Here is a 71,765-nt window from a genome sequence, read left to right as displayed (position 1 = left end):
GAAATACAAGAGGGGGAGGGGAGGGGAAGTCCTGGAAGGATGCCAATGAAAATTAGGTTTTAAATTTGGATGTTTTTCTTTTTCTGTTATATTTGAAAATCTTTAATAAATATTATTAAAAAAAAAAAACAAGCAGAATTCAACTTTGTGTAGAAATATTTATGGCATACCCTCCAACATTTTTGTCCCCAAAATTGGGACGTCAGGAATGGCATGCCTTCTGGTCCAGGCAATTATCCACAGGGTTGGGCCAGAATGCCTTCCGGTCCCTGCTGACTTGGAGCGCCTTTTGTCTGATGCTTTGCAACAAGGACTTGCATCAAAGAGCTGGACAAAAATATGGGACATTCTGGGATCCAAACAGAAGCCAGGATTGGTTTCTGTGATCCGGGATGCCCTGCTTAAAATGGGAAACTTGGTGGGGAGGGAGGCAGTATATAGAAATCACCCACAATATTAATCACAGAGTATATTCTGGTGCATTTGTAAATGGTTTCATGGCCATTGTTTCTCCTCAAATAACATGGACAAATGCAGTTCTGTGCCTGGGAGCAAGGAAACCCTTCACAAAATTCTCAACACTCTCACCAAACTGCCATTCCCAGGATTTATTGTGAGAAGTCATTGGTTTAAATCCAATATAGATTTTTAGCATGAAAGCAAGAGAAGTGAAATGAAAGTGAGAGAAACCAAAATGTTTCTTGTAAGACTAATATCCGATCTTGGATAGGGATTATACACTCATCTCCAGAAAAGACTGGTGAACCAGCCAAGCCAGTTCCTTCAGGAAGGCTTGTTAAGTAAGACTGGCCATTGACAAATCCAAAGAGATTGCCCTCGAGACAAATGGGTGGGCCTTTTTCCACCTCACCTGGCTGGCTGCCAGGGAACAAGAGGGCAAAGAGGGGAGGGGAGTTTGAGAGTTGGCTGGCGCTGGAAGCTGAAAGATGTGACTTGGGGCTTCCCAGTAAACCTAATAGGGAAGTGGGAACTGCCAGAGTGTTTATGCTGTGGGTCCCTCCAGCCTGCTCAGGTTGTAAATATGTGTAAATAAAGCCATATATCCTAAGAACATCACCGTATCAATTGACCTTGATCAGGGGACACAGAAAGGGCTGAACTCCTCAATGCCTTCTTTGCCTCAGTCTTCTCCGATAAAGAAAACAATGCCCGACCTGAAGAATTTGGAGCAAATGATTCAGCAGAGGAAACACAGCCCAGAATAACTAAGGAGATAGTACAAGAATACTTGGCTAGTCTAGATGTATTCAAGTCTCCAGGGCCAGATGAACTGCATCCAAGAGTATTAAAAGAACTGGCAGATGTGATCTCAGAACCACTGGCAGTCATCTTTGAGAATTCCTGGAGAACAGGCGAAGTCCTGGCAGACTGGAGGAGGGCAAATGTTGTCCCTATTTTCAAAAAGGGGAAAAGAGAGGACCCAAATAATTACCGCCCAGTCAGTCTGACATCAATACCAGGGAAGATTCTGGAGCAGATCATTAAGCAAACAGTCTGTGAGCACCTAGAAAGGAATGCTGTGATCACCAATAGTCAGCATGGATTTCTGAAAAAAAATAAGTCATGTCAGACTAACCTGATCTCATTTTTTGACAGAATTACAAGCCTGGTAGATGAAGGGAACGCAGTGGATGTAGCCTACCTTGATTTCAGCAAGGCATTTGACAAGGTGCCCCATGATATTCTTGTAAAGAAGCTGGTAAAATGCGGTCTTGACTATGCTACCACTCAGTGGCTGACTGACCGAACCCAAAGGGTGCTCGTCAATGGTTCTTCTTCATCCTGGAGAAGAATGACTAGTGGGGTGCCACAGGGTTCTGTCTTGGGCCCGGTCTTATTCAACATCTTTATCAATGACTTGGATGATGGACTCAAGGGCATCCTGATCAAATTTGCAGATGACACCAAACTGGGAGGGGTGGCTAACACCCCAGAGGACAGGATCACACTTCAAAATGACCTTGACAGATTAGAGAACTGGGCCAAAAAAACAAGATGAATTTTAACAGGGAGAAATGTAAAGTATTGCACTTGGGCAAAAAAAAAGAGAGGCACAAATACAAGATGGGTGACACCTGGCTTGAGAGCAGTACATGTGAAAAGGATCTAGGAGTCTTGGTTGACCACAAACTTGACATGAGCCAACAGTGTGACGCGGCAGCTAAAAAAGCAAATACAATTCTGGGCTGCATCAATAGGAGTATAGCATCTAGATCAAGGGAAGTAATAGTGCCACTGTATTCTGTTCTGGTCAGACCTCACCTGGAGTACTGTGTCCAGTTCTTTTTTTTTTTTCCTTTTTTATAATATTTTATTAGGTTTTACAAAGTTTTACAAAAAATAAAAATTAACAAACCATCAAGAAAACAACAGATATCACAAAAACAAAAGAACAAAAAAATAGAAGAAAAAAGCACATAAAAAAGCAAACTTAGTATAAAAAACTCTCTTTCAAATTTATAACCTTCAAAACCTTATTTCCCTTACTTCCACCCGCCTCCCTTTCTTGTATTCCACTATTCCACTTAAAAATTGAATTCAGCAAGCTCATTCATTATTCATTTTCATCCTTTATCTCTCCCTTGTACTCTTATTTATCCTGATCACTAGAACCCCTTCGTTTCATTTTCAATGTCCTCAACATTCAAATAATTTACAATGTTTTTGTAGATAGGCTTTAAACTTCTTCCAATCGTCTTCCACCTGCTCTTCTCCTTGATCCCGGATTCTGCCAGTCATTTCTGCCAGTTCCATATCGTCTATTACTTGCATCTGCCATTCTTCCAGAGTGGGTAAATCTTGGGTCTTCCAGTGCTTTGCAATAAGTATTCTGGCTGCTGCTGTGGCATACATAAAAAAAGTTCTGTCCTTCTTTGACACCAATTGGCCGACCATACCCAGGAGAGATACCCAGTGACCATACCCAGTGATCCCCTTCATGGATCACTGCCTTGCCGTGGCGAAGGGGCTTGAAGAACTCAGAGAAGCTATGAACTATGCCGAGCAGGGCACCCAAGATGAACAGGTCATAGTGGAGAGTTTTGACCAAACGTGATCCACCTGGAGGAGGAACCGGCAAGCCACTCCAGTATCCCTGCCAAGAAAACTCCATGGACAAAGACAACAGGCATATAAAAGTTATGATGCTGGAAGATGAGCCCCTCAGGTTGGAAGGCGTCCAACATGCTACTGGGGAAGAGCGGAGGGCAAGTACAAGTAGATCCAGAGCTGATGAAGCGGCTGGGCCAAAGCCGAAAGGACGCTCAGTTGCGGATATGCCTGGAAGCGAAAGGAAAGTCCAATGCTGTAAAGAAAAATATTGCATAGGAACCTGGAATGTAAGAACCATGAACATGGGTAAGTTGGAGGTGGTCAAAAATGAGATGGCAAGAATAAATATTGACATCCTGGGCATCAGTGAACTAAAATGGACGGGAATGGGTGAATTCAGTTCGGATGACCATCATATCTACTACTGTGGGCAAGAAACCCGTAAAAGAAATGGAGTGGCCCTCATAGTCAACAAAAGAGTGGCAAAAGCTGTACTGGGATGCAATCTCAAAAATGATAGAATGATCTCGATACGAATCCAAGGCAGACCTTTTAGCATCACAGTAATCCAAGTTTATGCACCAACTACTGGTGCTGAAGAAACTGAAATTGACCAATTCTATGAAGACTTACAACACCTTATAGAAGTGACACCAAAGAAGGATGTTCTTCTCATTATAGGGGATTGGAATGCTAAAGTAGGGTGTCAAGAGATAAAAGGAACAACTGGCAAGTTTGGCCTTGGAGATCAAAATGAAGCAGGGCAAAGGCTAATAGAGTTCTGTCAAGAGAACAAGCTGGTCATCACAAACACGCTTTTCCAACAACACAAGAGACGACTCTACACATGGACATCACCAGATGGGCAGCATCGAAATCAGATTGATTATATTCTCTGCAGCCAAAGATGGAGAAGCTCTATACAGTCAGCAAAAACAAGACCTGGAGCTGACTGTGGCTCAGATCATCAGCTTCTTATAGCAAAATTCAAGCTTAAACTGAAGAAAGTAGGAAAAACCACTGGGCCGGTAAGATACAATCTAAGTCAAATCCCTTATGAATACACAGTGGAAGTGAGGAACAGGTTTAAGGATTTAGATTTGGTGGACAGAGTGCCTGAAGAACTATGGATGGAGGCTCGTAACATTATACAGGAGGCAGCAACGAAAACCATCCCAATGAAAAGGAAATGCAAGAAAGCAAAGTGGCTGTCCAATGAGGCCTTACAAATAGCGGGGGAGAGAAGGCAAGCAAAATGCAAGGGAGATTGTGAAACATACAGGAAATTGAATGCAGATTTCCAAAGAATAGCAAGGAGAGACAAGAAGACCTTCTTAAACAAGCAATGCAAAGAAATAGAGGAAAGCAATAGAATGGGAAGAACCAGAGATCTGTTCAAGAAAATTGGAGATATGAAAGGAACATTTCGTACAAAGATTTCCATAATAAAGGACAAAAGTGGAAAGGACCTAACAGAAGCAGAAGACATCAAGAAGAGGTGGCAAGAATACACAGAGGAATTATACCAGAAAGAAACGGATGTCTCATATAGCCCAGGTAGTGTGGTTGCTGACCTTGAGCCAGACATCCTGGAGAGTGAAGTCAAATGGGCCTTAGAAAGCACTGCAAATAACAAGGCCAGTGGAAGTGATGGTATTCCAGCTGAACTATTTAAAATTTTAAAAGATGATGCTGTTAAGGTGCTACACTCAATATGCCAGCAAGTTTGGAAAACTCAGCAGTGGCCAGAAGATTGGAGAAGATCAGTCTACATCCCAATCCCAAAGAAGGGCAGTGCCAAAGAATGCTCCAACTATCGCACAATTGCACTAATTTCTCACGCTAGCAAGGTTATGCTTAAAATTCTACAAGGAAGGCTCAAGCAGTATGTGGACCGAGAACTCACAGAAGTGCAAGCTGGATTTAGAAGAGGCAGAGGAACCAGAGACCAAATTGCAAACATGCGCTGGATTATGGAGAAAGCTAGAGAGTTCCAGAAAGACATTTACTTCTGCTTCATTGACTATGCAAAAGCCTTTGACTGTGTCGACCATGGCAAACTATGGCAAGTTCTTAAAGAAATGGGAGTGCCTGATCACCTCATCTGTCTCCTGAGAAATCTCTATGTGGGACAAGAAGCTACAGTTAGAACTGGATATGGAACAACTGACTGGTTCAAAATTGGGAAAGGAGTACGACAAGGCTGCATTTTGTCTCCCTGCTTATTTAACTTATATGCAGAATTCATCATGCGAAAGGCTGGGCTGGATGAATCCCTAGCCGGAATTAAGATTGCCGGAAGAAATATCAACAACCTTAGATATGCAGATGACACAACCTTGATGGCAGAAAGTGAGGAGGAATTAAAGAACCTTTTATTGAGGGTGAAAGAGGAGAGTGCAAAATATGGTCTGAAGCTCAACATCAAAAAAACGAAGATCATGGCTACTGGTCCCATCACCTCCTGGCAAATAGAAGGGGAAGAAATGGAGGCAGTGAGAGATTTTACTTTCTTGGGCTCCATGATCACTGCAGATGGTGACAGCAGCCACGAAATTAAAAGACGCCTGCTTCTTGGGAGAAGGGCAATGACAGGCCTAGACAGCATCTTGAGAAGTAGAGACATCACCTTGCCAACAAAGGTCCGTATAGTTAAAGCTATGGTTTTCCCAGTAGTGATGTATGGAAGTGAGAGCTGGACCATAAAGAAGGCTGATCGCCGAAGAATTGATGCTTTTGAATTATGGTGCTGGAGGAGACTCTTGAGAGTCCCATGGACTGCAAGAAGATCAAACCTCTCCATTCTGAAGGAAATCAGCCCTGAGTGCTCACTGGAAGGACAGATTGTGAAGCTGAGGCTCCAGTACTTTGGCCACCTCATGAGAAGAGAAGACTCCCTGGAGAAGACCCTGATGTTGGGAAAGATGGAGGGCACAAGGAGAAGGGGGCGACAGAGGACGAGATGGTTGGATAGTGTTTTTGAGGTTACCAGCATGAGTCTGACCAAGCTGCGGGGGGCAGTGGAGGACAGGAGTGCCTGGCGTTCTCTGGTCCATGGGGTCACGAAGAGTCGGACACGACTAAACGACTAAACAACAACAACAACCCAGGAGAAAGGCCTCTGGTTTCTTCAAGAATGTGTACTTAAACACCTTTTTCATTTCATTATATATCATTTCCCAAAAAGCCTTAATCCTTGGGCATGTCCACCAAAGGTGAAAGAATGTACCTTCAGTCTCTTTACATTTCCAACATTTATTATCGGGCAAATGATAGATTTTTGCAAGCTTGACTGGGGTCATGTACCACCTATATATCATTTTCATAATATTCTCTCTTAAGGCATTACATGCCGTAAATTTCATACCGGTGGTCCACAACTGTTCCCAGTCAGCGAACATAATATTATGACCAACATCTTGTGCCCATTTTATCATAGCAGATTTTACCGTTTCATCCTCAGTATTCCATTTCAACAGCAGATTATACATTCTCGACAATATCTTAGCATTGGGTTCTAACAGTTCTGTTTCTAACTTTGATTTTTCCACCTGAAAACCATTTTTCCTATCCAGATTGTAGGCCTCTCTTACTTGAAAATAGTGTAACCAGTCACGCACCTTATCTTTAAGTTTCTCATAGCTCTGCAATTTCAATTTGTCTCCCTCCTGCTCCAAAATTTCCCAATATTTTGGCCAATTAGATTCCATATTAAGTTTTTTCCAAGGCCTTTGCTTCCATAGGTGAAAGCCACCTTGGGGTTTTGTTCTCCAACAAATCTTTATACTTCATCCAGACATTAAACAGTGCTTTCCTGACAATATGGTTTTTAAATCCCTTATATATTTCAGCCTTACCGTATCACAGGTATGCATGCCACCCAAAAACATTATCATATCCTTCCAAATCTAAAATGTCCGTGTCTTCAAGAAGTAGCAAATCCTTCAACCAGCAGAAAGCTGCTGCTTCATAATACAACTTAAAGTCCGGCAGGGCAAACCTCCCTCTATTCTTTGCATCAGTTAAAATTTTATATTTTATTCTGGGCTTTTTGCCCTGCCAGACAAATCTAGATATTTCTTTTTGCCACTTCTTGAAACAGTCCATCTTGTCAATAATTTGTAACGTCTGAAACAAAAACAACATTCTTGGCAATACATTCATTTTAATAACCGCAATTCTACCCAGTAAGGAAAGCTTCAAGTTTGTCCAAATCTCAAGATCTTTTTTCACTTCTGACCAACACTTCTCATAATTATCCTTAAATAGATTAACATTCTTAGAAGTCATATTCACCCCTAGGTATTTTACTTTTTTCACCAATGTTAGGCCTGTTTCTTCCTGAAACCTTTCCTTCTCAATCGGTGTTAAATTCTTCTCTAAAACCATAGTTTTAGATTTATTCAATTTAAATCCTGCCATCTGACCAAATTCTTGGATTATTTCCAAAGCTCTTTTAGTACTTGGCATTGGCTCCTGCAGTGTCAATACTAGGTCATCTGCAAAAGCTTTAAGTTTATAATGTTTAACTGTATACCCTGAATCTGTTGGTCCCTTCTAATCATGTTCAGCAGGACCTCCAGGACTGAAATAAAAAGTAGAGGGGAAATTGGGCAGCCTTGTCGTGTCCCTTTCTCTATCTTAACTTCTTCTGTAACAGCATTGTTCACTATTAATTTTGCCTTTTGTTCTGAGTAAATCGCACCTATACCGTTTCCAAACCTTTCTCCAACCCCCATCCCTTGCAAATTTTTCCTCATAAAACTCCAAGAAATATTATCAAAGGCTTTCTCCGCATCAATAAATATCAAAACAGCTTTTGTGTTAATATTAACTTGTAGTTTTTCCAAAATGTCAATTAGATTCCTCATATTGTTTGACAAATGTCTACCTGGGAGAAAGCCGGCTTGGTCTTTCTGTATCATTCCTGATAGAACTTTTTTCAATCTTTTAGCCAAAATATCAGCAAAAATTTTGTAATCCACATTAAGTAGGGATATGGGGCGGTAGTTCTTAAGTTGTGTCTTTTCAGACTCATTCTTCGGTATAAGTGTGATGTAGGCTTCTTTCCACGACTCCGGCACTCTTTTCCCCTCCATAATTTCGTTGCAAACCTCCATAAACGGTTGAATTAAATAGTCTTTCATAACTTTGTAGTACTTGGAGGTTAATCCATCCGGGCCTGGAGACTTGCCTAATTGCAAATTCTTAATGGCACCTTCAACCTCCTGTTCGGAGATTTTGTCATTCAATATTAATTTATTCTCTTTAGTTATTTTTTGTAATCTGTTTGTCTCTAAAAATTTCTCAATCTTGGTTTCATTCTGTGGCTCTTGTGCATACAGTTGTTTGAAGTATCTCTGGAAACAGTCTTGAATCTCCTGTGGGTTTTGTATGTTCCTACCATTTACTTCAAGGTTAGTCACAGTATTTAATTTTTGTCTTTTCTTCAGCTGCTAAGCAAGCAGCTTTCCACACTTATTGGCTGATTCAAAAGTTTTTTGTCTCATTTGTTTAATCTTCCATTCTATGTCCTGATTGACCATTTTCAAATATTGTGCCTGATATAATTTAATTTCTCGCAAAATCTCCTGTGACTTAGGTTTAGTCCTTAATCTCTTCTCTCCTTCTCTAACTTTCTCTAAAATCCTTTCTTTTCTCTCCTCTTGAAGTCTTCTCTTTATGGCATTTTGTTGAATCAAAAAGCCTCTCATTACAGCTTTACTTGCGTCCCAGATTACTCTTTTATCCACAGTGGTCTTCAAATTTATTTCAAAATAATCTTTCATAATTTTTTTGGCCTTCTTAGCAATTTCTGGATCTCTAAACAAGGTGTCATTCATTCTCCATCGAAAGGAACCAATCGGTGTTACTCTCATGTCCATTCTCACAGGGTTATGGTCGGAACAGATTTTAGGGCAGATTTCCACCTTTCGAATCTTGGGTGCCATCCCTTTTGTGATCCAAATTTGGTCAATTCTTGTCCAAGTCATGTTGGCTTCAGAGAAGAAAGTCCCCTCTCTACCTAGGGGATTTTTAGTTCTCCAAATGTCAATCAAGTCCATATTGTCTGTCATTTCAAAAATGGTCTTTGGTAGTCTTCCATCTTTTGTAACTACCTGTCTTTCAGATTTATCCATGTTTGTTGACACAACGCCGTTCATATCTCCCATCAAAATGATGTTTTGATCCATATAGTCCAACAACATCTCATGCAGTTTCTTATAAAACTCAGATTTCCCCTCATTAGGTGCATAGACTCCAATTATTAATAATTTCTCTCCTTGAAGTTGTATTTCAATTGCTACAATTCGTCCATGTTCGTCTTTAAAGAGAAATTTTGGAGATAATTTCTCTTTTGCATATATCACAACTCCTCTTTTTTTTACTTTGTCCGATGAGATGAATTCTTGACCTAATCTCTTGTTAATCAGCAGTTTCCTGTGGAGTCTTGTTATATGTGTTTCTTGTAAACAAATCAAATCCAATTGTTCCTTTTTCAGCATATGAAAAATCCTCTTCCTCTTGCTAGGGGAGTTCAAACCCCTTATATTCCAAGTTAACATCTGCAGAGACATGTTGTGATTATTGTGATGTTCCTCCAACCGCTCCTAGGAGTTGCTCTTGTTCAGACGGCTGTGTCTCTTTCTCTAGTTGGTCCAGTCCCAAGGGATGTCTTCCTAAGTCAAGTGGTCCCAATCCTGGTGTTTCCGGTTCTTTTGTTCTGGCCTCTCTTTGTATTTCTTCACCAAAATCTCTCAGGAAGCTCGCTTTGTCTTCCACTGATCTTATCTTTATTTTCTTTCCTTTAAATGTAAACAAGAGGCCTTGCGGAAATTCCCACCTGAACAAAATGCTGTTTCTTTTTAGGAGGCCTACCAAGTCTCCGTAGCTTGCTCTGAGGTCAAGAAGATATTTTGGGATGTCTTTAAAAATTTCAATTCTCTCACTTTCAATCTCGAGTGCTTTCTGGTAATGAAGACTCAGTATTTTGTCTCTTTCTTCTTTTGACCTTAGCGAAATCAGACAGTCTCTCGCTTTGTTTTTTCTTTTGACCCTTCCCAATCGAAAGGCACTCACTATCTTGAATTCTTCTTTTCCTGGATCCAGGTCCCAGAAAGTCTCAAATTCCAATGTCAAAAATTCAATTAAATCTCCTTCTTCTGTTTCTGGGACCGCCCTTATTCTCAAATTAGTCTGTTTCTCTTTAAGTTCAATCAGAGAGAATTGTGCCCTATAGTCATCCAGCCTTTACTCTCTCCTTCGCTTCCTCTGCTGTCTTTTTTGTCTCCTTGGATTCCTGCAGCAACCTGTCGATGGCCTGGGTATTAGAGTTCACTTTCTGCCCCACGTCATTCACTTTCAACCCCAAATCGTTAATAGTTGAAGTATTTAAGTCAATCTTAACTGTCAAGTTTTGTATAGCTGAGAGAATCTTATCTAATGTTGTAAAATCTGGTCCTGCTCCTTTTTGTTCCTCTCTTTCTAAAACTTGTGGGGCAGGGAGTCCTGTTACAGATGGGCGTCTATGCAGTTGTTGTTGCTGTGCCAGCAATTGCTGCTGTTGTCTGGTTTTAGCTCTTGTTGCTTTATCCTGAGGCTTCTCCTGAGGCTTATCTGGTTGTTTTTCTTGATCCATTACTTTGCCTCTGAGAATCAAGGTCATTCACACAGGTTTATTTCCTGACAGTACAAAAAATAACAGCTGCAGTGGAAAATCCCCAGCTATGACACAAAGTTCCTCTAGGGGAGCAGAGTAGCAAAATGTTTCATCAGAGATGATTGTTAAACAGTAACTTCATAGACTTCCCAATGTTGCGTAATTAAGAACAGTTGCAAACTCTAAAGTTCCCTTAAAAAGTTGCCATTCTCTTGCAGAGCTCTCCAATAAAAGTTTCAGTATCTACAAAGTGGTGCATTTACAGTGACCCTTCAATTGTTTAAGGCAGTCCGATATCAAGGAATGAGTGGTGGGTTTCCCCCCCCCCTTCCCAACTTATGGGGGGGTTCGTCAGTCCAGCAGTGAAATTTAGCTCTTTAAATTAAGGTCTGTTTCTTTGGTTCAAAGTTCCCTTGTCCTTTGCTTTCGTACTTTTTACAAGATCGGCAAAGCGGACTTCCTGTTTACACTTTACCGATTTCAGGTTCAAATTCAACATCAAAGTCCCCGATCAAAGTGCCAATGTCAAGTTCAAAGTCCATTTAAATTGGGTCTTATTCTTTGATCTTTTCCAATTTCCCCAATTCTTACTCACGGGTAGATGTTTCAACTCGATGTTTCACAGGAAAAAGGTCAGCACTCTCCGGTAACTGCTGTGCAGCTTCGCTCCGCAGAAGTAGCGATCGACTCCAGCACAGTGCCAAACCCCCGCTCCGCTCCAAAGCTCTTTTACAGAGCTTCTTTGACAGTTCGGGGGGGGGGCGCAAAGCGTGCCCACTGAGTCCCACGGCCCCAGGCTTCTCCCGCCTGCGGGTTTTTTAAGGGTCCTCCGCTTCGCTGTAGCGGTGGACCCGATTTCTGCGGAGCTTCTCCCTCCAGTTCACGGGGAGTCCACCATACCGATGGCGCCGCCTCCGGAAGTCTACTGTGTCCAGTTCTGGGCACCACAGTTCAAGAAGGACACGGACAAACTGGAACGTGTCCAGAGGAGGGCAACCAAAATGGTCAAAGGCCTGGAAACGATGCCTTATGAGGAACGGCTAAGGGAGCTGGGCATGTTTAGCCTGGAGAAGAGGAGGTTAAGGGGTGAAATGATAGCCATGTTCAAATATATAAAAGGATGCCACATAGAGGAGGGAGAAAGGTTGTTTTCTGCTGCTCCAGAGAAGCGGACACGGAGCAATGGATCCAAACTACAAGAAAGAAGATTCCACCTAAACATTAGGAATGAACTTCCTGACAGTAAGAGCTGTTTGACAGTGGAATTTGCTGCCAAGGAGTGTGATGGAGTCTCCTTCTTTGGTGGTCTTTAAGCAGAGGCTTGACAACCATATGTCAGGAGTGCTCTGATGGTGTTTCCTGCTTGGCAGGGGGTTGGACTTGATGGCCCTTGTGGTCTCTTCCAACTCTATGATACTATGATTCTATGATTCTATGAACTTCTTTCTAAGAAACCAAAACCTGAAGATTGGGAAAGGTTGTGGAAGAAAGGGGTTAAGTTTACTGCATGTACGGTGTTAAAGGAAAACGTTATGAAAATGATGTAAAGATGGTACTTAACCCCTGTAAAACTAGCAAAGATCTACCACAAGAGTGATAATCTATGTTGGAAATGTAAAGAAAAAGAAGGTACCTTTTACCATATGTGGTGGACATGTCCCAAGGTGAAAGACTTCTGGGAAAAGATTTATAATGAATTGAAAAATTGAAATATACATTTAGTAAGAAACCAGAAGCCTTTCTACTTGGAATAATAGGTTTGAAATTGCCGAAGAAAGATGTTAGATTGTTTTTGTATGCCACAACTGCAGGTAGAATTTTGCTGGCCAGAAATTGGAAACTACAAGAAGTACCAACAGTGGAGGAAAGACAGATGAAGATGATGGACTTTTGGGAGCTAGCTGACCTGATCGGAAGAGTCCGCGACCAGAAGGACGAGGAGTATCAAGAGGAATGGAAGAAATTTAAAGATTATTTAGTTAAACATGTTAAGATTATTTAAACAGAATTACTTGTGAGTAACAGATTGGCCTAGGATTTAAATATGTGAAATTGTATATTACTATGGATAGAAGTCAAAATGAAAAGAAAGATGTTAATTGAACAAGTAAATCTTATATGAAAATAGTGTTGGAAAACTGCTACAATGAGCTATATGGAAACTCAGCTAGGGGGATCTGAGGAAGTCACCCAAAAATGATAATAAAAGTGGGACTATTACAGTTAGGATAAATGTTTGTTTGCTTGCTTTTTGATATTGTAATGTTTTTCTTGTTTGTTGTCATGATTGTTATAAATTTGGAGAATCAATAACAAAATTGGGGGGGGGGGGAGAAACCAAAACCTGGGTTAGTGCAGGCAGCCCTGGAGTCTTTCACCCCTCAGAGACTAGGGATGTTTAAACCACTTAGGCCACAAATCTCTGAAATAGCCTACCCACAGTGGCAGCCCTAAATGGTTGGCTTCCCTACCCTCAGAAGTGCACTAGGCATTGTCATGGGATAGTTTTCGGACCAGCTCTTTCACTGAATTCTTAATATTCATAATATGTTTGAACGTTACTACTTGATTTATAATTGTAATAGTTTGGGCTGTTTTTATAATTGTTTATTCTTTTTTTAAAAAAAATAATATTTATTACTTTTAAACCTTACAAACAAGAATAAAAGGAAAGGAGGGGGAAAAAAGAAAAAAACCAAAGAAAGAAAAAACAATACAATACAATATATAAACAATACACCACACAACATTAACGCATTAAACTAAACTAAACAAAACAAAAACAATTTAAAAATATACATCATACCATTTCAATGCCTTATCTTTCATTCCCTTGTTTCATCGACTTCCTCTCACCTCCCTTTTTGTATTCCACTTCTATTAATTGTTTCAGCAAATCCTTTCCATCTTTCACTATTTTCTGTCATATACATATCTTAACTTATTTTTATAATTGTTTATTCTATTGCTGTAACCCACCCTGGGACCTTATGGTGAAGGGCAGGCAAGAAATTGTATAAAGTAAATAGGGAAATAATGAAAGAACAATGACAACCGAATATGACGCAATAGTTCCCCCTAATTATTTGGCACTACAGCACCTGTCATTCAATGCTAGAATGTGTTGTGCTTAATATCTGTACATAGACCTATCCTCTATAAATCTTATCTAAACCATTTCAGTGCTATCTCTCCTAGCATCTACTAACACATCTTGGGTGATAGTGATCTCCATAGGTTATGTGCATGCTGTCTGAATATTTACACCCTCTTGTAAGTCTTGGATAGGAACTTCCACTCTTGAACCTAATTATTATTATACTATTTCATTGACTCACCCTCCCTGCAAACCCCGTAATTGGGTTACTAAAACATAATCTGTCATAGCAAACTGTCCTAAATAATATAGTGTCATGAGTTCTGTGGTACCAGACACCTATAATTCCTGGGTCCAGTAAGTGTTAAACTCTAAGGCAGACCAACCTTCTGGTGTGGGAATCACCCACGGCGATGAGCCACTAAGAAAATAAAAGAAAGGGGATGGCCCATTAAGAAGCTAAGGTGAGGGAGCTCCAGACAACAGATGGTAGGGGCACCTCCTCCATCTCTTAGATAGTGAGAAGGCAAAAGCCAAAGTAGAGAGTTGGCTGTGATGTGACCTGGGGAGAAGGTTGCAAGCTGGAAAAGGCAGACAGATAGCCCAACGTTTGATTTGTGTTTGAATCCAAGGCTACAGCTATGGGGGAAACTAGACCATCTCGGGGTGTTCATGCTGTGAACCCTTTCATTGTAGGCTCAGGTTGTATATATGTGTAAATAAGCCATATAGTTTAAAGACATCACAGTCTCGGCTGTGCCTCATTCCCGAAAGGAAATACGAACCCTGGGGACACGCCTGGAACCTCTGGAATCTCCCACCACTCAAGAGATTGGGGTGGCGGCCAACAATGCTGTGTTCATGAACCTGGAGCCTTTTTCTGCATTTCAAAAAAAGTTGACCCCTTTATCACTTAGAGAATGTTAATATAGGCTTTATACACCAAAATATACTATAGTACCCATTATTTGCATGTGTCAACAGATGCATTATACACACAAGCCTGCAAGGGCAATTAATCCATTTCCCAACCATTCCTGCCTCAGAGGCCTGGGAACTGTCACTTTAAACAAACGTGAACTACATTTGTGGAGTTTAAATAGCAAGTCACATTTATTTTGGGTCTTTTGCAACATGGTCACTCTGCAAAATTTAACATCCATTAAATGGCCTCTGTGTTTGAGTGAATAGGCTCAACTTAAGGAAGGAACCTTTATAGCTGGCTCTTCTCCAGGCCTTGAGGCTTGAGGCTGCATTCCTATGATTCGTTGTGCATGAGCCCTTTTTTGCTGCAAGTAGGTAAGCCTCTGTTAGAACACGGGGCTGCAAATCAATGTCCTTTTCATATTACTCTTGCCCTGCTTTCTTAACCTGTTACAGTTCAAAAGCCAGAAAGCTTGTGCCTCATTCCTGCTATATATCATGCCATTAATTTCCTGTTGATTGACAAATATGCTACGAGTGTTTACTAGTGGTCCTCCCCTAATCATCATGTTCATTCAGCACTTCCTGGCAGGCCAGACATCTGCCCTTGGGTCAGCTAAACTCCGCCATGCAGGATAAAAATAGTAGTACCACTTTGGGAAAATGGTTAGAAGAGGGAAGGGGGAAGCCAGTCACTAGCTTAACTTCCTAAAGAATACCTCGGTTGTTGAACATAATCCATTCCAAAAGACTGTTTGACTTCCAAAACGTATGACAACCGAGGCGCTATTGGTGGTCGGCAAAATCCATTGAAAAAATGGAGAAATGCGCCTCGGAAGCCGTTCAACTTCTGAGGCACGTTTGAAAACGGAAGCATTCACTTCCGGGTTGTCGGCATTTGAAAGCTGAAGTGTTCGACTTCCAAAGCATTTGACAACTGAGGTTCCACTGTAAAGTGCTTAGGTTGAAGACTGCAGAAAATCAAAGGTGCAAAAATCAAAGGACGGCAAATATTTATTTTAAATTGCAAGCATAGAGCTGTTTTACACTTGGTGCTTCATTCAATAAAAACAAAGTGTGAAGGCAAAATGTGGGTAAAGGTAAAAAGTCGAATTTCACTATGTGGTGTGGCACTCATCTCCCTTCATGTCGAGGGAGCCGGCGTCATTCACAGACAGCTTTCCAGGTCATGTGGCCAGCAGGACTAAACTGCTACAGGAACACAGAGGGATGTGATGGAAACCAGAGCACACAGAAATGCCGTTGACCTTCCCGCTGCAGCCATACCTATTTATCTACTTGCACTGGTGTGCTTTCGAACTGCTAGGTTGACAGGAGCTGGGGCAGAGCAACGGGAGCTCACCCTGTCACGCTGATTCGAACCACCGACCTTCTGATCAGCAAGAGGCTCAGTGGTTTAGACCACAGCACAACCTGTATCCCTGAAAAATGTGGAGCACACACACTGGGGCTCTCAATCAGCCACCTCCAATGTCTGCTGCATGTTTAAAGACTGTGCCCACAGTCACACGACAGTTTCATACCAACATAATATACTTAAACCTCCAAATTTAAAATCGCTAAAACTTACAAAAGACACACAGGAGCCAAAGCAAAACCAAAAACAAAGACCACCATCATACATTACAGTAAATCTGTAACCTAAACATCGCCCTCTGCTCATAAATTAATCAAGGATATCAATAGTGATATCACCTAATTACATCCTAAAACATAGATCATGGTTTAAAGGGATTATCCGAGCCACACAGGAGTCCGTTTCTCTTCTTTAGGGATAGGACACTGATCAAAAATCTGGCAACCATGAGTGATCTTAGGGGGTCATCATCAATTAGTAGATATCTCAGTTTGGCTTCAGTCGTATCATCGGCAATTCCCTTTAGATATTGAGCAAGGAACTTGCTTCTGGCCGGTAAGTGAAAAGCACAGTCAAGAGTTATGTGATGCAACGATTCCGGTGCCCCACAATTACAATCACATAAGAGCGATATCTGTCCATTGGAGAATCTATTTCTCAGCACGTTCGATGGGAAGGTGTTGAATCTTGCCTTTACAAAGGCATATCTATGAGCTGAAGAAGATAAGGAATTCAAATAGTTTGGGAGCCTTAAGAGGGGTAATAAACCAAGATTTAGAGGTGAGCAGGTACCATTGCCCAAGACCATTTTCTGCTGCAAGTCCATCTCCTCTAGTTTACAGGTTACTGTTCTTTTAGCTGGAACTATGTCCTGCTCTAGTAATTTGGATGGGGAGATTCCCATTGCCGTAATTTTCAGCTGTAAATTTTTTACCCATGGGCTCTGGAAATCATCTCTCCACATACATTGTATCAAGTACAAGTTTGGGAGATTGTGCCATAGAGATAACCAGTGACAAAGTATGTGCTTCCACAGAGCATTTTCCAGGGATACAGTATTAAGTTCCATGCGTAACGCTGTATTACTTTCACAGTTGGGCAGTTTCAATATCCCTCTTAAAAACTGATTTTGAATACCCTCCAGGTGGGATAGGTTGACAAAAGTCCCCCAAATTGAGATGGCATAAGCAATTGTCGGGATCACCTTGGCCTTGAAGACTTTCAACGCCGATGGGATATGAAGGGCCCCATCAGTGAAGAAGAATCGCAAGATCGCCCAGGAGATAGCTTTGGCTCTATTTGTAACATAGGCTACATGGGCCTTCCATCTAAGGTTATGTTGTAACCAAACTCCCAAATACTGGAATCTATAGACTTGTTCGATGACTCTCCCATCAATTCTCCAATTATGGAGTTTCCGGCTCTTTGAGAAGATGAGGATCTTAGATTTTCCATAATTAATTGTAAGGGAATTTGCGTTACAATATGATCCAAAAAATTTTAAGGCCCTCCTGAGACCTACTCTAGAAAAGGAAAGAATGACTGCGTCATCCGCGTATAGTAACAAAGGGCAGCGATAAAGTGCTAGGCGGGGTGTATGAATCCTTTTTTGGGCCTCTATTAGGGGAGTCCTCATGTCGCTTATGAACAGGTTGAACAGGAGTGGAGTAGCTATGGCTCTGGATATGATAGCCATTTTCAGATAGGGCTGTCACATGGAAGAGCAAACAAGCTTGTTTTCTCCTTCTTGTTTTCCAGGAATGAGTGCCACCGTTTTGTTGAGAGTCAGAGTTTGTAGCTGCAAGGGATGGTAAGGGAAATGCTATCTTATTAATAGGTGTTCTGCCTGTGTGGTATTATTTGCAGCCAGTGTCCTTCTACTATGCTGAGCAATCAATTTGAAAGGGAATCCCCAGTGGTAGGATATGCCTTTGTCATGAAATACAGTAACTCACAACTTTAATTTGTGTGCATTCAGCTTTATGCAGTTGGGGAATTAAGGGGGAGGGGACATTAACAATCCTAATGTGTTTTGACTACACAAGATTTTGGCTTTAGACACGATCCCCAAAACGTAGCCCCCGTGCGCGCTGAGAGTCGCCTGTACTGGAGTGAAGGGATGAAGCAAGGAATGTCTCTGAAGCAGGTCCATGCTGATGTCTTGGAAGACTGAGATGATATTATTTCCACTAGTTAGGTCTTTGATATTTTGCAGAGCTTTATATATGGTGTCTCTCATGGGAGCCAGGGTGTTGCAGTGGTTAGTGTGTTGGACTAGGACCCATGAGACTAGGGTTCAAATCCTCAACTGGCCACAGAGCTCACTGGGTGGCCTTGGGCCAGTCACTGCCTCACCGCCTGACCTACCACCACACCCAGGGTTGTTGTGAGGATAAAAAATGGGCAGTGGAGAACCATGTCGCCCACCTTGAGCTCTTTGAAGGAAAGGTGGGATATAAATGTAACATAATGTAATGTGTAAGTTCTCTTGAAACTTGCGATGGTGTCTTTGGGTGAGACACTGTGTGGGGTGAGAGTGCCGTGTGGGGATCCTGTAGGATCTCTTGATGTGTGACAGGTTTAGCGTTATGCCTATGGGTAGGTTATTAAGCCACATTATGAGATAAGATTTGAGCTCTGACCCTTCCTGTTTTTCCTCCAGCCACAGATGTGGAAGTTCTGCCTCCACCAGCTGATTCCTCAATCCTAAACTTGAGGTTCATTGCTGTCGTCTTTAGTTTGTCTATTTTATTTTGGTTGCGGAGGCCTAGTTCATGCACAGCATGATTGGTATGTGGAATGTCTGAATTTAGCTGACAGCATTTTGATTTAGAACCCCAGCAATTCAAGGGATATAGCCCAGTTTCTGTAGATTGGTTCACGTCAGGCTTCCACGCTCACCTATTGATTGTTCACCACCTATTTCACCGTGACACTGAGGCAAACCAAGACAGGCCCCTGAATTTTAACTTGACAGCAGGGTCCCGTTCACTGACACGGCTGACAAAAATACCTTTGTGCATATGGCAGCTTCCTCTCTTTCTGGTCTGGTCTAGGAAGAGCTGCAGTAAGTCCTCCTTGGACTGGACCCCAAAGGAGTGGATGGACAACCACACATACACGAGAGTCAGCTCAGGCTCAAATCTGAGGGGCAAACCAAATGCTTGGATCCTTTGCAGTCAGTACCCCTGTGGCTTCTGTTTATCCTGTTCCTGACTGCCATGTCCTTCTTCTGGAGCATAAATGTGCACTAACTTTGAAAGCTGCATGGAGACACGGTCGGATCAAGAGCTTGGTGCTGTAGGAGGCCTCAAATATTTCTGCTTAGGGTTGCTTGTAACTAATGCATAACAAAGGAAAAGGAATGCCTTTGGAACTTGTTACTGCAAACAAATTCTTGGCATAAGAATTCTTGCAAGGTTGGCTAAAACCGATAGGATGTAATGCCTCATTCTTTAGAAATGGCAAGGCTAAATTCCATCTCTACTGTGTGCTTAAACAGAATGAAAAGTCCTATAATACAGGCTTTCCTGCGAAGAATTTGCCTAAGCAGGGAGATCCTCTGCTCCTCTGCTAGGTTTTTTGCCTGTTCCTCTCAAGCAAAATTGCTTTTCAAAAAAGTGGTCTTTAACAGATCTTTGCAACCCTGAAATAATCTGTAATGCAGAAATAACAACTAAAGAATCCCTAGCAGATGGCCATCCAAGCTCTGTTTATAAACTTCCAAAGAAGCAGAGTCCACCACCCTTCCAGGGAGTCACTTCCACTGTCAAACAGCTCTTACCCTCAGAACGTTCTTCCTGATGTTGAGTTGGAATTTCCTTTCTTGTAACTGGAATCCATTGGTATGGGTCCTACCTGTCAGGTAGGCAGTCAGCCAGAAATCCACAGAGTATGTGAAGTTAACTCTTTATTAACAGAAACCAGGCCAGCTCAGGGGAGCCAGGCCTAATGAGCACAGCAACCCTTCTCATAGGTCTTTTTTTTTTTTAATAATTTTTTTATTAATTTTCCAATTTTTAACAAACAGAACAAAAACAACATAAAAACAAACACAAACACAAACACAAAAAGTCATACTTTCTTAACCTTATTTCCATAAGCCTCTTTTCTCGGACTTCCCCATACCTTCCCCTTTTTGCATCCTTTTTTTTTTAACAATTATTCAACAACCCTTTTAGCCAATTAAATATAAATTCATTCTCCTTTTCAATTTTACCCTAAATCAAACAAAATTTGCCGCTGTAATTCTACATCTCCCTCTCCCTTAGCATTTTAGCATTCCTCAATTTTATAATAACTCTTAAGATATATTTTAAACTTCTTCCAATCTTCTTCCACAGTCTCTTTCTCTTGGTCGCGGATTCTGCCGGTCATTTCTGCCAGTCCCATAAAGTCGATCACTTTCGCCTGCCATTCCTCCAGCGTGGGTAGCTCTTGTGTCTTCCAATACTTTGCTAGAAGAATCCTTGCTGCCGTAGTAGCGTACAAAAAGAAATTTTTATCCTTCCTCGGCACCAGCTGGCCGACCATACCCAAGAGAAATGCCTCTGGTTTCTTATGAAAGGTGCATTTAAGTACTTTCTTAATCTCATTATAAATCATTTCCCAGAAGGCCTTAATCTTTGGGCAGGTCCACCAAAGGTGGAAGAAGGTACCTTCAGTCTCTTTACATTTCCAACATTTGTTATTGGGCAAATGATAAATCTTCGCAAGCTTGACTGGAGTCATGTACCACCTGTAAATCATTTTCATAATGTTTTCTCGTAAGGCATTACATGCCGTGAATTTAATACCTGTGGTCCATAACTGCTCCCAGTCAGCAAACATAATGTCATGACCTATGTCCTGTGCCCATCTAATCATCGCTGGCTTCACTGTCTCATCTATTGTATTCCACTTCAACAGCAAGTTATACATTCTTGATAAATTCTTAGTATTGGGTTCTAACAATTCTGTTTCTAATTTCGATTTCTCCACCTGGAAACCAATTTTCCTGTCTTGTTTATAGGCCTCCATTATTTGAAAATAATGGAGCCAATCCCGTACCTTGGACTTTATTTTCTCAAAACTTTGTAGTTTAAATTCACCACCTTCTTGTTCTAAAATTTCAGAATATTTTGGCCAATTAGTTCTCATATTAAGTTTCTTTACCTCCTTAGCCTCCATTGGTGAAAGCCACCTGGGAGTTTTATTTTCCAGTAAATCTTTGTACCGAATCCAAACATTATATAGTGCTTTCCTAACAATATGATTTTTAAAACCCTTATACACTTTAACCTTGTCATACCAGATATATGCATGCCAGCCAAAGTTATTATCAAATCCTTCCAGATCTAGAATGTCTGCATTTTCAAGAAGTAGCCAGTCTTTTAACCAGCAGAAATCTGCCGATTCATAGTACAATCTTAAGTCCGGCAGGGCAAACCCCCCTCTTTCTTTGGAATCAGTAAGTATCTTAAACTTAATTCTGGGCTTTTTGCCCTGCCAGACAAATTTAGATATATCTTTCTGCCACTTCTTGAAACAGTCCAATTTATCAACAATTTGTAATGTCTGAAACAAAAATAACATTCTAGGCAATACATTCATTTTGATTACTGCAATTCGACCTAACAAGGAAAGCTTCAGGTTCGACCATATTTCTAAATCTTTCTTTATCTCTGTCCAGCACTTATCATAATTATCCTTAAATAGGTTTACATTCTTAGATGTCATGTTAATCCCAGGTATTTTACATTCTTTGCCACCGTTAACCCAGTTTCCTCTTGGAATCTCTCTCTTTCAACATTTGTTAAGTTTTTTTCCAGTACCTTAGTTTTTTGTTTATTCAACTTAAATCCTGCGACCTGACCAAATACTTGAATTAGTCCTAAAACTCTTTTGGTACTAGTGTCTGGCTCTTGCAATGTCAATACTAAGTCATCTGCGAAGGCCTTCAATTTATAATGTCTGGCTCCGACCTGAATCCCTTTCACCAGCTGGTCCCCCCTAATCATATTTAACAAGACCTCCAGGACCGATATAAAAAGTAATGGGGATATTGGGCACCCCTGCCGTGTCCCTTTTTCAATAAATAGTTCATCAGTAACCACATTATTTACAATTAACTTTGCCTTTTGCTCAGAATAAATTGCACTTATACCATTTTCAAACTTTTGGCCTACCCCCATTCCATGGAGGTTCTTCTTCATAAATTTCCAAGATATATTGTCAAAGGCTTTCTCCGCGTCCACAAAAATTAAAACTGCCTTTGTATTAATGTTCACTGTCAACATTTCTATAATGTCAATTATGTTCCTTACATTAGTAGATATATGTCTACCCGGGAGAAAGCCTGCCTGATCTTTATGAATCTCCTCCATCAACACCTTCTTCAATCTTTTTGCCAAAATGTCTGCAAATATTTTGTAATCCACATTAAGTAGTGATATAGGGCGGTAGTTCTTGATCTGTTTTTTATCAACCTCAGTCTTTGGTATAAGTGTAATAAAAGCTTCTTTCCACGTTTCGGGTGCCCTTTTCCCCTCTAATATCTCGTTGCAAACCTCCTTAAGCGGCTGTATTATCCAGTCCTTCAAAGCTTTGTAGTATCTGGAGGTTAATCCATCTGGCCCTGGAGATTTTCCCAATTGCATATTTTGAATGGCACCCTCTATTTCTTGTTCAGTTATTTTCTCATTTAAGACCAGCATACTTTGTTGGGAAATTTTTTGTAATCCATATTTCTCAAGAAATTCTTCCATTTCTCTTTCGTTTTCCGGCCCTTGTGCATATAACCTTCTGAAATAACTCTGAAAGCAGTTGCTGATCTCATTTGGTTTAGAAATGTTCTTTCCATCCACCTCCAAACTTGTGACTGTGTTCAATTTCTGTCTCTTCTTCAATTGCCATGATAGGAGTTTTCCACATTTATCTGCCGATTCGAATGTCTTTTGTCTCATTTGCTTAATCTTCCATTCAATCTCCTGGTTCATCAATTCCATGTATTGCTTCTGATACAATTTAATTTCTCTCAAGATCTCATGTGACTTTGGTTTAGATCTCAATTTCTTTTCACTATCTTTTATCTTTTCCAGAATCTTATCTTTCTTCTCATGCTGTTTCCTCCTTTTTAAGGAATTCTGTTGTATCAGGAAACCCCTCATCACGGCCTTGCTTGCGTCCCAGATCACTCGTTTCTCCACTTCTGTCCTCAGATCAGGTGGCGCTGTGGGTTAAAGCCTCAGCGCCTAGGGCTTGCCGATCGAAAGGTCGGCGGTTCGAATCCCTGCGGCGGGGTGCGCTCCCGCTGCTCGGTCCCAGCGCCTGCCAACCTAGCAGTTCGAAAGCACCCCCGGGTGCAAGTAGATAAATAGGGACCGCTTACTGGCGGGAAGGTAAACGGCGTTTCCGTGTGCGGCTCTGGCTCGCCAGAGCAGCGATGTCACGCTGGCCACGTGACCCGGAAGTGTCTCCGGACAGCGCTGGCCCCTGGCCTCTTAAGTGAGATGGGCGCACAACCCCAGAGTCTGTCAAGACTGGCCCGTACGGGCAGGGGTACCTTTACCTTTTAATCCTTCAAAGTCTTTTGGGCCTTTTGGTAAACCTCTGGATCTCTAAATAAGGTGTCATTCATTCTCCATCTAAAGGAGCCAGCTGTTGTTATTTTCATTTCCATCTTTATCGCATTATGGTCGGAGCATGTCTTTGGGCAGATTTCCACTTTTTTTATCCTTGGAGCCATTCCACTAGTAATCCATATTTGATCTATTCTTGTCCAGGTCATCTGTGATTCCGAAAAGAATGTTCCCTCCCTCTCGAGAGGGTTTCTTGTTCTCCAAATGTCAATCAAGTCCAAATTGTCAGTCATTTCGAAGAAAGTCTTAGGTAATCTCCCATCCTTGGAGATCACCTGTCTTTGTGCTTTGTCCATATTTGTAGAGACGACGTCGTTCATATCCCCTAAAAGAATCACCTTATAGTCCAAATAGTCCATTAATGTCTCATGCAGTTTCTTATAAAATTCTGCCTTCCCTTCATTCGGTGCATAAATTCCAAATATCAAAATTTTTTCTCCTTGAATCTGTATCTCAATTGCCAAAATTCTTCCATGTTCATCTTTGAAAATCTGTTTTGGAGCCAATTTCTCTTTTGCATAAATCACCACTCCTCTTTTCTTAACTTTATCTGATGAAATAAATTCTTGTCCCAATCTTTTATTTATAAGTAATCTTCTATGAGCCCTTGTCACGTGGGTTTCTTGTAGACAAATCAGATCCAATTGTTCTCTTTTCAAAATATGAAAAACCTCACGTCTTTTTCTGGGAAGGTTCAGTCCATTACAATTCCAAGTTAAAAATCGCAGAGACATTGTTGATTAATTGCCTCCAACTGCACCCTGCAGCTGTTCTTCGTCCGTTGGTGATTTAAGGCCAAATGTCAAGTTCCCCAAGTCTGTATCCGATGTTGAGTTTAACACTCCTTTCACCAGGTCCTCCCCGTACCTGTCCAGAAATTGTTCTTTGTCTTGTACTGTTCTTATTTTAACTTTCTTTCCTCTAAAGTTAAAAGACAAACCCTGTGGAAATTCCCACCTAAAAGGTATGTTGTTCTTCTTCAGCAGGTCAACCAAGGTCTTGAACTGAGTTCTCACCTCCAGAATATATTTTGGGATATCCCTGTAGATTTGCACAGAGGCGTTTTGAATCTGGAGTGTCTTCTGGTAATGCAAACTTAGTATCTTGTCTCTTTCCTCTTTAGATCTCAATGTTATCAGGCAGTCCCTTCTCATAGGTCTTGCCTCTATTAGGCAGTTGTGGAGGCTGAAGGTCCCCACCTTCCACAGCTGCCAAAATTCCCTCTGCCACCAGGTCCTTTCCAAGCAATCTGAGACTATGCCAGCACACCTGTCTCTGCTCCTCCCTCTTCATCTCTCTTCTCATCTTGGGAGACCAGCAGGGAGGGGAACTGGTCACAGGAGACACCCTGGCTTCTTCACCAGTCTGACTCATCTCTGCCTCTTGGCCTCTCTCCTCTCTTGCTTCAGTTTCTGATACTGACTCTGGACTTCTCTCTGCAACAGACACTTCCTGCTCACTAAGACCTGTTACCTCTTCAGCTTCTGCCAACTCCTCTTCTCAGCCTTCTCCCTCTTTTTGCCCATCGTGGTCCCACCACCAATGTGCAAGCTCTAAGCCTTCTTCCCTTGGGAATTCCCCAAAGGGTGCCTCCCACCATTCCTCTGTGTCCAGCAAGTCTTCATGCAACGCCCTGGGAGATGCAAGCCTGGCCTCCGGGGGGGGGGGGCTGTGCAAGCTTTCCTGCTTGGATTGTAACTTCAGTAAAGAGAGGCTCAGCCAGCTACCTTCTCAGGTGCCCAATGCAAGAAACATGAATGCCATCTAGGAAAAATGACCTCTTCTAGCGTCATTGCTGCCTTTCATGCTGGGGCCCATTTGCATACTCTTCCCTAGTGAGAAGTGGGCAAGTTTGCTCTGCTCGCATCCACATCAGTCAGGGCAACATTATCGTCAGGCTTCCACGCTCACCTCCCATACTAGGAGTGCTCTCTTTTTCCAGGACACACCCTCTTTTTCAGGGGTAAAATTTGATACAAATTGCACTTATTTGCTTTGAATGGCTGTCATAGCATCCTCCTCTTTGCTCTTCAAAATATGGCAACACTAGACATCTTCCTTTGCTTGTGAAACGGATATTCTTTTCTATGCCACAAAATTATTTGTCCTTAATCCTGATTAGAGAAGAATGACCGCTTATGCTCATGGACATGGATAAATTTAAAGCTTCTGGCTTCTGTGAAAGACTCCTGGGAACTGTAGTTTGACTATTAGAGCAAACTACAGATTCCTTGAGCAAACTACAGTTGCAGGGAGTCTTTGGCAGCCATGTGCTTTAAATAAATGGTGCATATGCAACCTCTGTCTACATCTGGGATGGGAAAAACCTGATGCTTTTGGACTCTGGTCCTCATCCTTTGCCATTGGCCATGTGGGTTGGAGGCGATGGCTGTCCATCCCTGGTCTACATGGTTCTTTTGCAGACTGTCCCAGGCTGGAGGTCTTTGAGGACAGAATCATTGGCCAGAGAAAACTTGTATTTTTCTTTTTGTATGGAAGTAGGGAGAAGGCAATAACCAATGAGGATGATACTCATCTGTGCGCCCACTACTAACCTGTTTATTTATTTATTTAATATTATTTATTGCATTTGTATACTGCGCTTCATCTGAAGACCTCAGGCCGGTTCCCAGGATAAAAATACGGAATGAAACCACAAAGCAGACCCCGGCGCGGCTGGTTTTTGAACTGCCTTGAGTCACAGCTTTTATTTCCTGACTGCTCGCTGTGTGTCCAGCGGGCCCTGAGAGAGTCCCGCCCTCTCTCTGCGAGTCCCTCTTTCCCCTCAAGCTCCGCGGACCGCGCCGTCATTGGGCAGCACCGGCCACGTGGCGCTCCTTGGCCAGCCGGCATGAGGCGCGGAGGAGGGCGGGGCACGCTCGATCCGTTGCCGGGCAGCCGAGCGGCCCTCTTCCGCGACGTGGCTGCGCTGGGAGCGTCCCTCCGTCCGCGGGGGCTGCCGCCTTCCCGGGCTCTGGGGCGAGTCGGAGCGTCGCCGGGAAGGGCGCGGCCAGGCCAGGGGGTCATGGCCCCGGTTGCCCCGGAAGTGCTCCCTAGGGGCCTCGTGCAGCGAGAGGAGCTCCTAGAAGGGTCCCAACCCCCCTGCCAGGCAGGAAGAGGCGGCGCCCCCTGCGCCGGGGGTCCAAGCTGCAGCCTGGCGGCGGCCTTGGGTTTCCCTGAGGGTTGCGCTGCAGCTGCTTCCAGTCAGTGAGGGGGAAAGGCAGGCACAGAGTAATGAATAAGAAATAAGAATAATGTTTTTATTTAAACCTCGCCCATCTGACTGGGCTTCCACCACCACTCAGGGTGGCTTCCAGCAAAATAATAAAATGTCAGGCATTAAAAACTTCAGATGTCTTCTAAAAGTCCCGTGGTTCTTCATCTCCTTGACATCTGATGGGAGGGCGCCACCACCAAGAAGGCCCCCTGCCTGGTTCCCTTCAGTCAAGTGGTAGCTCAGGTTAATAAATTAATTCATTCTGGAGGTCTGTTCTTAACCTGAAACTGTTCTTAACCTGAGGTACCACTGTAGCTAATGGGGCCTCCCGCTGCCACCGCACGATTTCTGTTCTCATCCTGAAGCAAAGTTCTTAACCCGAGGTACTGTTTCTGCATTAGCAGAGTCTGTAACCTGAAGCGTATGTAACCTGAGGTACCACTGTACACTGAATGGACTTATCTTAATAATAATAATTTATTATTATATAATATCTGAAGGCAGCCCTGTTTAGGGAAGCTTTTAATATATATTTTTTATTTTTAAAAAATAAATTTTATTAAGTTTTCCATTGTAATAACACAAACCACAAAGCAAAATGATACATGGAAGCTTTTAATATTTGATGAATTATTATATTTTAATATTTTTGCTGGAAGCCACCCAGAGTGGCTGGGGAAACCCAGCCAGATAGGTGGGGTATAAATAATAAATTATTATCTTTTATTTTCTAATTTTAGTGCATGTGTGTGTGTATACACACACACACATAAGGAAGGTGGGTTCTCCACTGCTGCTGGTCATAATGTCAAAATGCAGCAGATGGCAGTACTGTACAAGGAAAACTCAAGCTGTGTAGCATGTTACATGGCTTGATATTCACAGGGGTTAAAGAGTGATGATGCCCCAAGCACCTGTGGTGTTACCCCATGTGTTGATCTTGCAACAGTGTGTAGTATTCTACAAGTATAAATACCAATTTTAACGTACCACGTGACTTTCACCTATTTGAAATGTCCCTTTAGATCTGTTCTACACCTTAGTCGCTTTCAAAGGGCCTGTCAAGATGTACCAAGGATTATCAGCTTCACCTCATTAGGGCTTCTGTGGTTCTGGACATTTCCTGGTGGAGGATTTTGACTGGTGCCGTGTGATGGCGGTATGGAGATTTGAAAACTACCTTTCTGTGAAGATGCACAGAGGGGCACAAAAGTCCTCGTATTCGAAGGCGGACCACGGTGGCATTCTAAAGGCCAGTGTGTGACATAGGAAGAATTTGGATTTTGTTTCTTTAAAGCAGCGTTCTGGAGTTTGGTACTTGGGCAAGCATATGAGCATAGAAGAGGACTCCTGAACTATGATTCTAAACCACTGACAGCATTTTGAAATAAGCCCATGTAAAGGCGCATTTGCAGATTTATAAACCTCTTCGCAACAAAAAGTCACTGAAGCAGTGTTCGATAAAATAGAATACGGGAGGTTACAGGTGAAACTCAGAAAATTAGAATATCGTGGAAAAGTTCATTTATTTCAGTAATTCAACTTAAAAGGTGAAACTAATATATGAGATAGACTCATGACATGCAAAGCGAGATATGTCAAACCTTTATTTGTTATCGTGATGATCATTGCGTACAGCTGATGAAAACCCCAAATTAACTATCTCAGAAAATTAGAATATTAAATGAAATCAGCAAAACAAGGACTGCAAATAGAGAAATATTGGACCTCTGAGAAGTAGAAGCATGCACATGTACTCAGTACTTGGTTTGGGCCCCTTTTGCATCAATTACTGCCTCAATGCAGTGTGGCATGGATGCTATCAGCCTGTGGCACTGCTGAGGTGTTATGGAAGACCAGGAAGCTTCAATAGCAGCCTTCAGCTCTTCTGCATTGCTTGGTCTCATGTCTCTCATCTTTCTCTTGGCAGTGCCCCATAGATTCTCTACGGGGTTCAGTTCAGATGAGTTTGCTGGCTGATCAAACACAGTAATCCCATGGGCATTGAACCAGGTTTTGATACTTTTGGCAGTGTGGGCAGGTGCAAAAGTCCTGCTGGGAAATGAAGTCAGCATCCCCATAAAGCTCGTCTGCGGAAGGAAGCATGAAGTGCTCCAAAATCTCTTGGTAGACGGCTGCGTTGACCCTGGACTTCATGAAGCACAGTGGACCAACACCAGCTGATGACATCAGACTGTGGAAACTTCACACTGGACTTCAAGCATTCTTCCTCCAGACTCTGGGTCCTTGGTTTCCAAATGAGATGCAAAAGCTGCTCTCATCAGAAAAGAGATTTGATCCTGTTTCCGCTGCTCCTTGGCGGGGCTGGACTAGGGGCCCCGGGGCCCCTTCCAGCTCCACGCGCCTTTCCCGGAGGATGGAGCACCTTCTCCCCCTCGCTTGCCGGGCGGGGCCGCGACGGGCTTGCAAGCCCCTTGCTTCCGCACTCCTTCCTGCGACACGGAACAAACTACAGTTCCCAGGAGCGGGGGCGGGTCGTGCTTGACGCGCGCCCTCGAGAGAAAGTGCCGAAGTAGTGCCGGAAGTGGTGGCCCGCGCGTGCGACTCTGCCCTTTCTTGGCTCTGCCTCCCTCCCGGAAGCGCCTCCTCGGCTAGAGCCCGGGAAGGGGGCGGGCGAGGCGAGGCGGGGCTCCCTCCCTCCCTCCCTCCCTCGGCGCGGCTCCATGGCGGGGCCCGGCCGCCCTCCCGCCGCGGGCGAAGCCTCCTTCGGGCGCCAGCAGCCAGCCCGGGCGGGCCCCGCTGGTAGGACTCTGAGCGACGCGGGGAGAGAAGAGCTCGGAGGGCGGTGCTCCGGGGCGCGTGCAGAGCGCCTCCCTTGGAAGCGGCTCAGCAGTAGCTGCCTGGAGCGCTGCCTCGGCAAGAACAAGGAGGGTCTTGGTTGTAAAAAGCGCTTGAAAGGACAGTGGCAGCCGAGGCTCCTGTGAGAGAGAGGAGGAGGAGGAGGAAGTCCCCTCTGGGACTAGGCCTTTGCTTTCGACTGCTTTTGTATTCCCAGGGAGTTAAAAGGGGCATTATTTTCATTATTAACTAATTAAATTAGTACAGCACCGGTTCTCCCCACTGAATCCCCACAACAGCAGCCCTATGAGGTAGGTGAGGCTCCCCAGGCCATGCCCCTTGGGGACTCCACCAGAATCTCTCTCCAGGCCCGAGCCTGAAGCTCTGACTCATGGGTAGGCAACCTAAGGCCCAGGGGCCAGATCCGGCCCAATTGCCTTCTCAGTCTGGCCCGCAGACAGTCCGGGAATAAGTGTGTTTTTACAAGAGTAGAATGTGTGCTTTTATTTAAAATGCATCTCTGGGTTATTTGTGGGGCATAGGAATTCGTTCATCCCCTCCCCCCAAAAAATAGTCCGGTCCCCCACAAGGTCTGAGGGACAGTGGACTGGCCCCTGCTCAAAAAGTTTGCTGACCCTTGCTCTAACTGCTAGGCGTCTCTCCTGTTTTTTCCAGGGGGAGCCATAAAAGTCGCCCCTTATCATAGTCAAGGCAGGTGTGTGTTTGCAGCTGCAAGCAAAATGAGCATCCCTGGGATGGGGCTGGGCATCCCCCCCCCTCCCAGATCTTCCCTCTTATTCCTTCCCCTGTTGGTAAGGCTTCCTTCCTTGGCTTCCTCCTCCAGTTGGATCTTCCATTGCACCTGAGGAGGAAGAGGCCAACCCCTTCTCCTTCAAGGAGTTTGTGCGGAGCAAGAACCAGTATTTGGCAGCCCCTGTCCTGGAGGAAGCAAAGGGGCTGAGCGGCGTTGCGCTGGCCTCCTCGGGGTCACGCACCAGCAGCCCCAAGGTAAGGCCTGGGGGGCAAAGCGGGCGATGGGGAGCACCAGAAATCAAGGGGGCGAGTGGCTGAGTCGTTCCCCCCCCCCCGGAGGAACCTCCCACACCTCCCCGCACTCACAGGCCTCCCTCTTTCCTGCACCACAGGTGGGAAGAGGAGTGGCTCTGCAGAGAGAAGGCTACTGGTGGAGGAAAGGGGGGGGGCGGGAGGAGAGACCTGCCCCAGGTGCCAAGGGGCTGCGCGGTGAGAGGGGGGCGCTGCTGTCCTGCATGGCTCCTCCTTTCCCCCCTCCTCCTCCAGCGGTGGGAAAGCTGTGCCTGTGCTGCCTGCACCCCCTCAGGCTCAGGCAGGCCCTTACAGCCCCCTCTAGGAGGCAAAGGCAGGGGAGAGGGGAGTGTGACTCACACACACACACACACACACACACACACACACACACGGTGTTTGGGAGCTGCAGCGGAGCCGCTTCTCTGGGCTGCTCTTAAGCAACTACAGTCAGGTATCCATGGGTTTCTTTTCCTAAGTGATGGGCTGCGTTTTTGAAGTATCCCAAGGCTCTTCCTTAGGCTGAGAACAGATTTCCCCCCTTTGACATTTTAGGATTCCTCCAGCTTCTCACTCCTCCTGGACGACAGCACCTTGTCCCCTGGGTCTTTGGATGTGGCCTTCCACAAGCTGTTTCCCCCGAACCCAATGGCAACTAACTCCTCGCTGGAGGATGAAGACGAGGACAGCGAATGGAGCAGCACCTACCAGCCATCAGCCGTTGAAGAGGCCCACCTGGGCAGGATGCCCAGCACCTCCTTGGACAGCACCCGTGACTCTCTCTGCTGCAATCCCTCTGACCTGTCTGAGCTCCAGAGGTTTACTCTGTGGAAGCTGGGGGCCAAGGAGGACCAGAGCTTGCCTGTGGATGGAGCTGCCGGGGGGGACAGCTTTTATCTGCCTCCTTGCCAGCCGACTTACGAAGAAGTGAGGAAGATGGGAATCTGAATTGTGGGCTGCTTGGGTCTCTTCCTAATGCTCCTCCTTCCACGTCTCCTGAATGAGCTGGGAGGCCAGGATTGCTCCCTGGCAAATGGGTCTGCTTCGAGGTTCTCAAGTCCCAGGCTGGGCAAGGGAAGGAAGTGTTCTGTAGCCCTTCTTAATTCCTGCCACCCAATTTATTTTTGCTTCCGCCCCTGTTGGAGGCAGTAATGCTTCTGAGCTCTTGCTCCAGTCCTGTTTTGGGGCTTCTCGTTGCGGCATCTTGGTTGGCCACTGTGAGGACAGGAGGTGGGACCAGATGGGCTCCCTTTGGGCCAATCCAGCTTAGCTCTCCATATGAACATTTAGTGCAGGCATAGGCAAACTCGACCCTCCAGATGTTTTGGGACTACAACTCCCATCACCCCTAGCTAACAGGACCAGTGGTCAGGGATGATGGGACTTGTAGTCTCAAAACATCTGGAGGGCTAAGTTTGCCTATGCCTGGTTTAGTGGGATAGCAGGAGCCTCCCTGCCCAGGGGCAGTCTACCCCGGAATGCCAGCTGGTGGGAGCACAGCTGAAGAGTTGCTGTGGCACTCAGGCCCCACTTGTGGGCTTTCCATTGGGGCCTCTGTGTAGGCTGGACCATATGGGCCCCCAGGGGCCTGTGTTCACCTCAGGCTTTTCGGGAGGAGCAGTATCTCCCCCCCCCCCATTAATTTTTTATTTTATTCATATGCCTCTTGAATGTAACAAATCTTATGAGTAGCTTACAATAAACATTAAAATTATTAAAAAGACTGTTGTAAACTAGTATTTAAAAACATCAGAAGGTTATTATAATTAACAGTGAGAGTTGTTCCACTCCCCACTTCCCCCAAATCACACACACTTTTGAAACTCGCCCCAGGGACTGCTCAAAGGCTACTTGGAGGCCCTGTACTAGGTGTGGATCCCAGCCAGGAACCTGGTTGTGGAGAGATGGGGTTTTGGTGTCTTAAAATAGGCTTTCCAGTAGCACCTTAAAGACCAACTAAGTCAGTTCTTGGTATGAGCTTTCGTGTGCATGCACACTTCTTCAGATACGAAGTATCTTGGGTATCTGAAGAAGTGTGCATGCACACGAAAGCTCATATCAAGAACTGACTTAGTTGGTCTTTAAGGTGCTACTGGAAGGAATTTTTTTGTTTTGACTATGGCAGACCAACACGGCTACCTATCTGTAACTTAAAATAGGCTTGCCATACATCAGGAAAATTCCTGATATGTCTTGGTTTGTTTGAAATATGGCTACCCTAAAGGCACCTTCAACATCCTGACTTCATACTGGCCCTCCATGAACTCTGGATTCTTCCTTGGTTCCTTTTTCCCCCTAATAATTCAAAATCCCTTTAATTTTGCAGACAGAGCAAACAGAGTCAAACCTGGGTCCTTGACAAAACATTTGGATATTCATGTTTTTCTTTATCCCAAAATACACATTGTCTTAATCCAGTTTCATCCAAACAACTTTGCTACTGATATACGAGGCAAACATTTGTTCAATTAGGTATTTCTTTTGCTCTTCCTTTTGCAGTTAAAAGAAGAAAATTCCAAGTTTAGGAGTAAGATCAGCCATCTTCAAGCAGTTTCTGAGTGTCAGGCAGAGAGGTACACATACTGTGTTTCTCGCAAAAAAAATTCCTCCAACATAGCTAAATAACAAGCCCTTTAAAAAAAAACCAAAAAAAACACCTCGAAAAGTATTTTTGTTATGACTTCAACAGTGAATCAGTCACTTGGATTCATTGATTAAGAATGCCTTTAAGTCATCTTAAAATGTGTTCCCAATCAGTTGAGCAGCACATATAGTATTATTTTTAATATAAGTCCTTAATATTTGCACCTGCAATTTTTTTTAATCTCTTGAAGAGTCATTTTCTCTTGCCTTGAATGGGCCTGCGGGGGGAGAGTCATCTCTTCTGAGATGATGGCTTTCACACTTGCAAAGTATTGCTATGCTCTTGCAAATTTATACTAATTGAATTGGTCCTTTATCAGCTAAGGTGATTACTAAAATGGCCAATCCCACTGGGAGGCAGTGCGATGGGGGGGGGGGTGGCGCTAAGAGGCAAGGAGGAGGCAGCAAATCTGTTTTGTTTGAAAGCTTCAATTGTTAATTTGTTTTAAATAGTTTTAATTTGATTTTGAATGAAGGTGCAATAAATTGTTACTGTTTTGAACTTTTTTTGTGCTGTTACCTTAGTGCGCTGTACAAACCACTATTCTGAATGATCCTGTTTATAGGGTAGGGGGCACCGAGGGGGGAGGAATATATGGAAGCAAGGAGGTGGTGGCCCCCAAAAGTTTGGGAATTGCTGAGCTAGGGAGCCCCCCCCCCCAAGGCAATGCTTGATTCCCTGCTGTTGCCTTTTGTAAACTAGAATCAAGCAGCTGGAAAGGGCCCTGGAGGAGAGTCGGCGGAAAGAGGAGAAGGAGACGCGGGACTTGGAGGCGATGGTGCAGCAGGTGGAGGAGAACCTTGAGCTGATGGCGGTGAGTCTGGCCCGCCAGGGGAGGAAGACCGTGGCCCTCCCAGCCCTGGGATGGCTCTGTAATGGGCACTCTTCCCTGTGTCTCAACTGCTGAATAATACACCTGGTTTGTAGGGGACAGTGGTCTCTGTTATCCTCAATTTGTTTCTGAGATCTCAGATGGAAGCAGATCTCTCTACCTGCCCCCCTCACTTGACCCATCTCTTGGTGGTGGTGGGGCAATGGGCAGCTCCTCCCAGCAGCTCGTGGAGAGGCTGTCTGCCCCAAAGACCCTCCACAGGCCACCCCCGAATCAGCCTTACTTCCTGCCCCCTTGAGGGCTTCTGCCAGCCTGGACGGTGTCCTTGAGAGAAGACTGCCTTCTGAGGCCTGGAGAAAGATGCCAACTGCACAAAAGGTCAACTTTATCTCAGCTGCTCTGCACTCTTTCCTCTGGCCCTGCGTGTGGCCCCTGGAAAGCTGTGCGAAACGGGAATGTGATCCATCTGTAATGGAAGCTGACTCATAACAGCGAGCAGGTGGGGGGATTCTGCTCCTAGACTCTGGTGGGACGCTGCTCCCCCCCTCCCCCCCGTGGAAAGCCCACAAGGAGGGCATGTGGCTCCAGGCGGCTGGTTGTGAGAGGCCTACTGCCTCTGACTGATAGTGGGACCTCAGGGTCTCCCCGCCCCCCTCTTTTATTCTTCCGGCTCCAGTGACCAGCCCTGCTCTTCTCTATTCCAGAAACGGGCCATGAAGGCTGAAACCAGCACAGTGAAGCTGAAGCAGCACAACAGCCTCCTCCAGGTACGGCCTGGGGGCCTCCTCCGTTGGGTCTCCTTTTCTTCTCAGACCTTTTTAAAAGCCAAACATTTGTGTTTCTGAGCACCTGCTAAGGCAAAGCTGAGGAGGGTGGAGAGTTAAACTGGGGGACTATTCCGCAGGAGGCCATGAGGGTCACCCACCTGGAGGGCTCCAAAAGAGGATTAGACTGATTCATGGAGGAGGGGAGGACTAAGCTGGCTCCTAGCCAGGATGGCAGAGGCAGCTTCTGAATCCCAGTTGCTGGAAGGGGCGAGAGGGGAAAGTTGGCTCTTTTTTTTTTTTTAAAGTAATACTTATTCAGAATTTTAAAGGTTACAAAAAAGTAAAAAAAAAAGACAAACAAAATAAAAAAGACAAGAGAAAAAATACAATCATTTTTAAAAAAAGATAAAAGAAAAAACAAATCAAACCTTTACATATTTTTCTTTAACTTATTTCCTTGACCTCCTCACACCTCCCGTTTTTGTATTCTAATTCAAATTGTTAATTCAGCAAATCCTTGCACATTCTCTCTTTCCTAACAGAATCCTTAAATTTACCATATTTTTTAAAAACTGCTTTTACTTTATCCAATCTTAACTCTCCTCCAAGGCTTTATATCTATACTTATTCTTAATACGTTTCCCTAAGGTCGGAAAAGATTCCATTCCACGAATTTCCCAACTGTCATTAAAAAAAACAAAAAAACAAATTATATTATATGCATATTGAGTTCCCAATTTCCATTCCACCCATACCCCTTCCCGGTTTCAGTCCCCAGCATAAGTCCATCAATCTCCAAAAAGCCATCAACCCGGAGATCTTAAATCCGAGGCTCTTAAATCTCTTTCATGTCCCCTCTGCCAGTCTTTTTGATAGTCTTTAATATTAAAAGCCAAATCTCGGGGAAGCTCCAACCCAACAGCATCCACATTCCTTTCAGCCAAACCTCCATAATTGAGAGTAGGGCCTATAAGATCTTCCAAATCTTGTTTCACTCTCCTTTCAAATCCAAAGGTCCCCAAAGCTCCAACTTCCACCTGAATCAGATTTGTAATCCAAAGGTCATCTGATCTCCACATAAAGAGATCTCTCCATCTTTCATTTTCCAATTCAGGCCAGGCTTCCATCTTCAAAGATTTATTTCTCCTTGTTGCCATCATGTCAGGCCTCAAATTGTAGCTCGCCTTTTGCATCTGTAGGGTTACGGCTCCCCCTTTCTTCGCTTCAGAGACAACATAATTCTCCTTCTCACATTTTCCTGTTTGTTCAGTTGAATCAAGTTCCTGTGCCGAGTTCTTATCAAATTCTTTGCTAGTACTCACTCTTGTGCCCAAAGTTGCAACATTTGTAGTCAAAACATTTATCTGACCTTGCAACTTTCCCAAGAGAAAGAATGTCCTATTCAATTCAAACTGAATTTCCTTCCCGACCGCCATTCTTAAACAGTCCAAGGTCAAAAAACAGTTTCTCAGCTGGTCCTTAATGCAATATCCCAAAGCCCCCTCTAGGGGGATTTAAGTTTCTTTTCACTCCTTTCAGCACAGACCCAAAGGTCCCATACGTTAAATTGTAACAGTCCTTCCTTCGTTTTAAACATAAGCTTGTAGCAAATATAGATACTAGAAACAAAGTCCTCTTTTTGTATTTTTTTTTTAAATAATTTTTATTCGTTTTTCAAACACATAATAAAAACAGAACAAAACAAACAAAAGAAAAACAAGAAAATCAAAACACAAACAAAAACATACAAAACAATTAAACCACTATAACTTCAAGATTATAATTTCATGCCCTTCTTTCTTTTGACTTCCCCATACCTCCCCATCCCTGCATCCTTGTTTAGTGATTCTTTAGCAACCCTTTAGTCAATTGTCTTAATTCCCTTTCATTAAATTTCCTTTAGTTTTTTAGTTACAGCTGCAATTCTCTGCTTCTTACCCCCTGACATCTTAACATTCCTCAATTTTACAATAGTTTTTGAGATATATTTTAAATTTCTTCCAGTCCTCTTCCACTGTCTCCTTCCCCTGGTCGCGGATTCTGCCCGTCATCTCAGCCAGTCCCATAAAGTCCATCACCTTTGTTTGCCATTCTTCCAGAGTAGGTAGTTCTTGCATCTTCCAATACTTTGCCAGTAGAATTCTTGCTGCTGTGGTGACATACATAAAGAAAATCCTATCCTTCTTTAACACCAATTGGCCAACCATGCCCAAGAGAAAAGCCTCTGGTTTCTTAGGAAAAGTCCACCTAAGGACCTTCTTAATTTCATTATAGATCATTTCCCAGAAAGCTTTAATCTTTGGGCAGGTCCACCAAAGGTGGTAAAAAGTGCCTTCAGTCTCATTACATTTCCAACACTTATTGTTAGGCAAATGATAAATTTTTGCAAGCTTGACTGGGGTCATGTACCACCGATAGATCATTTTCATAATGTTTTCTTTTAAAGCATTACATGCAGTAAATTTAATACCGGTAGTCCATAACTGTTCCCAGTCAGCAAACATAATATCATGGCCGATGTCTTGTGCCCATTTGATCATAGCTGATTTCACCGTTTCATCCTGTGTATTCCATCTCAACAGCAAGTTATACATTTTTGATAAGTTCTTAGTATTGGGTTCTAACAATTCTGTTTCTAGTTTTGACCTCTCTTTCTGGAATCCTATTTTCCTGTCCTGTTTAAATGTCTCATTTATCTGATGGTAATGCAACCAATCTCGAACCTTGGGCTTTAGTTTCTCATAACTCTGAAGTTTAACCCTTTCACCATCATATTCTAAAATTTCATAATATTTTGGCCATTTAGAGTCCATATTAAGCTTTTTTACTTCCCTCGCTTCCATTGGTGACACCCACCTGGGGGTCTTACTTTCCAACAGGTCTTTATATCGAATCCAAACATTGTACAATGCTTTCCTTACAATATGGTTTTTAAATCCTTTATACACCTTTACCTTGTCGTACCATAAATATGCATGCCAACCAAAACTATTGTCATACCCTTCCAGATCCAAAATGTCCGTGTTCTCAAGAAGTAGCCAGTGTTTCAACCAGCAAAAGGCTGCCGATTCATAATAAAGTCTTAAGTCCGGCAGGGCAAACCCCCCTCTATCTTTTGCATCAGTTAAAATCTTAAATTTAATTCTGGGCTTTTTGCCCTGCCAGACAAATTTTGATATGTCTTTCTGCCACTTCTTGAAACAGTCCATCTTGTCTAAAATCTGCAGCATCTGAAATAAAAATAGCATTCTAGGCAATACATTCATCTTAATAGTAGCAATTCGGCCTAACAAGGAAAGTTTCAACCTTGACCATATTTCCAGATCTTTCTTTACTTCTAACCAACATTTTTCATAATTATCCTTAAATAAGTTCACATTCTTAGACGTTAAGTTTATCCCCAGGTATTTCACCTTTTTCGTTATTTCCAAGCCTGTTTCACTCTGAAATCTCTCTCTTTCTTCCATTGTTAAATTTTTCTCCAACACTTTCGTTTTTTGTTTGTTCAATTTAAAACCTGCTACTCGACCAAATATTTCAATTAGTTCTAATACTCTTTTAGTGCTAGTGTCTGGCTGTTGCAGGGTCAATACTAGGTCATCTGCAAATGTTCTTAGTTTGTAGTGTTTAACTCCGACCTGAACTCCTTTAACCGACTGGTCCTTTCTAATCACATTTAACAAAACCTCCAGGACTGATATAAAAAGCAGAGGGGATATTGGGCATCCCTGCCGTGTACCTTTTTCTATGAATATTTCTTCTGTTACCACATTATTTACAATTAACTTAGCTTTTTGTTTAGAATATATTGCACCTATACCGTTTTCAAAACCTTGGCCTACCCCCATCCCTTGGAGATTCTTTTTCATAAAACTCCAACAAATGTTGTCAAAGGCTTTCTCCGCGTCCACAAAAATCAGAACAGCCTTCCTGTTAATATCAACTTCTAACAACTCCAAAATGTCTATAATGTTCCTCACATTGTCTGACATATGTCTCCCTGGGAGAAAGCCCGTTTGGTCCTTATGAATCTCCCCTATCAACACTCTTTTCAGTCTTTTTGCCAGAATGTCTGCAAAAATTTTGTAATCCACATTGAGTAAAGATATAGGGCGGTAGTTTCTAACCTGGTTCTTCTCAGTCTCTGTTTTCGGTATAAGTGAGATGAAAGCCTCTTTCCACGATTCAGGTGCCTTTTTCCCCTCCAGAATTTCATTGCAAACTTCCTTCAATGGTTGTATCAGCCATTCTTTCAGCGCTTTGTAGTATTTAGCCGTCAGGCCATCTGGTCCTGGTGATTTTCCCAATTTCATATTTTGAATGGCACCCTCTATTTCTTGTTCTGTTATTTTCTCATTTAAAATCCCTTTACTTTGTTCTGAAATTTTTGGTAGACCGTATTTTCTGATAAATTCTTCTATTTCTTGTTCGTTAACTGGCCCTTGTGCATACAGTTTCTTAAAAAAACTTTGAAAGCAATTACTTATCTCATTAGGTTTGTGGATAATTTTTCCATCCATTTCTAGACTTGTCACAGTATTCAATTTCTGTCTTTTTTTCAATTGCCATGACAGAAGTTTCCCGCATTTATCCGCTGATTCAAAAGTCTTTTGTCTCATTTGCTTTATCTTCCATTCTATCTGTTGATTCATGTGCTCCATGTATTGCATCTGATAAAACTTTATTTCTCTCAGGATCTCATGGGACTTTGGTTTGGACCTCAATTTCTTTTCTCCTTCTTTTATTTTTTCTAAGATTTTTTCTTTCCTCTCATTTTGTTTTTTCCTCTTTATAGAGTTCTGTTGAATTAGGAAACCTCGCATCACGGCTTTACTTGCGTCCCAAATTATTCTTTTCTCCACTTCTGTTCTCAAATTTATCTCAAAGTAATCTTTTAATGTTTTAAGGGCCTTCTTATAGATCTCTTCATCTCTGAGTAGGGTGTCATTCATTCTCCATCTAAAGGATCCAGTTGTTGTTAGTTTCATCTCCATCTTCACAGCGTTATGGTCGGAGCAGGTTTTTGGGCAGATTTCTGCTTTTTTTGTTCTTGACGCCAGGCTGCTAGAAATCCAAATTTGGTCGATTCTTGTCCATGTCATTTTTGGCTCAGAGAAGAAGGTTCCCTCTCTCTCAAGAGGGTTCCTTGTTCTCCATATATCACTCAAGTCCATAGTTTCGGTCATTTCAAAAAAAGTCTTTGGTAGTCTCCCTTCTTTTGAAATCACTTGTCTCTGTGCTTTATCCATGTTTGTTGAGACAACTCCGTTCATATCTCCCATCATTACGATTTTATAGTCTATAAAGTCGATTAGTGTCTCATGCAGCTTCTTAAAGAATTCGGCCTTCCCTTCATTTGGGGCATATACTCCAACTATCAAAATCTTTTCTCCTTGAATTTGTATTTCAATTGCCAGGTACCTTCCTTGTTCATCTTTGAATATCAATTTTGGAGCCAATTTTTCCTTTGCATAAATCACCACACCTCTTTTCTTCACTTTATCTGATGAGATAAATTCCTGTCCAAGCCTCTTGTTTATCAATAATTTCCTGTGTATCCTGGCAATATGGGTTTCTTGCAAACATATTAAATCTAATTGTTCTCTTTTCAAAATGTGAAAAACTTGACGTCTTTTCCGGGGAAGGTTCAAACCGTTACAATTCCAGCTAAGAAGTTGCAGAGACATTTTGTATTTAGGTGCCTGTTCCTCCGACTGCTCCAAGCTTCTGTTCTTCCTCCGATGGTGGTGGTAAAAGTCCAAATGATAAATTTGCTATGTCAGGTGGTTCTTTCTCCTCTACAATTCCTTTCTGCAGGTCCTCCGCATATCTCTCCAGAAACTGTTCTTTATCCTGAATTGTTCTTATTTTAATCTTCCTTCCTTTAAAGTTAAAGGACAGTCCTTGTGGAAACTCCCATCTAAAAGGTATGGTATTTTTCTTCAGCAGGTCAGCCAAATTTTTGTAGAGGGTTCTCACCTCCAATATATATTTGGGGATGTCTTTAAAGATCTGTATTTGACAATTTTGGATCACCAGTGCCTTTTGGTAGTGTAGGTTCAATATTTTATCTCTTTCTTCCTTTGATCTCAGTGTAATAAGACAATCCCTTGGTTTCTTGTCCTGCCTCCTGCCCAGTCGAAAGGCTGTTGTTATCTCAAATTCATCTTCTTCGGCCCATTCCTCTTGCCAAAAAGCTATAAAGTTCTCTGTAAGGAATTCCACAAAGCTGTCCCCTTCCCTTTCAGGAACCAGTCTTAATTTTAAATTTTTCTCTTTCCTCTGAAGTTCCAGTAAAGAGAGGGTTGCATCATGCTCATTCACTTTTTTAATGATGGGCCCAAACTTTTCCCTTGTCTCCTCTGCAGTGTTTTTTGCACTTTCCGCAATCTTTCGTGTTTCAGAGCTCTCTTGAATTAATCTATTTATAGAATCTGTGTTAGACGTTACGCTGGCTGTATTTACATCTAATCTTGCTGTCAGCTCTGTCAATTTTTTGGAATTTTCTGTCGACAGCTTTGTCAATGCTTCCAAGGATTGGTTTATTTTGAGGAGTGCCTGTGTCATAGGATCCATAGAAGCTGTCGCTGCTTTTTCCTGTGCAGCTGGTGTTGTGCCTGATATTGAGCCCCTTTTCTTCTGAGATTGCTTTGCTTTGAGCCTTGTTACTATCTCTTCTGTTGGGCCACTCATATCCTCAAGGTCGTTCTCACAGAAATAGTTTCCAAGTGGAAAATCCCACTGTTTCTTTTTCAGTGCAACAGTTTCACTTGAAACCCTCTAGAGGGAGCATTCAATTGTATCCAAATGGCAAGGAGAAACAAAAGAGCAAGGAAGCATAACAGTAGCCAACAATTTCCAAAGTCCACACTATAAATTCTTAGTCTTTCAATATAACCAAAAATGCAGCAGGCTGAATTAAAGTCCAGTAACTTTGTTTCAGACAAATCCCCACTTTGCACAGTTTAATATGACAGTTCACTTCCCGGTACCTTGTTTGGGCAGCCCGACCTGGGGGATTTGGCAGTGAAAGGTCTTATTTTTCCATTAATTTTCCAGCAGATTATCAATGTCCAAATCCCTTCCCCCCTTCTCCTGCCTGTCGGGGGGGAAGTTTAAGTCCGATGTCAGGTTTGACAGCTTAAAAAAAAATTTCCCCTCAAATGCAGCTTGCTTTTTCGTTGCTTTGTTTATCATGCAGCTCCGGGGAGGCAGACTTCCTTAGTTTATGCCTTTCCCGTTTTCAGCCAAATTTCCAATTTTAATGTCCCGTCAATCTCTCGATCTTACTCACGGGTATTGTAGTCAATTCTCAGTTTCAGGAAGAAATCGGCGCTCTCCGTTCATGGCGACGCGGCTTCACTCTGCTGGCTGGGTGACGACTCTCAGCACCGCGCTTACCCCGATGCCGCTCCGAAGCCTTTAAAAAGGCTCCTTCACAGTACCGGGGGGCGCAAAAGGTGCCCACCGAATCTCCTTTGTTCACAGGCTCCGCGCCTGTGATTTTAGGGGTCCCCCGCTCGCCGTAGCGGGTCGGACCTGAACTAGCGAAGCAGTCCTGCCTCGGAGCTCGAGGCTAGGACCGCCATTAAACGCTGGCGCCGACCGGAAGCCTAAAGTCCTCTTTTTGTATCTTGACAGTTAGCTTGACAGCTGTCAAATTGTTCTATTCCTCATCAACGGGCTCTCACGGACCACTCCCGGGTCCAGGGGGGTGGCACATCAAATCCCAAATCTTGTTCTTCTCCTGCAGGCTCCCCTGCTTCCAAGAAAAATTCCTGATAGTCTCAATCAGTAGAATTAAAGTCCTTTACAGAAAAAAACTCTCTACGACCTTAGTTGACAGGTTCTTTGCTTTAGTTTATTTACAGAAAGGGGAGGCGGACTTCCTGTTTGGACCTTCCCCGATCGGCGCCAAATTTAAAAATATTTTAAGAGTCCAATTTCCGTACTACTCACGGGTTGTTGTTTGAAATCCAAATGTCCACAGGAAAAAGTCAGCGCTCTCCGGCAACGGCTATGCGGCTTCACTCCGCGAAAATAGCAGTCGATTCGAAACACCGCGCCACTCACCCCGCGTCACTTCGGAACCCCCGAAAAGGGGTTTCCCTGTGAGTAGGGGGGGCGCTCCTGGTGTCCGCCGAATCCCACGTTCCCAGGCTTCCTCCGCCTGGGATTTTTAGAGGGTCTCCGCCTTCGCCGCCGCGGCGCGACCCGATTTTTGCGGAGCGGGTTCCTCTGAGTCAGAGGAATTCCGCCATTGCCGATGGCGCTAACCCGGAAGTTCGAAAGTTGGCTCTTGCTTGCGGGTTTCCCATCATGAGCATTTGGTTGGCCCCTGTGAGAACAGGATGAGGAACCAGACGGGCCCCTGGCCTGACCCAGCCCCCAGGCGCTTCTCCTGTTCTGTTTATGAGGCTGAGGAGACATTGCAGGTTGAAGGCGAGACATGGCTGAACTCCTTTGCCAGGAAACTTGCCCAGACCACGTGTTGTGTGTGTGGCTAGCTACACGCCATAAATTCAAAGCACCTGGCTTCTCCCAAAGAATCCTGGGAAACGTAGTTTAAGGGTGCTGGGGGTTATAGTTCTTTGGGGTTAACTACAGTTCCCAGGATGCTTTGAGGGAAGCCAAGGGCTTTAAATACACGTTTTGGCAGAAAAAGCAGGGTGAAAAATGCTTTTTTTTAAAAAAAATAATAAACCTGCTTAGCGGACTTGCATTGTTTGCAATAACGTTCTCAACTAATCTTGCTTGCTGGCATCTCCAGGATTCTTTGAGCTAGCTCCTCTGTGCTTTTTATCTACATGTCTCTGTAACTGGGGGTGGTGAGCCACTGATGTATTCCCCCCCCTCCTGTTTTTTACCTTAAAGGTTCAGGTGGAGAACTACAGGTTAGAAAATGAAGCCTTGAAATCTAGCCACTCGGCTGACCTGGCCATCGTGCAGCAAAATGCCAGTGCTGCCCTGCAGAATCTCCTTGCCGTCATCACAAAGTCCCAACCATCCATCAGGTACATTTCAACATCCGGCATCTGTAGATTAAAATCTACACGAACCCCAGTCAACTTGCAACTCAAAAGAGAGATGGATGAGCCATCTTGTGTGATGTAAACAAATGAGTTAAATGACGCAGTCCAGGCCTTGAGTTAGCACATCACACACACACACACACACACACACACACACATGCTCTGAGATAAGGTGCCAGGCGGTCAGTGCTATGACTTACAGAGACATTCACCCTCATTGTTTCAGGAATGAGAAGACAAGGATAACAGTCTCTAGGGCATTGCTTCTGTCTTCTCCTTGTCCGGTCCTGTTTGACTGAGTCTGTGGGAATGGGTTTTACTCAGTAGCATTAGCTAGCATAGAATCATAGAATTGGAAGGGACCCTGAGGATCATCTAGTCCAACCCTCTGCAATGCAGGAGTATGCAGCTGTCCCATGCAGGGAGGGAACCTGCAACTTTGGCATTATCAGCACCATGTGTTAGCAGATCTCTCTGTCCACATGTATCTTTAATTCAGAGACCTAAAGAACTATATAGTACCATACTGGCCCAAATATAAGCCATACCCATAAATAAGCTGCACCTTTAAAATTTGGGGGGGGGGGGAAAGACAATACCCGAATATAAGCTGCTCCCTTAAAATTGGGTTACAGGCTGAAAATTGCTGTGGTTGGTAGAATTGTAACTCTGAGCCAATTTAAGCCTTCGATCTTGCAAGCCAGCAAAAGTTACCAAACAATCACTGAAATTGCTATTCAGTTGCTACAATTCTGCAGGCACTCACACCTGTAAATGGCAAATGTAGAATAAAATCCTGTGGGTTAATTGCACAACAGTCTCAAGCTTGCAAATCGGCAATAAAAAAAAAAGTGTTCCACTTTACCATATGTCTGTTTCAGCAGTGATATTGTAAAAGCCAGTTTTTGTAAGGTAACGAATTTAAGCCACACTTTAACTTTTCACAGTCGGAATTTGAAAAAAAAAAGTGTGGCTTATATTCGGGCCAATACAGTAGTCAGTAGTGTTTAGATTCGTCTTGCGTGTGGAGACAAGAAACACTTGGTTCCTCTGAACTGTGTGGGAGAGGAGTTTTCCCCATAGCCGAGGCATCTCTGAAGACTCTGCTGGGCCTCCAGCACACAGCGAGAGATGTGATGAACTCCAGCCGACTTCCAAAGCCCCCAACAAGCCGCTTCCTTGAAGACCCTGAAACTTCAAAGCAGCAGCCATGTGTTAAAAAGGGGAACAGGGTAGAAACGTAGGAAGCTGCCTTCTACAGAGTCAGAACCATTGGTCCATGTAACTTAGTATTGTCTACACTGACTGGCAGCAGCTCTCCAGGTTTTAGGCAGGGGGTCTCCCGCAGATTCCATTGGAAATGGAACCCAGGACCTTCTGCGTGTGGAGCTACAACCCTTCCCCTGAAAACGAAGCATGGTTTCAGTCCTCAGCCCTTGCCATCAAGACAAACTTGGGAAGGGCTGTAGCTCATTGGGCAGAGGGCTAGTTTTGCAGGCAGACTCTCCCAAGTTCTGCCTCTGGCATTTTCCGGCCTCCTGTGTGAAATCCCGCAGAGCCACGCATGTTCAGTGTGGACAAGTCTGAGTTGGGTGGAAACAGAGGGAGCCCAGCATTTTAAGTCGCGTTTGTGTCACTAGGGGAGTATTGTGTTTTTTTAATGATCTGTCTGCAACCGGTTTGACATGCCAAAGCCTTGTAAGTACTTGCCCAGCTTTGAGGAGGAGGCGGGGGGGGGGCTGGGACCCTGGCAGAGCCCCCCCCCCAAGCCCTGTACTTCCCTTACCATTCAGGATGGAAGTTACCTGTATCTGTAACCGAAAGAGATGGAAGTAATAGCTTGGGCTTCTCTTGAATTGTGTGCTAGGAATGCAGCTCAGTCTCTGCTCCACTTTATCCAGGTTCCCCAAAGTTCACTCAGATGTCCATGTCTGCGTAGGCTGGCTTCTATTCTGAGCCAAATGCTTTCATGGCCTCCTTGAAAACCTGCCAAGGGTGCAGTTGGGGATAAGGGAATTGCCACTTATTGCTGTGCCAGGTTCAATAGGCCCAGGGTGCCTCAGGGAGCCCCTGAACTCTTCTATCCCACCACAGCTTGATTACCAAGATCATCTGCAGGAGGGCTGTTGGGCGTTCCTTAGTTGGTGAGGTTCATTTGACAGCAACAAGAAACTGAGCCTTTACTGTCTTTGGTCCAGTCCTGTGGTACTCTCTGCCACTGGAGATTCAGCAAGCCAACTTTTTCGATGCCAACTTTTAAATGCCTGCTGAAAACATTTTTGTTCTGCTAGGCCTCCATGGACAATTTAGAATGCATCCGTCTACAATGGTTAATGGATGTCTGTTTTTAACTTTTTTGTGGTTTTTATTGTATGGTTTTATGTTTTTATTGCTGTAAACTGCTTTGATATATATCTTTATGATACAGTGGTCATACAAATATTTTTATAAATAAGTAATTCCTGGCCTAAGCAGTCACTCTCACATTCATCCCCCCCCCCCTTCTTTCTAACAACCTCCTGCTTTCATTCCAGGCAGCTGCTCTCTGGCGCGAAAGAGCTGCAGCTGGTGGCTGAACTGCTGAAGTCACTGGACAAAATCTCCGAGATACCACAAGGGTCTTCCTAAACATTGTGGCACAGGACTCAAGCAAAGGCTTAATTGGGAATTGGGGTTTGAAAGGGGGGTGGAGGAAGCCCTTTTCCTGCCCAGGGGCTACAGGACCTTGTGAAGGATCATCATCGGTGGGGGCAAAGCCACCTGTGTGTCTACACACCTGTGCCCAACACCTCCAGATGCTTTTGATGCTGAGACACATCTTCTTCCTCACTGGTCTCTGCCATCACTCTCCAGTTCCTCACTGGGTGCACCTCCTGGCTCCTCTCGCATACCTTTGCATCTGCTTTTTCAGCTCTTGCCTCCCCCCCTGCCCCCCCCCATGGGCTTCTCTTGTGACTGCAGTCTGCTTGCCTTTGTCACTGAATGCACCCTTATGTGTTTCTGGCTTCTAGTTAGAGATGACTGCTCGGTAAAGACCCAGCATGAAAACGCTAAAACCTTTTAGAAATTCTGTACAGGCGACTCCCCGTTTACATGGGGGTAATGTTCTGGTTCCCTGCGTGCATAAGTGGAATGTGCAAAAATGGGGGGCACTCTGCTGTGACTTCAGCTTGCAAGGAGCTCTTTCCCAGACCCTAAAGAGGACGCCCTCTGGGCTCCAGGGAGTCTTTGTCGGCTGGAGGTGCATTGGAGTTTTGTAGAGGCTCTTCAGGAGTCTCTCCCCCATTTTGTAGAGTCTCTCCCCCATTGGGTTTTTGGTGCTACGCATATGCACAGTTGTGCATGAATTGAACACACTTAAATGGGGGGGGGTGTTCCTCTATTATAAAAATTACAGCTTGCAGCATTTAAAGAAAATCCTTCCTGGCAGAAAGAGAAGCAAAGATAAAGTTACACAGCTTGTAAGCAATAGCTCAAAACATGACAATCACATAATCTGTTAAAATTGCAGGGGTTTAAAAGGCCTGGAAGAATTTTAAAAGATATATTTATATGGAAGATGCAGGGAAGGTGTCAGGCTTTGAAGAGAGGTTGGTAACCTTTTGCTTTAAAGGAGCAATGCAAGGGAGTTCCATTATCACATTTTATATAGCAAAAGTTTTGGATTTAACAAACGCTTCTTGAATGCCTAATTCTGAAGCTTTCCTCCTATCCTTCTAGGATTAATAATAGCATTATTTTCAAAATAAAATCAATTTATAACTGCAGAGCACTCTTTTCTTTTCCTGTTTGGTTTTGCTATAATCACACACACCCTTTCACATCTTTCAGTTAGTAGGCAGGGTATATATACTCATAAGTGAATAAATTATGAGTGCAGATTCTAGCCCTTCCCGGAATATCTCCCCACCCAGGAGCAGAGATCCAGGAGCAGGCTGCAAATGTTTCTCTTTGCCTTTTGGTTATATCCTCATTAATAGCTGCTGAAACCAGTGACACAAAAGCCATGTAAAAAGAAAAAAATTAAAATCAGAGATGAGGTCTTAAAATATCTCAATTGCCTGCATGAGTTTTGTCAAATAGGGAAGCTTTTAGCAGACTGAAATTTTAAAATGGAAGCTGCCTATTGAATTGGGTCTGCAAGTCCTTAAAGGTCTAGATTTAGGGAATTTAAAAAAAACCTTGCTCTTCAGCCGAAAGAGGTTCCTGTTATGAGGCTGTAACGGATCATTAACAGTAAAAAATAAAAAATGACCAGAATAAAGGCATACTAGCCATTTGAAATGGTGCTCTTGTGCTCTAGTCATGTGCTTATGTTTATGTTTATATAAAAGAATGTCACATAGAGGAGGGAGAAAGGTTGTTTTCTGCTGCTCCAGAGAAGCGGACACTGAGCAATGGTTCCAAACTACAAGAAAAAAGATTCCACCTAAACATTAGGAAGAACTTCCTGACAGTAAGAGCTGTTTGACAGTGGAATTTGCTGCCAAGGAGTGTGGTGGAGTCTCCTTCTTTGGAGGTCTTTAAGCAGAGGCTTGACAACCATATGTCAGGAGTGCTCTGATGGTGTTTCCTGCTTGGCAGGGGGTTGGACTCGATGGCCCTTGTGGTCTCTTCCAACTCTATGATTCTATGTGGTTTTCCACATTTTGCCTCTTTGTCCCTTACAATTTTGTTGAAAGGTTTATCCAATGTGGGAGACGGGAAGCTGCCTATAACAAGGCACAGGATGTTGTACCAGCAGAGAGGAGGACTCTGTGCTCAACCTTTGCACATCACCTTTGCAGATTGCTCTTTCAGAGCTCTGCCATCACCGGCGATCTCCGGCATTGAATGTGTTGGTCTCGTGTGGGGCACCAAGGAGAGCTTGGCTGTCTGGCTGTTGTACTGACCACCCAGAACACCAGCAGCCACCCTGTCAGACCTGCTGCAGGTGGTGGCAGGCTGGGCCTTGGAGTTCCCAAGCCTACTGGTTTTGGGAGACTTCAACGTCCATGCCGATGCCGCTCCCTCCTCACAGGCTCTGGACCTAGTGACTTCCATGGCAACACTAGGGCTCTCTCAGTTTGTTTTGGGCCCCACTCATCAAGCAGGCCACACACTGGATCTGATCTTTGGGGCTGGCATAGATGTGATCATGCTCCCCCCCATGGAAGTGCCATGGTCTGATCACTACGCTCTGAAAGCCAAGATTGACTTCCCGCTCCTCCCCTGCTCGGGTGGCGAACCTATTTGGGCTCGTCCGCGAAAACTGATGGATCCTGATAGATTCCGACAAGCCTTGCGGGACCCTGCTCCTCCTGGCGGATCATTAGATGACCTTGTTGAGGATTGGAATAACCGGCTCTTGGCAGCCATTGATGAGATTGCGCCTAAGCGCCCTCTGTGAACCCGTCGAAACCGGGCCCCTTGGTTTACTGAGGAGCTCCGGAAAATGAAGCGGGATCTCAGACGGCTAGAGCGAGTATGGCGACGGACTCATGACGGAGCCTCAAGAACATCTTATAGGACGCTTATGAAAGCCTATGAGATGGCTATGAAAGCTGCTAAGAAATCTTACTTTGCAGCTTCCATTGCATCCGCTAGCTCTCGCCCAGCACAACTTTTTAGAATAATTAGATCAATAACGTCCTTAGGAGGACAACCAAATTTAAGCACAAATTTGACCCACAACTGTGAGGCATTCGCGAGCTTTTTTGTGGAGAAAGTCCTGTTGCTCCGCCGTGACCTCCCTGCCAATTTAGATACAGTGACTGAACTGGAGGCCCCTAGACTGACTTCAGGTCCAGTGTTGGACCATTTCGATCGAATACTCCCTGCTGATGTGGATAGATTCCTCCAATTTGGTAGGCCCACCACCTGCCTCCTTGATCCGTGCCCGTCTTGGCTGATTAGGGAGTGTCCAGATGTTGCGCGGACCCCCCTGGTTGAAATTATCAATTTGTCCCTTGACACGGGGATATTCCCAGGGGAACTGAAGGAAGCAGTGGTATGTCCACTCTTAAAGAAAACTTCATTAGATCCCTTAGACCTATCCAATTACCGCCCAGTTTCAAATCTTCCATATCTGGGTAAGGTAATTGAGAGAGCGGTTGCTGAACAGCTTGGTAGGTTTCTGGAGGAAACATCGGCTTTAGATCCATTTCAGTCCGGTTTCCGTCCTGGTTTTGGGACCGAGACGGCTCTGGTTGCCCTAACAGACGATCTCCGTAGACAGCTGGATCGAGGCGGGTCAGGACTGGTGATCCTTTTAGATTTGTCAGCAGCCTTTGACATGGTCGATCATGATCTTCTGGACCACCGCCTCGCAGACGTGGGGATACAGGGCATAGCCCATAACTAGCTGTGCACTTTTATCTCTGGTCGGGGAAGAGGGTGGCACTAGGGAGGGAAATGTTGCGCCACTCCTTGGTGTGTGGAGTGCTACAGGACACAATCCTCTCCCCAATGCTTTTTAACATCTTTATGCGCCCCCTTGCCCAGATTATCCGGAGCTTTGGGCTGGGTTGTCACCAATATGCTGATGACACTCAGCGCTCTCTGCTGATGGATGGCCACACCGACTCGGCCCCAAACACACTGACCAGATGCTTGGAAGCTGTGGCTGGATGGTTTCGTGGGAGCCGATTGAAATTAAATCCTTCGAAGACAGAGGTCCTATGGCTGGGTCGGGATGACATGGGGATGAGGGACCAACTCCCTTCTCTTGCGGGGGCCCAATTAGTGCCATTGCCTTCCGTTAAGAGTTTGGGTGTAATCTTTGACGCCTCCCTTTCCATGGAGGCGCAAGTTACAGCAACAGCCAAGGCGACATTTTTCCACCTTTGTCGCATCAAGCAGTTGGTCCCTACCTTTCCCGCCCCAACCTGGCCACAGAGATCCATGCAACAGTCATCTCCAGGCTTGACTATTGTAATTCGCTCTATGCGGGGCTGCCCTTGAAGCTGTCCCAGAAACTCCAGCGGGTGCAGAATGCTGCAGCGAGGCTCCTCACGGAGTCTCTGCCATGGGAGCATATTCACCCAGTGCTTTTCAAGCTGCACTGGCTCCCAGTGGAGTACAGGATCAGATTTAAGGTGCTGGTTTTGACCTTTCAAGCCCTTCACAGCCTAGGACCCTCGTACCTACGGGACCGCCTCTCCCGGTATGCCCCACGGAGAGCCTCAAGGTCCATAAATAGCAACACCCTAGTGGTCCTGGGCCCTAAGGAAGTTAGATTGGCTTCAACCAGAGCCAGGGCCTTTTCTTTCTTTTTTTAAAAATAATATTTATTGAGGTTTTAAAGGTTACAGATAAAACAGAAAAGCACCAAATTAAACAAAAAACAAAACAATGTATCACACTAAAAAAGAATACCATACAAATAAATAAAAAAAAGATTAAGAAAAAAGGAAAAACAAAAGCAAGAAACACATCAAACCTTCACCTAATATATCTTTCATTTGCTTGTTTCCTTGAGCTCCTCCCACCTCCCTTTTTTGTATTCAAATTCAGTTAAATATTTCAGCAAATCCTTTCCCTCTTTATTTTGTCCTTATAATCTATCTTAATGTACTATAATTTTACATTCTCTTCTTTCGCCAATTAACAATCCGTTTTTGCTTTTTTTAAAAAAAATCTTATTTCTCCTTAAAATTAATATATCAATTTGAACTTAAACTCTTAAAACATTTCCACTAGGGTCATAGAAATTTCACTCCATGGTTTTTCTCTCCCTCATTAAATTTTTACAAAATTTCCAAATATAAACTTTAAATTCCCAATCTTCTTCCACCGTCTCCTCTCCCTGGTCTCGGCCTCTGCCGTCCCTTCTGTCAACACCAAACAGTCCATCAACCTGGAGATCTTAGATCCGAGGCTCTTAACTCTTCTTCACGTCCCTTCTGCCGATCTTCTTCATAATCTTTAGTGCTAAAAAGCAGATCTCGGGGGAGCTCCATCCCAACAATGCCTTTATTCCTTCTTAACAGGACAGCCAGATTTCCATAGTTAAGGCTAGGATCCATAAAGCATTCCAAATCTTGTTTCAAAATTCCTCCAAATCCAAAGGCCCCAAAAGCTCCAATCTCCTCCTGACCCAAATCCATATCCCAAAAGTCAATTGATCCCTGCATTGGGGAATCTCTCCAACTTTCCTTTTCCAGACCAGGCCAGGCTCCAATCTTCAAGATCTGGCTTTTTCTAGTTTCAATCATAAAGGGCCTCAATTTGTAATCCTCAATTTGCATCTGTAAGGTTAAGGCTCCCCCTTGTATTACTTTAGGTTCGACCACAGCAACTTTCTCCTTCTCCTTTTCAACGATTTGTTCAGTCATGATAGATTCCTGTGCCGGATCCTTACCCACTTTTGATCCCAAGATGTCAATTTTAGTAGCCATAGCATCTATCTGTTTATGAAGCTTTTCCAACAAAGTTTGTCTTATAAAATGCAGACACTAAATCTTCCCTAACCGACATTCTTGGGATGTTCAAGGTCAAACTCTGGTTTCTCACAGTCCTTATCTTACAGCTGGATGCCTCCGCTCTACTCTTGTAACAGTTTCAAAAACTCAGTCCTTTCCAACACTGTTCCAATGGTGAAAAATAGTATCAATTTTCAGTTACTTTTTCTTCTTTTAAAACGCAGAAGCGGACAATGGAAACAGTATCTTTCTCTTGTAGCTAGCTGTCAAATATGTACTGTTCACCGTCAATGGACTTTTTCCTTTTTTTTTTTCTTTTTGCAGCCCGTTCCCAATTCAGAGACGTGGTAATTTAGTTTTCCACTCTCTCCTGCAGGCACGCTTGGTCAAAATTTTCCCCCTCTTCCCCTGCTTCCAAGGGGGGTTTAATAGTTTCAATCAATGGAAGTTTGATCTTTTACATGAAGCTTTCCAAAACCTTAGCTTACGAATACTTTGCTTCAGTCTATTTACAAAAAGGGGAGGCAGACTTCCTGTTTTGAGCCTTCCCTGATTGATGCCAAATTAAGGTATTTAGAAATCCAATTTTCCGTTCTACTCACGGGTTGTTGTTTAAAATCCAATTGTCCACAGGAAAAAGTCAGCGCTCTCCGACAGCAGCAATGCGGCTTCACTCCGTGAAAGAAGCGGTCAATTCAAAGCACCGTGCCACTCACCCCACGTCGCTCCGGATTCCCGATACCGGGTCTCCCCACGAGTAGGGGGGCGCAAAAGGTGCCAGCCGAATCCCAAGTTCACAGGCTCTTCTGCCTGTGATTTCCAAGGGTCTCCGCCTTCGCCGTGGCGGTTCAGACCCAGCTTTCCACGGAGCAAGTTCCTCCCGATCGGAGGAGCTCCGCCATTGCCGGAGGCGCTAACCCGGAGCCAATTTGATTCCCTCCCTCTCTTTCTTTTTTTCTTTTCCTTCTCCTCCTACGATGAGGCTACATTTTAATATTTTAATGTTTCAATATTTTAATGTATTTTTAATTTTGTTTTTAAGTTGTAATCATTTAACTTGTTTTTATTATTGCTTGTAAGCTGCTATGAGCCCAGCCTTGGCTGGGGAAGGCGGGGTATAAATAAAAATTATTATTATTATTATTATCAGAGAAAAGGTGGACTCTCCAAACAGGCAGATCAGTCACTAACAGGCTTTATGCTTTTTATTGCAAGGCTGAAATAATGTGCAGACATGGCGTAATAAAGTAAGCTTGCACTATTTGTAAGGCACCATGTGAAGCACCGGCCACTACAAGAAATAGGATAAACCTTGCTTGCTTGGGATTCTTAATATTTGGTGGACCAGGATGCAAAACTGCTGGGCCATGTTCAGATTTCTGGATTTAATACTGGATTACTCTTGACAATTGGGTTTTGCTGTAAAAAAACACCATTGCAAAGTACGAAAAAAAGGTCCACGAGGCCTCTGTTCTGGGGGTTTTCACCTTTCCAAGGCCATTTGCCTTTTTATCTGCTACTTTACCACCTGTCTCTCAAGCCACTTGTTTGCCTCCTTCTGGCAACTCCTGCAGCCTAGCTGGTGCCCTGAAGTGTAGGTGGGTTCCCACATGGCAAGACAGTGATAACAGCAAGAACCTTCATGGAACTACATAACTGGGAAATGGGCAAAGCAACTGCTTATATACATCTCTGAAAGCCTGGGCCACTCCCACCTCCACCGTGATTGGCTGTCTTAACTTCCAACCTGCGAATCACAACTCAAGAGTTCAAGGGCCAGTGGCAGAGGCCCAAATCCTGAAAAGTTCTGGGATTGACCATCCTGTATGGAATCAGAACACAGCAGCTCCGAATCCTTAGTCCAGACTCAAGCTCAGGAAAACGGATCACCCAATACATAACATGCCCAATGTATTGATCTGCTTCCCTTTGGACCAGGTCAGAGGATCAAGCGAGATCTTGTCCTCTGGGCAGCCCAGGACCTTCAGGCACACAGCCCGGAGTCACCCCCGAAGGCGCACTCCATTGTCTCCCGAGACAGGCGGATGCGAAGAGCCTCGGGGAAGAGGGAGACTCCGAATGGCTCTCCTTCCGTCCACACGAGGCGTGAAGGCGACTCCAGCTCCGCACAGCGAGGACAGCATTGCCATCTCCCCTGCTCGCTTCCTCCTCGGCAGCCGTGTTGTGTTGGTGGTCCTCCCTGCTCCGAGCCGGCTTGCCTGGGGGGCTCCGGGACCAGCCCTGCTTTCAAGCGGGGGCGCCTCCCCCAGGAGGGAGACGGGCCTCCGAGCTGCCCCCCTTCCTCCGGCATCAATATTCAACACCCCCGCCCCCCCCCCGCCCCTTCTCGCGGACGCGCCCGTCTCCGCGTGGATGGAAGGCAGCCTGAGCCCGGAAGTGCCCGGCGCAGGGCGGGCCGGGACCCCTCTCCCTGTTTCGTAGCTCTGCGGCTCCCCCGGCCCCGCCCACCATCGGGCGGAAGTCGGCTTCGCCAGGAGGCCGCGTTGCCCGTCCCGCCCCTGCTGCCGGGGCAGCGCTCCAGATCTGCCCTGCACTCTAGCGGAGCCCGGCCTTGCATCCAGGAGAAGGAAAACCTCCGCTGCCTTGTGGCTCGATTCATTGGCGAGAAAGGAAAAATCCACTGCCTTGCCCGATATCTTCAGGAGAAGGAAAGGTTCAGGAGTCAGCCAGGGTGGAGTGGAGTCCCGAAGGCTATTGGGTGGCGCCTCCTACGCTTCCTCCTGGCAACTCCCGCAGCCCAGCTGGTGCTTTCCAGGCCCAGAGGGACCTCCATGCCCCCTGCCCAGGTCACTCGGCGGCGCTGCTTATGCAGCAAAACAGCAGGGAAGGCAGCAGCTCTGAGTTACCATCTCTGCAGCCTCAGCAGGAGCTGTGATTCTCTTGCTGACTTCTTCACCCCCGGAGGTGACCTCCAGTCTCGCAAAACCTCTTCACTTTGAACTCCCCCCCCCCCGCCCTCCACGTTCATCAATAGACTAACTTTATATTGTTTCATTGGTAACATAAAAGGAAAAATGACTATCTTTCATACTTATTCTAAGCCAACCACAAAGGGTTTAGCTATGTAATGTTGAATGTTACCTGTTAAATATGTTCTATCCTGTTTCCCCTTTGTTTTTGTTTTTATTAAAACCAGTTTATGATTCAAAAACTTACACATTGAACCGTATGTTGTAGATATTATGGTAAATTTATTGTGCTATTTTTGTGACAAACAAATGACATAAGACATGGTCTATTTATTTTTATCATTTATTCCTATGATCCTTGTTTATAAAACTGGTTATTTAAAAAACCAAAAAAGGGATGGGGGAAAAGACCAGTCAAAGTTAGTAGTGGGATGGAACTTAGGTTAGTGAAACTAACTGTAATAATGTCTGGTATTCCACTACTTTCGGACCAGCCAGAAAAAGAGTTTGCTCAGCTTTTATTTATAGCTCTCAAGAGGAGGTTTTCTAACGTTAGGATGATTAATTTTTAACAAGTGAGCCCAAAGAATAACTAGAAAGTGGGATTCATGCTGTGTGTCGCAAACTAAATTGATTGACTGTTTTAGTTTGCATTTGTTCACAAAATCAGGAAATTAAAAAAGATTTGTAATGCACAAGCTTGCATGATGGGAAATGTAAGCAAATTACTGAACAGCAGTTTCTGGCCTTTTGCATCTGTTGAAATATTTCTGCAGATGATGCCACAGAGTGCTGCTTGCAAAATTAAAGAAACATAAAGTTATGGCACAAGGCATATACTTTTGAGTGGACTATCTTTTATTTTCTAATTTTAGTGCATGTGTGTGTGTATACACACACACACATAAGGAAGGTGGGTTCTCCACTGCTGCTGGTCATAATGTCAAAATGCAGCAGATGGCAGTACTGTACAAGGAAAACTCAAGCTGTGTAGCATGTTACATGGCTTGATATTCACAGGGGTTAAAGAGTGATGATGCCCCAAGCACCTGTGGTGTTACCCCATGTGTTGATCTTGCAACAGTGTGTAGTATTCTACAAGTATAAATACCAATTTTAACGTACCACGTGACTTTCACCTATTTGAAATGTCCCTTTAGATCTGTTCTACACCTTAAAGGTAAAGGTAAAGGTACCCCTGCCCGTACGGGCCAGTCTTGACAGACTCTGGGGTTGTGCGCCCATCTCACTTAAGAGGCCAGGGGCCAGCGCTGTCCGGAGACACTTCCGGGTCACGTGGCCAGCGTGACATCGCTGCTCTGGCCAGAGCCAGAGCCAGAGCCAGAGCCGCACACGGAAACGCCGTTTACCTTCCCGCTGGTAAGCGGTCCCTATTTATCTACTTGCACCCGGAGGTGCTTTCGAACTGCTAGGTTGGCAGGCGCTGGGACCGAGCAGCGGGAGCGCACCCCGCCGCAGGGATTCGAACCGCCGACCTTTCGATCGGCAAGTCCTAGGCGCTGAGGCTTTAACCCACAGCACCACCTGCGTCTACACCTTAGTCTATACCTTAGTCGCTTTCAAAGGGCCTGTCAAGATGTACCAATGATTATCAGCTTCACCTCATTAGGGCTTCTGTGGTTCTGGACATTTCCTGGTGGAGGATTTTGACTGGTGATGGCGGTATGGAGATATGAAAACTACCTTTCTGTGAAGATGCACAGAGGGGCACAAAAGTCCTCGTATTCGAAGGCGGACCACGGTGGCATTCTAAAGGCCAGTGTGTGACATAGGAAGAAATTGGATTTTGTTTCTTTAAAGCAGCGTTCTGGAGTTTGGTACTTGGGCAAGCATATGAGCATAGAAGAGGACTCCTAAACTATGATTCTAAACCACTGACAGCATTTTGAAATAAGCCCATGTAAAGGCGCATTTGCAGATTTATAAACCTCTTTGCAACAAAAAGTCACTGAAGCAGTGTTCAATAAAATAGAATACGGGAGGTTACAATTCAGTAAACGAGAGGCAATGAAATCAGTCCTACAATTCAGTGTCACTTGGGTAGGTTCTCTTTCTATTCGTTTAATATATTTCCTTGGTAGTGAGGGGGGTGCATGGTTGGTTGTCTTTAGTTGGCGGAAGTGAGATTTGTTTGTATGGGGAGGTGATTGTTGGCTCAAGTGAGCCATCTTGCTTCGCATGCTGTCGGTGGGTTTTTGTCATTGACTTGTTGGGCTGTGTATGCCAGGGTGATGGCATCTTCTATTTTTCCCCGTGTCAATTTTAGTCTGTTGGTTAGCTTTTCTAGTACCAAGGCAGGGGATTTAAGCTTTTCCTTAATAACCTCTTTCTCTCTACAATTCTCCTTTCACAGGTTTCTGGAGATTTTTTTGCAAAAGAAACCACTCCCTGCCACCATTTGTGCACTACAATGCTGCACTCAAGGCTGTTTGGCAGAGAAGTGGTTGCTGGTGTTTGTTGCATATGTTGGCATGCATGGACGTAGGCGGGGGGGGGGCAGCTGCTGCCCCTAAATAAATAAAATTCAATAAAAATACACAGCAAACTGAGGTTCTGCCCCGCTAACAAAAGTACTCCCCGAACTAAAAATCTGGCTAAGCCCATGTTGGCATGTGATAGTGTAGTTTTAGCTTACAATGCAAGTATGCAAGTATGAGCCTTCCTCAAGTGATCACTGAACTCTTCCATTTGTGTAAAGTTGGAATGACCGCATGGATTCATGATCAGATGTCCTTGAATATCTTGTGAAGACTACCGTATTTTTTGCTCTATAGGACGCACCGGACCATAGGAGAGGGAGAACAGGGGAAAAATTGTTTCTTTCTTCTTCTCCTCCTCTAAAACAAGGAGCATTCAAGGTGCGTTCAAGAGCAGGTCGGGGAACAGCGCAAAGGCTGCGTGCAGCCTTGCCGCTGCCCCCCGAGCTTGTGGGGCTGGCTGTGGGGGGAAGCGCTACTTTCCCCCACTGCCAGCCTCAAAGATCCCTGAAGCCTTTGGAGCGCAGTGGGACCTCCCTGCACTCCAAAGGCTTGAGGCTTCGGGGACAGCCTTTGTAGCCTCCACAGGCTTTGCGCAGCCATCCCCAAGCTAGAACAGTGAGACGGAGGGCTGCGCAGCGCCCCATCTCGCTGTTCTGGCTTCAGGGACAGCCTTTCAAGCCTCCACAGCCATCCCCAAGCTAGAACAGTGAGACGGAGGGCTGCGCAGCGCCACATCTGGCTGTTCTGGCTTCAGGGACAGCCTTTCAAGCCTCCGCAGCCATCCCCAAGCTAGAACAGTGAGACGGAGGGCTGCGCAGCGCCCCATCTTGCTGTTCTGGCTTCAGGGACAGCCTTTCAAGCCTCCGCAGCCATCCCCAAGCTAGAACAGTGAGACGGAGGGCTGCGCAGCGCCCCATCTTGCTGTTCTGGCTTCAGGGACAGCCTTTCAAGCCACCGCAGCCATCCCCAAGCTAGAACAGTGAGACGGAGGGCTGCGCAGCGCCCCATCTCGCTGTTCTGGCTTCAGGGACAGCCTTTCAAGCCACCGCAGCCATCCCCAAGCTAGAACAGTGAGACGGAGGGCTGCGCAGCGCCCCATCTCGCTGTTCTGGCTTCAGGGACAGCCTTTCAAGCCACCGCAGCCATCCCCAAGCTAGAACAGTGAGACGGAGGGCTGCGCAGCGCCCCATCTCGCTGTTCTGGCTTCAGGGACAGCCTTTCAAGCCTCCGCAGCCATCCCCAAGCTAGAACAGTGAGACGGAGGGCTGCGCAGCGCCCCATCTTGCTGTTCTGGCTTCAGGGACAGCCTTTCAAGCCACCGCAGCCATCCCCAAGCTAGAACAGTGAGACGGAGGGCTGCGCAGCGCCCCATCTCGCTGTTCTGGCTTCAGGGACAGCCTTTCAAGCCACCGCAGCCATCCCCAAGCTAGAACAGTGAGACGGAGGGCTGCGCAGCGCCCCATCTCGCTGTTCTGGCTTCAGGGACAGCCTTTCAAGCCTCCGCAGGGCAGCGGGGTGCCTTCACCCCGCTGCTCTGCAGAGGCTTTGCGCAGCTAACCCCGAAGCCTTTGGAGTGCAGCGCGAGGTCCTGCTGCGCTCCAAAGGCTTCAGGCAGCTAACCCTGAAGCCTGGAGAGCGAGAGGGGTCAGTGCGCACTGACCCCTCTCGCTCTCCAGGCTTCAGCAAAAGCAACGCGTAGCCTCCGGAGCATGGAGGAAGCGCTCCCTCTGCGCTTTGGAGGCTTCACGTTGCTTTCGCTGAAGCCAAGGAGCCTGCATTCGCTCCATAGGACGCACAAACATTTCCATTTCCTTTTTTGGAGGGGGAAAAGTGCGCCCTATAGAGCGAAAAATACGGTAAATGCAGCCACCACTTTGCTGAAGCTCAGCAGGTCTGGGTCTTGACAGTGCCTGGATAAGAGACCACCTGGGAACCACATGGAAGAAAGGAGGGATATAAATGTAAGAAGATAAGTCTGACGTGTCTGACTTGTGGACCCAGGCTGGTTCACATTCCGTATATCTGATACTTTTCTTGAATTAGATAGAATGCTATCACATGGGATTTGACACAAATCTTAAACCTATATATTAATTTGAAATACAATAATCCTAGACAATCTCCTACCTAACAACCTTTGAACCTTGGTTACAAGTGCAGTAACCAACTCCTTGAGTAGGAACCATTGGGTGGAAATGACTTCAGAATAGTAGATTTTGCTAACAGTTTCCAAATTATGTCATTTTCAGGACATACTTATGGTATATAGATATTACTCATATATTGGATTACTCACTTTCGGAGTTCAGATGCGTGGCATCTGTAAAAACTGGAAACTCCAGTTGCACCACAATGTGAAAGTAGTTATGTAGATGATACTCCCTTTCATCTACATTTAAATATGACTCCATGATGTGACTCAAGAGAAGCAATACAAAATAGCAGAACTGAAAGTGAAGGCCGTTGTGTATAAGACTGATTGAGGAAAACTGCTGCTACCTCCAAACATATCCCTTATCCTAGGTCTCTTAACAGTGTGCACAGATCCTTGATATAATCAGCATGCGTGCTTCAGGAAACGTGAGAATTGTACAATCAGGTCTCTGTGATAATCCAAAGATTAGTCAATGCACTTTGAATGATCTTCCTTTACATAGATCCATTTAGTTTCCAAAGCACTGAGGATGATTTTCAAAAGTAGAAGCTATTGGCAGATATTTTCCCCCACCCCTTGCAATTTGAAAATAAAACCAGCTCAGAAAACAGGGGAGCTGCAAGGATTACTTAATGTGTGGAGTGCTTAAAATATTCTAAAGATGCATCTCTTTGCATGCTAAGTAGTGTTATTAATATAAATTCCAGCTCGTAGATTCTATGAGCAAATCATACTTGCTTTACAGCTAGATTGCTGTTCTGTCTCTAGAAATTGGGCCATTACTATATAAGACAGCAACAGCTGTCAGGTGGCAATATTTCTGCCTTATCATCATTGACCTCATTTGTAGTTATATCACTGATTTGCTGATCAGTATGCCATTAAGAACTGAGCTCATAAAATGGTATAGCAGTAAATGTCCTTCAGTCCTCTGCATATGGCAAAATCTCATGAATGTATTTAGAACTTTTTCTTCTCAAAAGCTTTTTAGGATGTGGCCTGGTGCTGCTCAGTACTGTTCTACTGCGGCTGAAGAAGTGTTTACTGATGCTTTGTATTTTTACTAGGTTATGAGTTTTGCAGTCTTTTTTTTTTATGATGATTTTTATTAGTTTTCCAACACAAACAAAAACAAACAACACACTCACATGCACAAACAAAAACATATAAACATGTATAATTTCATAATCCTGTTTTCATACCCCTTGTTTCTCCGACTTCCCCATACCTCCCTTTTGCTGCATCCTTATTTTTAACATTTTTTTAGCAATTCTCCAATAATTAATTATTTAATTAATTCACTTTCATTACATTCCTTTTTCTTTGACTTATTAGTTACAGCTGCAATTCTCTATTTCTTATTCCCTGACATCTAACACTCTTCAATTTTACAATAATTTTTAAGCTATATCTTGAATTTCTTCCAATCTTCTTCCACTGCCTCTTTCCCTTGGTCACGAATTCTGCCGGTCATCTCTGCGAGTCCCATATATTCAAATGAGTTTTGCAGTCTTAAAATGTTATACGTTACCTTTTTAGGAAAGATGATGGAAATAATTGTATAGGCATAAAATAATATACAATGGTTCCTCGGTTAAAGAACTTAATTCGTTCTGGAGGTCTGTTCTTAACCTGAAACTGTTCTTAACCTGAAGCACCACTTTAGCTAATGGGGCCTCCTGCTGCCGCTGTACGATTCATCCTGAAGCAAAGTTCTTAACCAGAGGTACTATTTCTGGGTTAGCGGAGTCTGTAACCTGAAGCGTATGTAACCCAAGGTACCACTGTACAGTCATACCTCTAGTTACATTCGGTTCAGGTTATGTCTTTTCAGGTTGTGTCCTGTGGCAACCTGGAAGTACCGGAAAGGGTTACTTCCGGGTTTCGCCACTTGCGCAGACGTGCAAAATGACGTCATGCGCATGCACGGAAGTGGAAAATTGCGACCCGTGCAGATGCGGGTTGTGTTTCTTTCAGGTTGCAAACGGGGCTCTGGAACAGATCCCGTTCACAACCAGAGGTACCACTGTATATTGTTATAGATTTGGGGGGAACATCCTAAACCTTAGAAATTAATAAATGGTAGGATTTTGATTAATTGGGATATAGATGAAAGTAGAAGTTACAGAACTGTGCCAGACAAGGAATTCCTGGGCTGGCTTACACACACCAGCCTGGCTGGCCTAGCAAAGAGCAAATCTGTTAACACAACAAAAGGGATTAATGGGCCATCTGAGATAAATCCTTTGGCCTAAGGAGACAGATGTTGCCAAGCTGATGGGTTGTTTGCTTGAAGTGACAGGAAAAGAGAGAGTTTTTTTTTAGCAAGGTGTTCTGCGAAGAAGAAAGGGGGATGGGGAAATATCCATCTTGGGCAGGCTGGCTGAAGGCTGGCTGGCTGGTGAGCTTGACATTGATACCAGGAAAGATCCTTGAACAGATAATTAAATGGTTTGTCCATGTGCACTTAGAAAAGGGTGGTGTGGTTACTGTGACTACTAAGACTCAGCACGGGTTTCTCAAAAACCAGCCCTGCCAGAGGAATCTCATTGCTTGGTGAATCGGGGGGATGCTGTGGCTTTAGTGTATCTTGATTTCAATAAGGCTTTTGACAAAATCCCCCGTGATATTCTTGTATTCCCGAAGCTCCAATGAACAGCTCCACTTGGTGATGATGAGTGCTACCCTTTGGAGCAGGAGAAAACAAGCCTGTGCCATCTTCCATGTGACAGCCCTTGAGATATTTGAAGATGGCTCTTATCTCCTCTCACTGTCCTCTTTTCCAGACTAAACATACCCAGCTCCTTCAACTTTTCCTCATATGGGTTGGTTTCCAAACCCTTGATCATCTTCTTGCCCTCTTCTGTAGATGTTCCAGCTTGTCAATACCCTCCTCAGTTTTCTGTACATGGAAAGTTCCTGCACAATGAAGTTTTATCCCCAGTACCAGGTGTTCTTCTGTCATCTGTTGTGTTGTTTTCCTCCCCTTCATGATCTAGTTTAACGCTCTCCTGATCAGGTTCATGAGACTCTTGGCAAACACTTTTCATTACATTTACCACAGAGCCTAGGGTTTGCTGATCAGAAGGCCGGCGGTTCGAATCCCCGTGACAGGTTGAGTTCCCGATGCTCAGTCCCTGCTCCTGCCAACCTAGCAGTTCAAAAGCACATCAAAGTGCAAGTAGATAAATAGGTACCACTCCGGTGGGAAGGTAAATGTGTGCTGCTCTGGTTTGCCAGAAGTGGCTTAGTCATGCTGGCCACATGACCCGGAAGCTGTACACCAGCTCCCTTGGCCAGTAAAGCGAGATGAGTGCTGCAACCCCAGAGTCGTCCACAACTGGACCTAACAGTCAGGGGTCCCTTTACATTTACCTATATGCTATATTGTAATTTATGAACTAATCCATAGCCATATGCACATAACAAAATATGTATTTTATCAAAGTAATTGTTGAACTGAATTACAATTAATTGGGGGGGGGCACTCGGGCCCTAAGCTATAGTTTGTGTAGCTTATACGTAAATCCGGCACTGAGTCTATCCCTTTGTTTTGTATAACCTGCCACCCTAATGGTAGACAAAAGGAACCTAGTGGAAATCTCACTCATCACAGTCTATGGGAGGGAGATGGAGGCAACTTGAGGCAAGTTTGATAGGAGCAGAGAACCCATCACTTAGCACTGAATCAAACTCCCCTCGTCCCATGCCTAGAAAGCAATGTTTGGAGCAATTTTGCCTTTGCCTTGCCGCTTTACCCCAGAAAACCCCCTCTTCAGTTCTAAATTGGAAGAAACAGCAGCCCGTGGAAACCCTGATTGCTGTTTGCTCTCATTTAGTTTTTCCCAGAGTAAAGCAACGGGGTAAACAGAAATGTGGATGTGACATTTGGAGAGCTAAGAGCTTTTAGCTGGAGTTAGCTGAGCCAGAAGCAGCCTTCAGTCTGGGGATTTTATAATGAACGGCAGCCTACTTTAGGAGCCAGCTTGTAAGCAAATAGATCTCAAAAAGCCACAAGTTTCCAGCGCTCTCTCATTACAAGTAAACAGACCCATAAAGAGGTCACCTCTGGAAGTTCCTATCATCACCCATTATGTAACAATATGTTTTGGAGAAGCAATTGTAGACTGCTTAAGGACACCGTGCCACACATTGCAGCAAAAGTTCCAGTCCCCTGTGGCAACTGAACTGCCCTGAAAGGAAAGGCTGATGGCACAGGGAAGGTGCAGCAGCTATGTGTATGACGTGGGATAAGTTGCAAGTCAGGAAGGTTAAAGGTAAAGGTAAAGGTACGCCTGCCCGTACGGGCCAGTCTTGACAGACTCTGGGGTTGTGCGCCCATCTCACTTAAGAGGCCAGGGGCCAGCGCTGTCCGGAGACACTTCCGGGTCACGTGGCCAGCGTGACATCGCTGCTCTGGCCAGAGCCAGAGCCAGAGCCAGAGCCGCACACGGAAACGCCGTTTACCTTCCCGCTGGTAAGCGGTCCCTATTTATCTACTTGCACCCGGAGGTGCTTTCGAACTGCTAGGTTGGCAGGCGCTGGGACCGAGCAGCGGGAGCGCACCCCGCCGCAGGGATTCGAACCGCCGACCTTTCGATCGGCAAGTCCTCCAGCTCTGCCAGCAGCTGTGCCATCTTTGGAGCTCACCTGGGTGCCCAGATGTTTTGTTGGGGTGAAGGGAGCTGTTTCCCCTGTACAGCATATCCCTAATAATGATTACCTATTCAGGTAGGTAGCTGTATTGGTCTGACACAGTCGAAATAAAATTAATTTTTTTAAAAAATTGTCCAGTAGCAACTTATAGACCAAGTTTGTTCTGGTATAAGCTTCCGTGTGCATGGACACTTCTTCAGATTCACTGAAACAGAAGTCACCAGACCCTTGTATATAGTGGGAGGGTGGGGTGGGGTTTTTTTCAGAATGGTAGTAGGAGATGGGTATGGTAAACCTCTTGACGACTGTTAACAACTGCAGGACTAATTGTAGGACTAACTGCAGACTCAACCTCTGCTTAAAAACCTCCAAGGAAGGAGTCCACAACCGCCCAAAGGAGTCTTTTCCACTGCTGAACAGCTCTTACTGTCATAAAGTTCTTCCTGAAGTTTAGTTGGAATCTCCTTTCTTGTAACTTGAAGCCATTGGTTTGAGTCCTACCCTTTGGAGCAGGAGAAAACAAGCTTGTGCCATCTTCCATGTGACAGCCCTTGAGATATTTGAAGATGGCTATCTTATCTCCTCTCACTGTCCTCTGTTCCAGGCTAAACATACCCAGCTCCTTCAACTGTTCCTCATATGGGTTGGTTTCCAGACCCTTGATCATCTTCTTGTCCTCTTCTGTAGATGTTCCAGCTTGTCAATACCCTCCTCAGTTTTCTGTACATGGAAAGTTCCTGTACAATGAAGTTTTATCCCCAGTACCAGGTGTTCTTCTGTCATCTGTTGTGTTGTCTTCCTTGCCTTCATGATCTAGTTTAAAGCTCTCCTGATCAGGTTCATGAGACTCTTGGCAAACACATTTCATTACACTTATTCCACGGTTTCACTAGATATTCTTCTGGCAAGAGCCCTGGTACAATTTCTCCAATTGTACATTATAATCTGGCCTTGTCAGGCACCCGGCAAAACCAGAAGATGTGAGTCACTAAACATTGGTGGTGGTCTGTGTTCTATAGTTCATGTTGTCTAGGTCTTCATTTGTCAAGCATGATAACTAGAGGATTTCCACTTTTTATTTGTGTGTGTGTGTGTATGACCACATTTGTAATGAAGTAACTCCTAAAGGAGTTTTTAACATGGCTGCCACAAGAATGCTTCCAATTTGACAAAATTCCAAAAACACTAGCAAGTAGGAAATTGAATGCCTAGTTTGCCATTTTTTTATTCTCACATCTCTATATTTTGTTGTATATGTGTACTATGAAGCCCAGTTGTGCCTTGTAGGAATTTTACCACGTGACGTAGTTCACACAGTAATCCCACCAACTAAAGTGTGCCATGCATTGTCAGGTAACCATGACAAGGAAGTTCCTGCATGACTAGTCATAGCACTGGCATTGTGGAACAGCCTGTTGAAAATATTTCTAAGTGGACTATAGTATAAGCTGTGGTGTTGTCACTGAACCAGTAACTGAATGTTAAAGTCACATTCTTTTACATGAATGATTATTTATTAATATCCAGCCAACCTTTGTTTGCTCATCATTGGATGAAGTAGGTTCTGGCCTCAAAAGCTTTGTGCTACAAATACATTTCTTAGAGCTCCTCCAGATGAACTATTCATTCTGATTTTCTTGCACAAAGCTTAAGTAGTGGTTAGATTATATCCACTCTTTCTTTAAGCATTCATTATGATTTGTTTATGGGACAGTTACATGACAATGACCGTTCATCCTGATTTGCGTGTGGAATGTTTACTGGTCTTCCCATTAATAACTGATTCATCCCACATTTTCTATTGAATATCCCTATCACGATTATGCGGAATCGGCAAAGTTAACAGTCAAAATAAGAGAACCTATGATGATTGTTTTGTGGAAGAATGGAAGCCTTTTGTGGATTACTTAAAGAAATAGTATAATATGATGAACTCGCGAGCAGGATTTGAACTATGAGCAACAGAAGGAATTAGAGATTCTTGTATTGTTGTTATGGTATAAAGGGCAGAAGATAGGGTGCAGCAACAAAGGGGGAGAAATAAGAAACACCATAGAAGGGGTGGGAAGTCAACAAAAACAAAAGAAAAATTCATGCTATATTGGAGTGCTATATTGCAGTTTTTAAAAAAGTGGTTTTGTTGTGCAGGAATGGGGAACCTGTGGCCCTCCAGATGTCAGTGGACTCCCATCAGCCTTGACCACTGGCCATGCTGGCTGGGGCTGATGGGAGCTGGGGTCCAACGACACCTGAAGAGCCATAGGTTCCTCATCCCTGTGCTAGGTCAACATAGTAGTACTTTAATTCATGTTAAAGGCACAAACAGAAAGTTCCTATAAGTGCTTGAATCCCTCCCTCAAAATACTGACATTCTGGAGGCACCCATAGTCTTTAGGTACCACAGGACTTCTTGCAGCTTTTGGCAATAATAATAATAATAATAATAATAATAATGTAACATTAAAAAACAGAATAAAAAACAGAATAAAACAGAACATTAAAAACAGAATAAAACTTCAAACATTAAAAACTTCCCTAAACAGGGCTGCCTTCAGATGTCTTCTAAACATGAGATAGTTCTTTATTTCCTTGACATCTGATGGGAGGGCGTTCCACAGGATGGGCGCCACCACCAAGAAGGCCCTCTGCCTGGTTCCCTGTAACTTGGCTTCTCGCAGTGAGGGAACAGCCAGAAGGCCCTCGGAGCTGGACCTCAGTGTCCGGGCAGAACAATGGCGGTGGAGACGCTCCTTCAGGTATACTGAGCTGAGGCTCTTTAGGGCTTTAAACACTTGAGAATAACTGTGTGTGTTGTTCATTCTGCTTGTTTAAGATTGCCTAAAGTTTAAAAACCCTTTTCTAGGATTTACAGCAAAGTTGGCTAATCTTTGGCCCTCCAGATGTTGCTGGACCAATGCTCCCATTGCCCCTGACTACTGGACATGCTGTCTGGGGCTGATCATAGTTGGAGTACCATAACATCTTTGATATCATATCAAACTAGATATGATAGGAGCACAACCCAATGCAGCTTGTGATGAAGTTCTGTGAAGTGGAAGTTCCAGGAGAGCACAGCATTGACAAGAGGTGGGGTGGGGGGCAAAGAATCCTGTTTCACCGTGTAACCCCCCAAAAAACTATTGTTTCCCACCTGTTTTTCAAAGCTGTGGGGATTACCTGGTTTCTTTTTGCAGTTTGAGCTATCTGCTATGACTGATTGATAGTAGACTCTCTCTTTTGTAGTTTCAAAATTGTACTGTATAGCTAAATGAATGAAGCAGGACCCCAAGTATTATAGTCAATTGTGTTCACTGTTGTCCTAAAGTAGGGCCAGTTCTGCATCTCTATTTGACATACTTTTACTGAGAATTGTCACTTTGATTTGAATGAGACTGAAGCATAAGTAAATAGGCTTAGAATTGTAAATTTTGTGATAATTTTACATATTTCAGGAGTACTGTAAATACTTTGTCACTGGTGGAGTGGCTCAGGTGTTGTGCTTGTACCATGGAGGTCAGAATTAAAATATCTGTTCAGTCATACAATGTACCTTGTTGAGTTAGTGTGATAACAACATGGAATAACAACAATGTATGTTGTTCTGAGTTTTAGAGAAAGGGCTGGACACAAATATGAGGGGTAATAATTTGTTCCTGATTCTCTGAAAAGGACGAGAGGACCACACAAGTGTATGGTATGTTGAATAAGCCACACAGTCATTCACTGATGCATAAAAATGATCACAGAAACACATAATAGCACAGTAGCTTATTTACATAATTAGCCCCTGATTAATTCACTCCATTGAATTCATCTGTACTTGCTGGGTTTGATTCTGAACTCTCAAGAGAAACTGGGAGTAATGCCAGACAAATCAACAGAGTTACAAATGTGCAAAGAGTAAGGAGTAAGCCCTTGTTTCCAAACACTGCACTATGAAAAATAAATAACTGAAATATCATGGAGTTATTTTTTTCTAAATTAAGTGGGTTTTAAGTGGTGCTTAGGCACTGTCTGACACACACAGCACATGGTGAATTTTGCTTGTAGCATGAGATCTGTTTTGAGAGATCAGCAACTGCCTCTCCCAGTCTTCTGAGTGCACACCAGTGTGACTCAGAGTATAATTTGGTTGCATAATTAGTCGAGTAGGTTTGAACTATTCCTTTTCATTGTGGAACACATATCTGCTCCAGCAATACTTAAATTGTAATCTGATGCATGCTTACTTGGGACTGAATTCTACTGAGTGGGACTTAATTCAGAGTAAACTTTCATAGAATCATAGGATCATAGAGTTGGAAGAGACCACTAGGGCCATCGAGTCCAACCCCCTGCCAAGCAGGAAACACCATCAGAGCACTCCTGACATATGGTTGTCAAGCCTCTGCTTAAAGACCTCCAAAGAAGGAGATTCCACCACACTCCTTGGCAGCAAATTCCACTGTCGAACAGCTCTTACTGTCAGGAAGTTCTTCCTAATGTTTAGGTGGAATCTTCTTTCTTGTAGTTTGGATCCATTGCTCCGTGTCCGCTTCTCTGGAGCAGCAGAAAACAACCTTTCTCCCTCCTCTATGTAACATCCTTTTATATATTTGTACATGGCTATCATATCACCCCTTCTTCTTCAGGCTAAACATGCCCAGCTCCCTTAGCCGTTCCTCATAAGGCATCGTTTCCAGGCCTTTGACCATTTTGGTTGCCCTCCTCTGGACACGTTCCAGTTTGTCAGTGTCCTTCTTGAACTGTGGTGCCCAGAACTGGACACAGTACTCCAGGTGAGGTCTGACCAGAGCAGAATACAGTGGCACTATTACTTCCCTTGATCTGGATGCTATACTCCTATTGATGCAGCCCAGAATTGCATTGGCTTTTTTAGCTGCCGCGTCACACTGTTGGCTCATGTCAAGTTTGTGGTCAACTCCTAGATCCTTTTCACATGTACTGCTCTCAAGCCAGGTGTCACCCATCTTGTATTTGTGCCTCTCATTTTTTTTGCCCAAGTGCAATACTTGACATTTCTCCCTGTTAAAATTTATCTTTTTTGTTTTGGCCCAGTTCTCTAATCTGTCAAGGTCGTTTTGAAGTGTGATCTTGTCCTCTGGGGTGTTAGCCACCCCTCCCAGTTTGGTGTCATCTGCAAATTTGATCAGGATGCCCTTGAGTCCATCATCCAAGTCATTGATGTTGAATAAGACCGGGCCCAAGACAGAACCCTGTAGCACCCACTAGTCACTCTTCTCCAGGATGAAGAGGAACCATTGATGAGCATCCTTTGGGTTCGGTCAGTCAGCCAGTTACAAATCCACTGAGTGGTAGCATAGTCAAGACCACATTTTACCAGCTTCTTTACAAGAATATCATGGGGCACCTTGTCAAATGCCTTGCTGAAATCGAGGTAGGCTACATCCACTGCGTTCCCTTCATCTACCAGGCTTGTAATTCTGTCAAAAAATGAGATCAGGTTAGTCTGACATGACTTATTTTTCAGAAATCTGCTGACTATTGGTGATCACAGCATTCCTTTCTAGGTGCTCACAGACTGTTTGCTTAATGATCTGCTCCAGAATCTTCCCTGGTATTGATGTCAGACTGACTGGGCGGTAATTGGACTTCCGGAGGCGGCGCGAACGGCAATGGCTGCTCTCTTCTTGCTGTGAAGGGGGAGCTCCGCGGAAACGGGTCGTCCGCTACGGTGAAGCGGAGACCCCCGTTGACTATGCTACCACTCAGTGGATTTGTAACTGGCTGAATGACCGAACACAAAGGGTGCTCATCAATGGTTCCTTGACAATGGTTCCTCCGGTCTTATTCAACATCTTTATCAACGACTTGGATGATGGACTCAAGGGCATCCTGATCAAATTTGCAATGACACCAAACTGGGAGGGGTGGCTAACACCCCAGAGGACAGGATCACACTTCAAAACGACCTTGACAGATTAGAGAACTGGGCCAAAACAAACAAGATGAATTTTAATAGGGAGAAATGTAAAGTATTGCACTTGGGCAAAAAAAATGAGAGGCACAAATACAAGATGGGTGACACCTGGCTTGAGAGCAGTACATGTGAAAAGGATCTAGGAGTCTTGGTTGACCACAAACTTGACATGAGCCAACAGTGTGACGCGGCAGCTAAAAAAGCCAATGCAATTCTGGGCTGCATCAATAGGAGTATAGCATCTAGATCAAGGGAAGTAATGGTGCCACTGTATTCTGCTCTGGTCAGACCTCACCTGGAGTACTGTGTCCAGTTCTGGGCACCACAGTTCAAGAAGGACACTGACAAACTGGAACGTGTCCAGAGGAGGGCAACCAAAATGGTCAAAGGCCTGGAAACGATGCCTTATGAGGAACGGCTAAGGGAGCTGGCCATGTTTAGCCTGGAGAAGAGGAGGTTAAGGGGTGATATGATAGCCATGTTCAAATATATAAAAGGATGTTACATAGAGCTGCTCCAGAGAAGCGGACACGGAGCAATGGTTCCAAACTACAAGACGAAGATTCCACCTAAACATTAGGAAGAACTTCCTGACAGTAAGAGCTGTTCGGCAGTGGAATTTGCTGCCAAGGAGTGTGGTGGAGTCTCCTTCTTTGGAGGTCTTTAAGCAGAGGCTTGACAACCATATGTCAGGAGTGCTCTGATGGTGTTTCCTGCTTGGCAGGGAGTTGGACTCGATGGCCCTTGTGGTCTCTTCCAACTCTATGATTCTATGATTCTAATAAATTCGTAAGATATGAGGGTAAACAGAAAACATGCCCATAGTGAATTCTGGATGCAAATGGTCCTCAGGTTACATATGATCAAGAATGAAGATCGCTGTATGCAATATCTGCCATAGCCTCTGCCTCAAGTATTTAAGGGCTATCTGTATCATCTATATCATAACCCAAATGCGATAAAAAGGACGGTGAGAGCACAGTTGAGGAGGCTTTCTGGGCCATACTTTTCGATCAAGGGCTGATAAACCCCTCATTGGATAAATGTCCCAGTAATCCCTTATCCAGGCCGAAACTGACATCTTTAATCAGTTCA

General features: G+C 44.3%; 1 protein-coding gene across 2 annotated transcripts; it reads left to right on the top strand.

Annotated features, from left to right (window-relative positions):
- The first annotated feature begins 29,627 nt into the window (after positions 1 to 29,627).
- On the top strand, positions 29,628 to 47,852 carry LOC307199653 (endosome-associated-trafficking regulator 1-like). Of its 2 annotated transcripts, XM_079947629.1 has the most exons (8): positions 29,628 to 29,730; positions 30,611 to 30,774; positions 31,366 to 31,737; positions 33,310 to 33,383; positions 34,157 to 34,268; positions 34,991 to 35,053; positions 43,928 to 44,067; positions 46,620 to 47,852. In XM_079947629.1, exons 1-8 carry the CDS (start codon positions 29,652 to 29,654, stop codon positions 46,711 to 46,713), a joined length of 1,098 nt encoding a protein of 365 aa, XP_079803755.1. In that variant the 5' UTR covers positions 29,628 to 29,651; the 3' UTR covers positions 46,714 to 47,852. The 2 variants fall into 2 exon arrangements, with proteins under 2 accessions (XP_079803755.1, XP_079803756.1); XM_079947630.1 differs by lacking the exon at positions 43,928 to 44,067.
- Positions 47,853 to 71,765: the final 23,913 nt, after the last annotated feature.

This window comes from Podarcis cretensis (genome assembly GCF_951804945.1).
Source record: "Podarcis cretensis genome assembly, chromosome: 12".
NCBI lineage: Eukaryota > Metazoa > Chordata > Lepidosauria > Squamata > Lacertidae > Podarcis > Podarcis cretensis.
The sequence above is the reverse complement of the archived record's forward strand: the minus strand, read 5'-3'. Positions and strand labels throughout refer to the sequence as shown.

Bases quoted from the DNA above. Each gene is read 5' to 3' on its own strand.
- LOC307199653 (XM_079947629.1), top strand. From the start codon at position 29,652: ATGGCGGGGCCCGGCCGCCCTCCCGCCGCGGGCGAAGCCTCCTTCGGG. The intron at 29,731-30,610 runs GTAGGACTCTGA...TTCCTCCTCCAG, and splicing joins AGCCCGGGCGGGCCCCGCTG to TTGGATCTTCCATTGCACCT. The intron at 30,775-31,365 runs GTAAGGCCTGGG...TTGACATTTTAG, and splicing joins CACGCACCAGCAGCCCCAAG to GATTCCTCCAGCTTCTCACT.